This window comes from Neophocaena asiaeorientalis, unplaced genomic scaffold, assembly GCF_003031525.2.
Source record: "Neophocaena asiaeorientalis asiaeorientalis breed wild unplaced genomic scaffold, Neophocaena_asiaeorientalis_V1.1 scaffold106, whole genome shotgun sequence".
NCBI classification, from domain to species: Eukaryota; Metazoa; Chordata; class Mammalia; order Artiodactyla; family Phocoenidae; genus Neophocaena; species Neophocaena asiaeorientalis.
In genome coordinates this window covers 340,980-412,168 of record NW_020172597.1, presented here as the reverse complement: position 1 = coordinate 412,168, position 71,189 = coordinate 340,980, and the positions used below count along the sequence as shown (strand labels likewise).

Here is a 71,189-nt window from a genome sequence, read left to right as displayed (position 1 = left end):
ACAGCAACGAAGACCCAACGCAGCCAAAGATAAATACATAAATAAACTTATATTTAGAAAAAGACTTCCTACAAATTCATAAGTAGAAAAATTGGCAATTCACAGACAAAATACAAATGGTAACAAACATGAAAAGGTGTGCAATCATTAACAATCAGAAAAGCAAAGTACAAAAATGAGCTATTTTAAAAATTCATTGCTTGAAAAATATTTTTAAATTGAGTAAATCCAGATGGTAAAGATGAGGGAAATTAATACTCTCACACAGTATTGGTGGGATTATAAATTGGGACAACTTTCTTTGAAAATAGTCTGTCAGTGTCTATCAAAAATTTAACTGTGCCTCCCTTCAAACCCTTAATTCCATTCTTGGTCTCTATCTTAAGAATCTTGAACTTCTGTACACACATAACATATAACAAGGACGTTTGTTCATTATAGCATTGATTGCAATAGGAAAAAAATAGAAATGACCTTAACATTCATCAAAAGGGAGTGGTTTAAAAAGTAGATTACATTCATATTATGGAATAATAAGTAAAATGTATGTATTAAATGTATGAGATGCTTCTCTATGTACTGACATGGAAGGATCCCTAAAATACACTGTTAAATTGAAAAAAAAAAATCCAGTACAATAGAATAAGATGCACAGTGATCTCACTGAAATTGTGTATCAAGTAGATAAAATGTATAGTTCTCTTTAGGCTGCCTCCCAATTCCCTCATTAGAGGTGACTACTATTAATATTTTATATGTATAATCCCTAATTTTTTTCTGTGCATTTATAGTTGCACATATATAAGTCCATACCATATGATCTCATACACAGACAAGCACAGAGGAAAGACTATGTAAATTGATACAGGGAAAACACCATGTAAAGATGGAGGATGGGAGTGTTGCATCCACAAGCTAAGGAACACCAAAGATTGCCCACAAACCACCTGAAGCTAGGAAGAGGCAATGATGGATTTCCCCTACAGGTTTCAGAGGGAGCATAGCCCTGCCAATACCTTGATTTTTGGACGTCTATCCTCTAGAACTGCAAGATGATAAATTTCTATTGTTTTAATCACCCAGTTTTTGGTATTTTGTTATAGCTGCCCTAGGAAACTAAAATAAGGAGTAAAGGTGGAAATAGGGAGACCAAGAAGTGAACTATTGCAATGATGCAGGTGAATGTTGATGGTGGCTTGAGTCAAGGTGGTAGCTGTGGATGCTGGATATGTTTTGAAGACAGACTTTGCTGATGGACTGAGTATGAGGTATAAAAAAAAGGAGAGGCATTAAGGATAATTCTAAAGTTTCAGTGCTGTTAGTACCCCAGGTGTCTGCATCTTTGTACCTGAGGCCTTTCCCAGAAGTGCAAAAGGAAAGCCAATCTAACAATTCCTACCTTAGACTGGAAGTGCTGGGAAACTAACCCCACCTAGGGGAAGCCCTCAACCAGTGATTCTCAGGAGTTGGTGTATAAATATCCCAGCTCCTTTGCCCCTCAGACGGGATAATTTTGACACGTGTGTTTTACACTATTTCCCACAAGATTAAGCTCCAATCAATCAGTGGTAGCTGGCTTACCAGCACATCTTTATTGGCTGCCTTCTCTTCCATGTATCTCTCCTACTGGTGACCCTTGTTTCTCTAAAATAAATTATTTGTACTTGAATCTTTATCTCAGAGTCTGCTTTTGGAGAAACCCAGACTAATACACAAGATTTTCAGCTTGAGCAACTGGGAAGATATTTATTCATATTTATTAATCAATAAATTGACATTTATGAAGATGGAGAAGACTTTGACAGGGACAGATTCTTGGAGGGGGGAAGATCAGTAGAACATTTTGAACACAATAGTTTTGAGGTGCTTGTTAGGTCACCAGATGGAGAGGTTGAATAGGCTTAGAGATATACAGTCTGGAGTCAGGAGAGAGATTGGTCTAGAGATATACATTTGGGAGTCAACAACATAGAGATAATATTTAAAGAAAGCCATGAGTCTGGATGAAATCACTAAAGGAGTTAGTGTAGCTAGAGAAGAAAAGAGGTCCCAGGATTAGTAGGGTTCTTGGCGCTGTAACATTTAAAGGTCAAGGAAATGAGGAAGATCCCGCAAAGCAGATTGAGAAGGAATGGCCAGTGAAGTTGGAGGAAAAGAAGAGTGTGTGAAATCCCAGAAACCAAGGGAGGCAAGTGTAATATCAGTCCCTTCTTTTGGTTTGTTTTAATATCCTTCATTTATTTTGGAGGCTTTCCTCAAACGTCTGGTGGTCATATTTTGTCTTTTCACATTGAAGAGTCGGGTTTTAAAAGATGGATTTGAATTCTTGATCCATGTATGGGTTTTGTCTTTTGGTGGCTTTCACAGTAGAAGCTGAAACTCTAGGTCATTTCTCTGAGGCTGTTCAGTTTCTCCAGAGAATTTCCCGTTTTCAAGCCGAGGGAGGGAATACGCTAGTCACCAGATAAGGAGATCATGGGGTGGGGGAGGGAGTGAGAGTGGATAGAGAAGTGTGTGGCCTCTTCGTTCGGTACGTAGACTTCCAATGACTCTCCCTTTTTCTAGTAAGGTACCTCTCTGTCTCAATTACTGCACAGACTAAGCCTCCAGATTCCTGCCAGGGAGGAGTAGTAGTCATCTGACAGGTGCAGGATTAAAGAAGGGACCTGAAGGCTAATGGATCCTTACAGAGACTTTCATCCAATCCTCTTGTCTTGAACCCATTCTTCTCCCTGGTTCTTTCTTCCTGGGTTTCTGGGTCCTCTAGTACTTGAGCTTAGCTGGAGTTCTGTGGCAGGAAATGGCTTGCTTCTCATTAGCACCACCTCTGTAGACAGTTGGTATGTAGCTTTTTCAGCCCTGCTAATTTTTCCACTTGGATTTCCACCTTCTCATCCTCTCATGTCTCCTCTCCCACTCTCTTTATCCTTGTGGGTTTATTTTGGTCTTATTCACTTGCTTTCATTTCTGTGGGGCTCGAAGAACTAGAAGAGATAAACACATGTGTTCATTTTTCCTTCTCAACAACGGTATTTTTTCTTTTTTTTTGCGCTACGCGGGCCTCTCACTGCTGCGACCTCTCCCGCCGCGGAGCACAGGCTCCGGACGCGCAGGCTCAGCGGCCATGGCTCACAGGCGGCACGCGGGATCCCCCCGGACCGGGGCACGAACCCGTGTCCCCTGAATCGGCAGGCGGACTCCCAACCACTGTGCCACCAGGGAAGCCCTCAACAACAGTATTTTGAGGTCATCAAATGTAGAGCAATTTTCTAGTGTCTGGGGCCAGAAATTCAAGAGAGACGTGAGTTCTTCCCTGGAGAAGCCACATTCCTTGAATTCTTGGTGCCTCTGGTCTTCCACAGTATCTCTTATTTTCTTTTTCCCAGAGGCTAGAACTCGGCCAGAAGTATTTCTGCCTGGTCAATTCATCTATTTTCCAGTTACCTAACTGTGGAGGCATTTCCTACTTGCCAAGGAGCCAACTCAGGTTGACTCCTTCCTTTTGTCTATCCTTCTATGTTCATAATATCCACACAGGAGGAATATATATGCATAACTCCACTAAGTCCGGAAAGTAATGGTAAGTTATGAAAGGGAATCTCCAAGTTATGTGGGGAAAATGTTTGGAAACTTTGGGCCGAGAGAATGTATGTGGAGTGGGTGGGGGTGATTTAGACCATAAATTTTATTTTATTTCACTATCCACACATCCCGGTGTTTCTGAATATGCCAAAGTTAATGCTAATAATAGTTGGAAACCTTTCTATAATGCTTGTTATAAGTCAGTACTATTCTAAATGTTGATCTCTTAACTTGTAAAATAAACCATTATATATTAACTACATAATTGTCAACAACCCTATGAGGTAGATACTACCATTATCTCCAATTTACCACTAAAGAAACTAAAGTACACAGGAGTTAAATACAAGGCTATGGTGAAGGAATTGAACCTAGGTGTTCAAACTCCAGAGCTCAGATGCTTAACCGCTAGCTTAACCACTAGCTTATGCTTCTTCGGGCTAGGTCATATTTTGCTTCCTTTAACTCATTAGATGAGAATTTTAGGATACCAAGTGTCAGGAACCAGTCAGAGTTTCCCATACCATTTATTTATAATTACACTTAACACCTAGACCACATCTTGATGGTACCCTCTCTAATTTTGCCCTTCTGTTTTTAATTGGGATTCTTCAACCATCTGGATACTTCTGGCCCCCAGAGGTGGTATTGCTTCCCTATAGTTGGAGTCAGTGATGGAATGGATGTCTGCAACCTTACAACAGAGTCTCTCAGTACTTAAGTGCTTGGTCTGGGTTGCAGTTCCAACAAGAAGGGTCATTCTGATCATTTTTATTATTTTCCCAGGGGCAAGTTTGGGCTCATACTAAAATTCGATTACAGTTCCTTTTTTTCTTATTTGAGATATAAAAGGAAAAATCTTTTCTTCATCTATTTATGGATGCATGCATTGGAGGAGGAGGAAGGATGAGCTGGGTCACTGCAGGCTCAGCCAAGGATACCACAGTCATTTTGCAAAAGCTGGAAGCAGAGCAGCAGGGTGGAAAGAGATATCCTGGGGGACAGAAAACCAGGCATGAGACTAAATATCCAGTAACTCCCAAAGCTAACATCTAAACTGTGAAGTAGAAAGAGATGGGAGCATGTTTCAGAAAGCCGGGAACTGGCTTAAAGCATAAAGAGTTTACTAAAATATTGCTGATACTCAAGAGTCCAAGTCTTACTGAAGGGAAAGCCCTGATCCACCTTCAAAATATTTGAAAACAGTAGTGAACTGAATGTAATTAGAGCTGAAGCAAAGCTGAGATCCAGCTCAACTACAGGTTAGATTGACTAATTTCCCCATACTAGTGACCTGACAAAAAGGGGCTTGCCCTTTTTAATCTGTGATGGTTTCTACAGTCCTTTTTCACAAAAACATATAATTAAAAACTATCAGATACACAATGAACCAAAAAAAAAAAAAAGACCCATGTTCAATAGTGGAAATAGTGCTAGAAGCAGATGAAGTGATAGCTCAGATTTTAAATGATCAGACAAGGACTTTAAAATAGTTATGATAAATATGTAAATGCTCTAGTGGAAAGGTGGATAAAATGCATGAACAGATGGAGAATTTTAGTAGAGAAGTGTAAACTATAAAAACAGAATCAAATGGAAGTGCTAGAAATAAAAAATAAGATATAAGAACTGAAGAATGTTTTTTGATGGGCTTAACAGCCGACTGAACACAGCAGAGGAAAGAATCAGATGCTTGAAGACAGGTCAGTATAAATTATCCAAACTAAAATACAAACAGGAAAAAAGAAAAAGGAGCAAAAAGTATGGAACAGAGTGCCCAAAAACAGAGACAAAATGAAATGTTCTAACATATGTGTAATTGGAGTCTCAGACAAAGAGGGGAGAGAAAATCAACAACAACCAAAAAGTATTTGAGGAGATAATAGCTGAGATTTTTCTAAAATAGATGAGAGGTAAAAAGTACAGATCCAAGAAGTTTAGCAAATCCTAAGCAGAATAAATACATATAAAACCACACCTAGACATATCCTACTCAGATGACTGAAAACCAAAGATAAAGATAACATTTTAAAAGGAGCCAGAGGAGGAAAAAGACATATTACATACAGGGGAGTAATGATACAAAGAATGGGGCTTCCCTGATGGCGCAGTGGTTGAGAGTCCGCCTGCCGATGCAGGGGACACGGGTTCGTGCCCCGGTCCGGGAAGATCCCACATGCCGCGGAGCGGCTGGGCCCGTGAGCCATGGCCGCTGAGCCTGCGCGTCTGGAGCCTGTTGCTCCGCAACGGGAGAGGCCACAGCAGTGAGAGGCCCACGTACCGCAAAAAAAAATAAAAAAAATTAAAAAAATGGATGACTTATCAGAAATGAAAGCAGAAGACAATGTGTGACATCTTTAAAGTACTAGAAACAAAAACCATAAATATCCTTCAAAAAAGAAAATGAAATAAAAACATTTGCAAGTAGACAAAGCTGAGATAGTTTGTTTCAGACAGACCTGCATTATAAGAAATGCTAAAAGAAGTTCTAGAAGCTGATAAAATTCGGATCTGCAGGGAAAAATGAAGAGTACCAGAAATGGTAAATATATGGATAAATATAGAAGACCTTTTCAAAAATAATATCTAATTTTATTTATATATAATGTATATATATAAAATGTATATATATTATAATGTGTGTATAATATATTGTGGGATGTATAAATATACAACAAGGACTCAAAGGGCAAAGGTGGGTAAATGAAATTATACTATTGTAAGATTTCTTACATTATTCATAAAAGAGTACAATATCATTTGAAGGTTAGATTGTGCTAAGTAAAAAATTTATGTTAAAAGAATTATAGCTAACAGTAGAGGAAATAAATGGGATAATAAATTCACCCAAGAGAAAGCAGGAAATGAGGAACAAGTGAGACCAAGAGAAAACAAATATCAAGATGAAAAACTCAAACCCAAGCACACCAACAATTATATTAAATGTAAACGGATCAAGCGCTCCAATTAAAACATTTTCCATATTGGAGAAAAAAATAACAAGCAGGGAATTCCCTGGCGGTCCAGTGGTTAGGACTCCGCGCTCTCACTGCAGAGGGCCTGGATTCAATCCCTGGTTGGAACTAAGGTCCCATAAACCGCGTGGCAAGGCCAAACAAACAAAAAACCAAGCAAAGATTTGTAAATAAAGGAGCTTTAAGAAGGGTATTTGTATTTGTTCATCTTTTTTCTCTTAGTTCAAACATGCAGCTGTCTTGTAAGGAATGGCAGAGGGGTTGTGATAGCCATACCTTGATCAATGGTCATAATGTATGTCTCACTTCTTCCACGAGAAGAAAAAATTATAGCATTGCTGTGCCAGACATTTCATTTGGTGATTTAGTCAATTGTTACTAGTAGTATCTGGCCTTATTGATCAAACACATATCCTTATATTGAGAACTTATATCTAAGAGCCTCCTAAAAACTTGACATTTCTAACAGAGTTGATATCTGACTTTTAATAAGATATCGAGGTCATGCTTCTGTAAATACAGAAAAGAAACATCCTGGAGCCATGGAAAGAGCATTGGACTTGGAGTTAGAGGGACTAGATTCAAATCCTAGCTAGATTAAAATCCTAATCCTACATGTTAATGAACTATGTGACCCTGGATAATAAACCCTCTTTCATTCTCTGGATCTTAGTTTCTGTCTATAAAAATAGGGATAATAGGGCTTCCCTGGTGGCGCAGTGGTTGAGAGTCCACCTGCCAATGCAGGGGACACGGTTTCGTGTCCCGGTCCGGGAAGATCCCACATGCCGCGGAGCGGCTGCGCCCGTGAGCCATGGCCGCTGATCCTGCGCATCCGGAGCCTGTGCTCCACAACGGGAGAGGCCACAACAGTAAGAGGCCTGCGTACCGCAAAAAAAAAAAAAAAAAAAAATAAAAAAAAAAAAAAAAAAAAAAAAAAAGGGATAATAATAATAATACAGGCCTTATAGGTTTGTTGTGTTGATTAAACAATATATAGGAAGGGTCTAGTCTAGTGCCTGGCACATCAGTTCCTTCTAAAAAATAATAGTTGAATCTAATGTCACAGAATTTGGAAAGCTAGTGGTAGCTCAAATGGGAGAAATTAAAGCATTAATAGACAGAAAGAGAATATTAAGACTAGAAGCTCTTTCAAAGCAGATGTCTTTAGTTCTTTATCTTCTCTGTACTTTGAATAAGACTAAGTGCTCTGCTTATTTGAAAAGTTTGCTTACTTGAAATGATCCTGTCAAGCAAGAAGAGCAAGAGAGTTCTAGCAGGTTATAGCCCCCATTTTTTTTTTTTTTTTGGCCACGTCATGCGGCTTGTGAATCTTAGTTCCCCAACCGGGGATTGAGTGCGCACCCTCTGCAGTGAATGCCCAGAGTCCTAACCACTGGACCTCCAGGGAATTCCCAGCCCCAATTTTGCTTCTAATGTTTGGTGACAGGTAAGAGGTTAAGCCCTTGCTTCAGGCTTAGACTAGTCTTTCTGCAGCTGTTCCATCATTCCACTTTATGATTTAATGGTGGTGAAAGGAATTAGCATTTATTTAATGCCTGCCACGTACCAATCAGTGAGTTAGGGGTCTTAACATATACCATCCCATTTTAATGGATTTTGTTTGGGGAAAACTGAACCTGAGAAAAAAGTGACTTCCCCACAGTTACATGGCTGATAAGTGGCAGAGCCAGCCTGTGAACAAAGAAAGATCTCTCTGACGCCAGTGTCCGGGCTTTTTCCATGGCACCATGCTGCACCTCTGGCCCTTGCCTCACCTGGGGTATACAGCAACAATCTCTTCACTGGTGTTCCTGTATCCAGTGTTTCTCTTCCCAACTCATTCTCCGGATGGCAGCAAGCTGAACTTCCTAAAACACTGCATTGGCTTGACTCAACACTGGTTGGCTTCTCTTTGGTACTGTGGGTCCATATTGTTTGTTTGGCATTTAATGGTGTCAAGAATCAATTTGCTACGTGACCTTAGGCAAATCGTCTTCTGTCACAAACTGACCCAAGCCAACTTGCTATATTATATTAATAAACGTTTATTTACTAATTATTGAGTGGTGTTTTGTTGTTATTGCAGGGGTGAGAGGAAGATATCAGTAGCCTCTAACAGTGAGAGATGGGCTACATGTTCTTTCTGGAAACCTTACTACCAAGTGGTGTGTCACAATGAAAGCAAGTCTCAGACTGAAATCTACTACATGCTCAACATATTTATTAACAAGCAGGCAAAACCAGTCATACAACTTGTAAGCTCAGTGAAGTCCCAGATCTTGATCCTTTTAGACACTTTGCCAACTCCCTTGCCTGAAAAGTTAACTTTAAGTAAATAAGACAATATTCTATTTAGCAGGATTCATCTAGCCTGCTAGTCAGAATCAGGTGACAGGATCTTCCACTAATGGGGAGAAAAATACTGAATAGGTCCCAGCCCATAACATCATTCTAAAGAACCTCGTTGCTGGGCTCACTAGATTCTTATATGTTGGTCAAGCAAGGGTGGAGGTACCTATATAATACAATGCTTCTAGCTAAATCACATATCTTGACACCATTTATTTCACCCATGAAAAAACATATCTAACATCTAACCCTATTTAATAGTCTTCTAATGCTGATTGACAATAAAGATAATTGAAGTTCTTGATGTAAACTGCTACTGGAATGTGGGATATTGATTAGAATTTCTCAGATACTAACTAACCACTCCTAGAGAGTTTATTTCTTATTAGGGTACTTCAGATGTTAACTAATAGCCTCCAAGCTTTACAGTAAAACTAGTTAACACGTATATAAAACTTTCTAGTCTGAAATATTTAAACATATATTAACATATTGTATATCATATATTTTATATGATATAATATTTAATATAAGTAAATTACAGACAACATAACACCTTCACTGGGGTTCAGTTTGTTTATGTGAGGAAATAAGATGAGCTAACTTCTAAAGTTTCTTCCATGATTCTATAAGTGGATTTTAGTGCAGTTAGAAGGATCTGGATTAGAATCATGGAAAAACTTACTGACAGTTATCATCAAGCATGAAAACCTCTTTTCTAGAACACTTTCATATTTTCTTCAAAGGATTTATTTTTCTAAATAAATATCCTTAGCCCCAACCACACCTGTCATCCTCTAACCCTCTTTTTTATTTTTAAAAATTTTTTTTAAATTTTATTTATTTATTTACTTACTTACTTAGGCTGCACAGGGTCTTAGTTTTGGCACGTGGGATCTTAGTTGCAGTGAGAACTTTAGTTGCGGCATGCATGTGGGATCTAGTTCCCAGACCAGGGATGGAACCCGGGCCCCCTGCATTGGGAGCACAGAGTCTCACCCACTGGGCCACTGAGGAAGTCCCTAACTCCCTTTTAAAAATAAACATTTTTTTAAATTATTGAGGTATAATTGACATATAACATTATATTAGTATCAGGTGTACAACATAATGATTTGATATTTGTAAATATTGCAAAATGATCACCACAATGACTCTAGTTAACATTCATCATCACACAGTTACAATTATTTTTCTTGTGATGAGAACCTTTAAGATCTACTCTCTTAGAAACTTTTGGATATGCAATACAATATTACTACCTATAGTTCCCATGCTGAACATTACATTCTCATGACTTATTTATTTTATAGCTGGAATTTTGTACCTTTTGACCCCTTTCACCCATTTCACCTGCCCCCCACTCCCTGCCTCTGGCAACCACCAATCTGTTTTCTATATCTATGAATTCGGTTTATTTTTTAGATTCCACATATTGGTGAGATCATGTGGTATTTGTTTTCCTCTGTCTGACTTACTTCACTGGAATAATGCCCTCAAGGTCCATCTGTGTTGTTACAAATGGCAATACTTCATTCTTTTTTTTTTTTTTTATGGCTGAGTGATACTCCATTGTGTGTGTGTATATATATATATATATATATATATATATAACATTTTCTTTATCCATTCACCCTTCGATGGATTTTTAGATTGTTTCCATATTTTGGCTATTGTAAATAATGCTTCAATGAACATGGGGGTGCATATATCTTTTTAAGTTAGTGTTTTCATTTTCCTTGGTTAAATACCCAGAGGTGGAATTGATGGATCATATGGTAGTTCTATTTTTAATTTTTTGAGGAATCACCATACTGTTTTCCATAATGGCTGCACCAATTTCCATTCCCACCAACAGTGTACAAGTGTTCCCTTTTCTCCACATCCTCGACAGCACTTGTTACCTTTTGTGGTTTTGTGTTTTTTGGTTGCTTTGGTTCTTCATTGCTGCAGGCGGGCTTTCTCTAGTTGCAGTGAGTGGGACTACTCTTCATTGTTGTGTGCGGGCTTCTCATTGCCGTGGCTTCTCTTGTTGTGGAGCACGGGCTCTAGGCATGCAGGCTTCAGTAGTTGCAGCACTAGGGCTCAGTAGTTGTGGCGCACAGGCTTAGTTGCTCTCGGCATGTGGGATCTTCCCAGACTAGGGATTGAACCATGTTCCCTGCATTGGCAGGCAGACTCTCAACCACTGTGCCACCAGGGAAGTCCACGTCTTGTCTTTTTGATAACAGGTGTGAGGTGTTATCTCATTGTGGTTTGATTTGCATTTCCCTGATGATTAGTGATATTGAGCACCTTTCCATGTACTTGTGGGCCATCTGTATGTCTTCTTTGGAGAAATATTCAGATCCTCTGCTCATTATTTAAAAATCAAATTGTTTTTGTTTTTGCTGTTGAGTTATATGAGTTCTTTATATTTTGGATATTAACCTTTTCTCAGATATATGATCTGCAAATATTTTTTCTCATTCAGTAGATTGTCTTTTCATTTTGTTGGTGGTTTTCTTTGCTGTGCAGAAACTTTTAGTTTGATGTAGTCTCACCTGTCTATTTTTACTTTTGTTGCCTTTGCTTTTGGTGTCAAACCCCAAAAAATTATCACCAAAATTGCTGTCAAGGAGCTTACCACCTTTGTTTTCTTCTAGGAGGTTTAAGATTTCAGGTCTTATGCTCAAGTTGTTGATTCATTTTGAGTCAATTTTTATGTATGGTGTAAGAGAGGGGGCCAGTTTTGTTCTTTTGCATGTGGCTGTCCAGTTTTCCCAACACCATTATTGAAGAGATGTCCTTTCCCCATTGTGTATTCATGACTCCTTTGTTGATTAATTGACCATATATACATGGGTCTATTTCTGGGCTCTCTATTCTGTTCCATTGATATATGTGTCTGCTTTTATGACAATATCATACTGTTTTGATTGTCATAGCTTTGTAATATAGTTTGAAATCAGAACGTGTGATGCCTTAAGCTTTTTCTTCTTTTTCAAGAGTGCTTTGGCTATTTGGGGTCCACCCTGTAACTCCTTATTATTCTTTATTTTTTCCAAAACTTTTATCACTATCTGATATTATATATTTATTTACTTATTTGTTATTGTCTATCTTCTGCTACAAGACTATAATCTCCCTAAGAGTAGAAACTTTGTTTCAAACTATACTTTCTATGCTTGACCTGCATAGAAGTCAGGCATAGAGGATAGAAGTTTGTTTTGTCTTTTGCTGCATAGGAAACCATACTAAAATGTAGTGGCTTGTTTATTTAAAGCCCATGATTCTGTAATTTGGCTAGATTTAGTTGGTCAGTTCTTCTTTTCATCTGACCTTCGGTAACTCACATGGTTGCATTCATCTGGAGGTTCAATGGGACTGGATGGTCCAAGATGGTAAAATCTAGTAGTTAACTGTTGGCTGAAGTGCCTTGATTCTCCTCTATGTGGCACATCCAACAAGATACCTTGTGTTTTTTAAATGGTGGCAGCAGTGTTCTAAGATAATAGAAGTGAAAACTGCAAAGCTCTTTAAGGCTTAGCCTCAGAAGCTACTTATACAATGTTACTTTCACTAGATTCTGTTGATCAATGCAAGTAACAAGGACAGCCCAGATTCAAGAGATCAAAAATTAGATGAGAGGTTCAGCAAAATCACACTGAAATCACAAAGAGCTGTGATTATTCTAACAATCTATTACAAAGCTCAATAAAGGTTTGTGAAGTGAATGAATGTATTATCATATCATGTCTCAAGTTCCATGCTTTATATTCAAGGTCTGCTGTGATCCTGCTTCCAGAGCACAAATAACATATCTTCCCCAAGCACTCATCAAATCTGCTCTATAATTTATTTATTTGTGTGTGTGTTTTATCCTCACAGAAAGGACATTATCTTGTTCTCTTGGTATATCCCATGTATCTATCAGATATCCAGGCTCCAAAGAGACACTCTGTTGGTCTTTAATGAGTTTAATTTAACTTAACAACCCTGACATCTTATCCCCTACCTTCCATTCCATCATCATGAAGTCACTAGTTGAACAATTCCCTGAAAATCTTATCATTATTCCAGTCTCCATGCCTTTACTCATTCCATTTTCCCCACCTAAAATACTCCCCTTCTTCCTCTTTGCGTATTTCAGTGTTTCTCACTGCCATTTAGCAACTTTGGCCCTACCCACTAAATTCCAGCTGAGGCAGGGTCATTATGACAACCATGATAAAGCCCCTGGTTAAATATCACTAGCAGACTATCCTTTGGGCCTACAGTGGGAACAATATTGTTTTGCCTGTCCAGTACCACCTCCTGTCTTAGGAAGTGTTCCTTCCCCACTCCAACTACATCGTTCTTGAAGAAGTTACTCTATTCCTGTAAATCTGTGCCCTCCTAGGTACAGCTGAATTATCTGGCATGTCTGAAGAAGGTCAGGCACTAGCCTACCCAGTTTGCTGAAATTTAATAGAAATTAGGAGTGGAGCAGACCCCTCTTGTCCTTCTGTAATGGAATCCCCTTCCTCCAACATACATATATGGGTTGACCCCAAGTACTGAGGATGCTAATATCTAAATAAACACTACTCACACCAAAAGCCATTAAGTTTCTATAAAGCTTAGGGTAGGGTTGGGTTGTGAAAAACACTTGGGTTTTTACAAAAACTGAAGCAAAAAGCCTGGGCAGAAAATTCAATAAAGCAGGGCAGAGGAATTTCACTTATACATTTTTCCTGGGTAGGTAGCTAGAAAGGAAAAGGGAATTGAAGAGAAAATATATGCATGGAGTACTAAAAGCTGCTGAGTTAAGGTTTTGGATGCTGCACAGATAGAAGTTTGGAACTAGAAAGGAGATAAGGACCTGTGCCTGGGGAATACCTCTTCAGTCACCAGAAAAGCTAAGAGAGAGAGCTCCAACGTGGACAAGGGGCAGACGGGGGCGACCTGGGAAGGGGAAACCTTTTATTCTACATATTAACTTGTGCCAAGCTAAAGTGAGTCTGTACTTGAAATTAGTGACCTATATTCTCAATTTTGGTGACTGGCACCCTAATCTGTCACTCAAGCAATCTAGAAACCTAAGAGTCACTAGTTTTACATTGACTCTATCGTCCCTTGCCCCTCAAGGTTAATCATCAACAAGCCCTGTCAATTTTGCCTCTTTTTTTCCAATCCATCTCCTCCTCTCTATTGTTACTACCATTGACCTAGTTCAGGTCCCTATAATCTCCCACCTAGACAACTGGTCTTCCTGCCTGCAGTTTAATCCCCTTCCAATCCATCCTTCATACGCTGCCAGAATAATCTTTCTCAAGCACATATCTGACCATGTTGCCCTCCTTCTTAACAACACCCCCATCCACCAGCTGCCCAGTTCATACCGTCTAAAAACTAAACTCTAAGCATAGCACTCCAGAATTCTTGTGGCCTGTTTAACTTTCAGCCTTCATTCTGGCCATCCGTCCCCCTCCCCCAAACACACACTTCTGTGCTCTAGATGCACTGACCTACTTTCAGTTCCCCAACACAACATGCTTTATCAAGCCCCTACACATACCTGGAATACCTTCTCCTCCTCATGCCAGCCTGGAGAATTCCAATCCATCTTTGAAACTCAGTTCAGGTGTCATGTCCCCCTGAATTGCCCCAGGCAAAATCAGTTTCCCCTCCTTCAAGGCCCCCACAGCTGCTTGTATACACTTCTTCCGTTACACATGCCTAGTTACTTGCCTGTCTTCAACCAGCAATGGGAAACTCTCTGAGAACAAGACTATATTTTATTTATCTTCATATTCTCTGTGTCTAGCGTAAGCTTAAATAGGGGCTCAAGGCTGTTGAAGGAATAGATGGATATTTGATACTTTTTGGTACTTTAGGTTACCAAAAGTTGCAGTAAAGGAGGTTCTGCGTACAAAATAGCTGATGGTGTGTGTGCTGTCATGCCTTGGAAAGAGGCCCTGGTATTTTTCGGTTTTGTTTTTTAGGTGTATTTTAATAATTCATTCGACAATGATTTATTAATAATCCACTATGTGTCAGGTCCTGTGCCATTTTTAAAGGTCAGTGGATACTGGACATCAAGCAGGTCAAACAGCCTTGGCCTTCAAGCAGGTACTCTCCAAGAGAAGCTTTACAGCTATATGGAATTACAGTACAAAATTATTTTTGAAAGCAGATTCTGGGAGATGTAATTATTTCACCATTCTAAAGGAAAGTTTAAACAACTTGTTGAATAATTTTAAAATGAAGGAACAAAAAAAGGATAGAGTGACTACAGGCTACAGGTAATAGATGGAATGACATGACCAATCCCTGCCACATGGTGGCAGTGCTTCTCCAGGGATGAGGATTTAGTGGCCTAGGACTTCAGAAAAGCATGTTCTCACACTTGAACTCCAGAGGAGGAAGAGTACTAAAAATTTAACATGGTAGACTCTCTCAATTTGCAGAAAAGATGAAGTAAAACATATAATTTAATCAACTTTCTCCCTCCAAACTTTCGTGGGCCTTTGGAATCTGCTTTTATTTGTTGGCCAGCAAGGAAATATAAACAGAACTTTGGACTGGGCTGAGCGTGTTAAATTACAAGGCTTAGTTTTTCATAATTGCTTTCTTATATTGATTTTTTGTGATATAATGATAGATTCTACTAGTAAAACAATTTCTCAAATTCTATGACCAAAATAAGTGTGTCAGTATTGTAAAGTATTTCCTGTAGATTACCTAACTTCCAGGCGCTCTGCTAATCAAACCCATTTGAGAATCATGATCTAATCCAATGTTTTCTAATTACAAATAAAGAAAACAAGGCTCTGAGAAGCTAAATGACTTACTTAAGATCACAAAGCCATTTATGCGATAGGTTCAGGCTCATCCTTGCAAAGTGAACACTCCAGATCTTTCCCTCACTGCCATCTATCAACTTCATAAACAGAGTTTGTTGGATGATTAATCTTGAGAATCAAGAGACAGAGAGGAGTCAACGTGACTTCCAGATTTCTGAATTGGTAACTTGGATTACGGTGCTACATTCTCACCAAAACTGAGAATATCGATTGCTAATTTCAAATACAGACTTGCTTTAGCTTGGCACAAGTTAATATATAGAATAAAAAGTTTCCCCTTCCTAGCTCACTCCTTCCACCTATTGTCCAAATCAGAGCTCTCTTAGTTTCTCAGGTGACTGAAGAAGTGCTCTCCACAGAAAGGAAAATGCTAATCGTTCTGAAAATGTTAATGTCAGGAGTGTCACCTCATTTATTCACTTCCCAGAGGGAATTCAAGAAGAATAATATAGTTGTCAAGCGACTGAGTTAATTAGATTAACAAATATTGATTGATTTCTCTACCATGATCCAGGTATGTTCTAAGCCCTTGGTTCTCAAAGTGTGATCGCCATACCAGCTGCTTTAGCATCACCTGGGAACTTGTTAGAAATGCAAATTCTTGGCCCTCACATCAGACAAACTGAATCAGAAATTCTGGGAATGGGGTCCAAAAATCTGTTCTTACAAACCCTTCAGGTTATTCTGATGCATCCTCAAGTTTGAGAATGACTATTCTAGATCAGGAGCATATGGTGTTAAAGAAAAAAAAAGTGCTTGTCATCTTGAAGCAACAATATACAAACACACGAAAATAAAACTTCAGGCAGAGGTAAGTGCTATCAGGGAAACCAGTACAGGGGATGGAGGGAGAATGTAGAGGGTGTGCAGGCAAGGTCCCTCTGAGGAGTATGAGCACTGGAGTCAGACTGAGCAGGGTGTGAATATCGGCTCCACCAGTTACTAGCTTTTGAAAGGTTTAGTTTCCTCATCTGCTAAAATGGAGATAGTATTACCTTACAAAGTTACTCTAAAGATTAAATAAGATAATGCTTGCAAAATTCTTGTAACTGTTTCCTGTCTCAAGGTAAGCCCCCAAAAAATGTTAGCCCTCCAAATATGAGGGAAGAGTGTGTAGATGTATATTTAGGAATCATCAATGTAAAAATTAATAGTAAAGTGCGTGAAAAGGTGGATAGACTGAGATGTGAGAGAAGAGGATGGAAGATGGGATCTTGTTGGTGGGAGCAGACATGGGTTGAAAGGAGGTGAAGAAATGAAGATGAGGAGAGAGAACTTTTATCTGAACTCAGCTAAAGCTGGAAACTTGGAAGAGGAGGCCAGTGGATAGGGTGACTAACCATCCTGGTTTGCCTGGGACTGAGGACATTCCTGGAGGTGGGACTTTCAATGCTAAAACTGGGCAAGTCCTGGGAAAACTGGAATGAGTTGGTCACCCTGTCAGTGGATAGGATCACGGCCGGTGAAGTGGGGGAGGTAAACGTGACCTTTCTTTCTTGGTGCACTCATCTCTTCCTTACAGTAATCTTGTAAATATCTTCTAGTAGCTAGACTCAACAAGAATCTGGAGGGCAAGGGAGCTCGAATAATGCAGTGGGGAGAAGTCAGCCTTGCCTGGACAGAGCAGGATAAGGAAAGAGAGAGAATGGACCTGAAGGGCCAAAAAGATAGTAACAAGGACAATGACAAGGGATTAGAACTGTCCGGGATTAGTCTGACTCCAGACCTTTTTTTTCCTGCCTTGTCCAAAGAGTATGGAAGTGGGATGAGTGTGTGTTTTCTGCATACTCGAATTAACCTTAAATAAAATAATAAAGGTTATCCAAGGATATTCTTTGGTATCTGAGCAGCCCACAAAACTTTTCTTTTTTGATGTCCAGTGGCGTGAGTGCCATGTACAAAAAGGAGCAGGTGGGACCCAGCTGCTCCAGGAAAGGAGGTCCTGGAGAAAATCCCCACGGGGATGACTTCAGGTGCCCAGGGATCTTCTGGCTCAATTCCCGCCTGGAGGGCTTACTCCTCAAAACGCGCTTGATGGGAGCTGCCGCGCTACGGTAAAGGTCAAAGGTCACCGCTCGCACGTTAAAGTCTTGCAAGGCCAGAGGGTCTGGTCGCCAGGCAGCCAGGACACTTCCAGCCTCCCCCTGCCTCAGTTGACAAGAGGAGCCGCGGCCCGCCAACCTAACCCAGATGATATTCAACGGGCCGGCCGAAGGAGCTTCGATTGGTAGGACAGGATGGGGGCGCGGCCTCATGTAGAAAGCCTCCTCTGGATTGGTGCAAATCGTTGAGGGCGGAGCATCCACTCCGGCTGGGCGCGAAAGCTCGAACGCCGCTGCCTGGCAGGAGAGTGCGGGAGCAGCTGCGTCCCGGGTGCGGGAAGCGGAGACCTGCTTCTTCCTGAGCGGCGCGCTGCGGAGGCCGGAGTCATGACGGGAGAAGTGGTTTCCGAGGTGAGTTTATGCACTTGCCTCTATCTGAAGCTGCGGAGGCCCGGCGCGAAGGGGTGTGGTGGGGCAGGGGTCGAGCCGGCCGAGTGGGTCGTGGAGGCTGGGAGGACTACAGCTCCCGGCGTGCACTGCGGCGGCGCGGCTCCGCGGAGATAAAACTACAGGCCCCGAGCGCTCGGGACCCCGCGGTCGATCCCGGCGCTGGGGTCACCGCGCTTCGGTCCCTTCGGGGAGGTTGCTCCTGGTCTTTGCGGCGCGCGCAGCCCGCCGCCAGCCTCTGCTCAGCCCGCCCCTTTGGCGCGTTTCCTGCGGCCGGAGCTCTTCCTCCAACTGCGCCCCAAAAAGGAGGAAGGACCAGGCCGAACCGGGCCGCTAGGGTGAGGGGCAGCATTAACTGTAAATGGACGGCAGGAGTCTTAGACACTTCGAAATTGGGTCTGGAAGAGGCCTCTGAGGTCATCACACAGGGTCCCGAGAGGTGAAGGTACCAGTCTCGGAGCCTTCCGGGAGGTGACTGGCTGGTCGCTGTCGGAATTGGCGTAGAAACGACATCTGTTTCCAGATCTGTGTTCTTTTCTGGGGCTGAGACTGGAGTGAGACACCGGTCTTGGGAGCAAAATTTAACGGGGCGCTTTAAGATAATTTTTAAAATTAATTTTTACTGAAGTATAGTTGAATTATAATGTGTTAATTACTGCTGTACAGCAAAGTGACTCAGTTATACATATATGTACATTCTTTTTCTTATTCTTTTCCGTTGTGTTTATCACAGGATATTGAATAGAGTTCCCTGTGCTATACAGTAAGACCTTGTGGTTCAAGATAATACTTTAATGAAGTATTTTTAAAAATAAAAATTAATGCAAAAAATTCCATTATTTGATTTTGAACAAAATATCAAACTTGGAAACGAAGACAAGATCCGACCCTGTGTTTGCACTACTCTGTCTCACTCACCTCACACTCATCCTGGCCCTGGTTCAAAATAAACTTTATTTACAAAAGCAAGCAGCTGACCTCATGAGTCATAATTTGTCCGTTTGATTTTTTATTTTAATATTGCACTAAAATATCTTGATTACTGAGTGTTTTGAGACCTTCTAGCCCCACCCTGTTCCTGGCCCTGAGTGTCGCTGGTTCTGCTGCAGATTGCCTAGAATACAGTGATTAAGCGTATCACCATGGGGCTTCCCTGGTGGCGCAGTGGTTGGGAATCTGCCTACCAATGCAGGGGATACAGGTTCGAGCCCTGGCCCGGGAGGATCCCACATGCCGCGGAGCAACTAAGCCCGTGTGCCACAACTACTTAGCCTGCGCTCTAGACACCACGAGCCACAACTACTGAGCCCATGCACCACAACTATTGAAGCCCGTGCGCCTGGAGCCTGTGCTCTGCAACAGGAGAGACCGCTGCAGTGAGAAGCCCGCGCACCGCAACAAAGAGCAGCCCCTGTTCGCTGCAACTAGAGAAAGACTGCGGGCAGCAACGAAGACCCAATGCAGCCAAAAATAAATAAATAAATCTATATTAAAAAAAAAAAGTATCACCATGTATTGAGCTATATGGTTACCTGAACTCAGTTTCCATGTCCACAAATAGTCTTACTGCTTTCCATTGTTGGGAGGATCATCAGCATATACATCATGATTCTCAGTGATATTCCTCTGTTTGTGTTATTTTTGGTTAAAATTTTAATAATTGTACTAAACATTCAAATCAATTTAATAGTTGTTTGAGAAGCCATTAGGGTGAGGCCTTGTGACCTATTACATTACAGATGTATTTTCCCCCTTATTAATAAGTTGATTCAGAGTTCTATGAACCAAGCTTGGTCACTAACTAGTCAAGTCACCCAACATACCCCCGTCTCCTTAGATTTTTCACTTGTGACTTAAAAAAAATTTTTTGGGGGGGGCTGAATTTCAGACATAAACATCGAAAAGCTGTTATAATGAACCCATCACCTAACTTCAGCAATTATCAAATCATGCCAGTCTTGTTTCATTTATACCCCCACCCACTTCCCCCCTTACTGAATTATTGGCAGCAAATTCCACACATATTTCATCCACAGATATTTCATCATGCATCTCTTAAAAGGTAAGGGCTTTCCAAAAAAGATAACTACTATTTTATTACCATACCTAAAAAATTTAGAATTATTGCTTGATATTAAATAGCTAATCAGTGTTTAGATATCTTTGACTCATACATATACTTTCAGTTTGTTTGGATTAAGATCTGAACATGGCCCCTGCATACTGCAGTCGGTGATATGTGTGTGTGTAAATATCTTTACTCTCTTTATAAGTCCCCCTCCCTCTCTTTTTTCTTGCAATTTACTGTTAAAGAAACCACAGAGTTTGTCCTATAGAGTTTCCCACACCTGGATTGCCTCTCTGTGATGTTATTTATCATGTCATTTGGATACACTGAGAAACACTTCACACAGTAAAACGCAATAAGTGCTTGATTCTTTAAATTTATTTACCATAACTCAGAGTTGGTCCTATAATAGCCTTCAAAGGTGAACAATGAATTTTAGTTTGTTTTCTTGTCCAGTAATTCTTTTTTTTCTTTTATAAATTATTTTATTTATTTATTTTTGGCCACATTGGGTCTTCGTTGCTGAGCTCAGGCTTTCTCTAGTTGCTGCAAGCGTTGCAGTGCGTGGGCTTCTCATTGTGGGGTCTTCCCTTTTTTCCCACACACGAGCTCTAGGTGTGTGGCTTCAGTAGTTGTGGCACATGGGCTAAGTAGTTGTGGCTCTCGGGCTCTAGAGTGCAGGCTCAGTAGTTGTGGCTCACGGGCTTAGTTGCTCCGCGGCATGTGGGATCTTCCCGGACCGGGGCACAAACCCATGTCCCCTGCATCGTCAGGCAGACTCTCCACTGCGCCACCAGGGAAGCCCACGTCCAGTAATTCTTAATGTCATCCTTTTGTTAAACCGCTGTATTGGTTTTTCCTTATTTCAGCCTGATGATCCCATGATAATTTGTGTATCTTTATATACTTAGAGCTTTCTGTCACCTGCTGGTTAATACAAATTATATTCTTGTCACCTGCTGGTTAATACAAATTATATTCTCATTTTCTAGGTTCACCTAGAAATCAATGATTCAGAACTCATTTCACAAGAAGAAGCAGATAGTCCTTCAGACAGTGGACAGGGCAGCTGTGAAATAGTTGGGCTCTTGAGTGAACAAGGTTTGTAACAGTCAGTACTTTTATTTTTAGGAATAGAATGTGGCAGCTTGGGTTGTAAGGGGACTGGATTAATTTCATTATTCTCTGATTTATTAAATTATTAATGCTTAACCTTGTTTGTTCTGTTTATTATAAAAGCAAAATAATAGCGCTTGTACCCTTTTGAAAATAACCATTTCTATTATATTATTGAATGTATAAAGTGTCTAGAAGATACCATATTGCCTGGTTGAATGCATTCATCCTATAATAAAAGGACTTTTAACACCTGCCAGAAGGATCAGAACAGCTTTACACATTGTAAATAATTACATTTCTTAGTAAGAGATATTTTTCCAGGGAAAATGGTTTTCAAAATATATTTTTAGATTTGCTTTGCTACAATCAGTTCTTAGTGTTAGTTACATAATTTCACAAGGTGATATATCACTTGGCTAATTGGATATGTTTTTGAGGAGTACAGGGACTAGGAAGAAGGCCAATGATGGTAGACTCTAAAAAAAATTGTGTTTTCTCCAGATTCAGATGAAGAGATATTTGTGAGTAAGAAATTGAAAAGCAGGAAGGTGCTACAAGAGAGTGATTCTGAACAAGAGGGCACAAATGCCTCTCCAGAGAATACTACCTATGACGATATAGAGGAGGAAGATAAGGAGAACTTACATGCTGGAAAAAATGGAAAAGTCAGAAGGATTTACAGAACTCTGGTGAACAGAGATGAGAGTGACATCGAGGAGTCTTTGTGTCAGGAAAATCTTGAAACCCAAGTGACACCTTGCTTAGAGCTGAGTCTCCAACCTGAAAACTCTGCGGATTTTACAGTTGACAGAAAGATTTCCAAAAAACCCATACATGATAAAGAAGGAATTGGAGGAAAAGCAAAAGTAAAATCAAAGCGAAGACTCAAGAAAGAGGAGAGAAAGATGGAGAAAATTAAGCAGCTGAAAAAGAAGGAAACAAAAAATGAGGTACATTTAAAAGAATAATTTGCTGTTTCTAAGGCAGGTTAATGTTTTAGAAAAAGTTGCTTTTAGGAAAAACAGTTGCTTTTAGTTCTTGAGGTTGTTTCTGCACTCAGGATATACCTTCGAGTTGATTGTCTTGCAGTGAGGTATGTGATTTCAAATCCGTTGGTCTCATTCTCCATTTTGGATATGAGAGGACACCTTCCAAATAAATGAGTTTCTGATTTTCTTTGTGAGCACGTGGAGTTATTCTTTGCTGTTTCTGATCTGATGAAAATTAACTTTCATAGGATTTTTCATGCCTCCATCAGTCAAAAGTCTTGTTTGCTAACTGGAAAAACCATCCTCAAATTTTATAAGCTAGTTGCTTAATGAAGTATTTAATTGACTTTTCAGAAACAAATGTACTATTTATTAAGTTAATTTTGGACAATTGTGTAAAATCACAGCATGGACTTCAAAGGATGACTGGATTAGGAACCAGTGATAATGTTCTAGGATGCCATATACTTGTCTGTTGATGAAGCATGAGCTTTTTCTGTCCTGATGCAAATTGCTATATGGTGTTGTAAAACATTGGATTTGAAAATGATTGGATCTTGCTTTTTCTTTGTGTTACCCAGGAAGATGATGTGAAACAGCTATTTAATGACAGTGGCTGTCTACTTGTGGATAAAGACCTTTTTGAAACTGGGTTGGAGGAGGAAAATAACTCTCCATTAGAAGATGAAGAGTCATTAGAATCAATAAGGGAAGCTGTGAAAAACAAAGTAAAAAAGCACAAGGCAAGTAAAAGATGACTGCAATTAGAGCTAACCCACTGCTTCTAACCTTTGCTTTGTTTTCTGATTTACTGTTGGAACCTTAATTTTTTTTTTTAACTGAAGAAAAGCACGTGTCAATTGATTTCAGTTTTTCAGCTGTTAATTTTGGAATTATGCAGTACAAATGATAGACGTGCTACGTTGTTTGGGAACTAGTATTTTCATTGCCCTAATAAGAATGTTGAGGAAAGTAAGATACTTTATGTTTTGTAAGAAACAGGTAAAAAAGGGGTCAGAGATGTAAATTTTATAATCTGGTGGCCTCTAGGAAATGAACCTATAGGGTTTCAGGAAGGGTATCAAAGAGAAGCATCAGTCGAAGCATCGTTGTCTGGGCTTCCCTGGTGGCGCAGTGGTTGAGAATCCGCCTGCCGATGCTAGGGGACAGGGGTTCGTGCCCCGGTCTGGGAAGATCCCACATGCCGCGGAGTGGTTGGGCCTGTGAGCCATGGCTGCTGAGCCTGCGCATCCGGAGCCTGTGCTCCGCAACGGGAGAGGCCACTACAGTGAGAGGCCCGTGTAGTGCAAAAAAAAAAAAAAAGCATCGTTGTCCTGAGTGTTTGGAAGCATAATCATTCTTCCTGAGATTAGCTTCCTGGAAGTCATTGTCCCTCCTTAGGAAAAGATGTAATAGAGAGGTGTAAGAAATGAGGGCCCAAGCTCCATTGGAGACAACTAATGTGTTTTCTAGGCATTAGAGGATGCTGTGTGTCTAACATTTTATATTTGATAATTATTGATTTAGCATTAATGTAGCGTGATGTGATGTTGGAGTGCAAAAGCAGTCTTTGCGTAAGCAACATCCTCTTGGGTCATTTTAATTTTTTTCCCTGTTAATCCATTTGCAATCTTCTCTTTTAGAGAAAGGAACCATCTTTGGAGAGTGAGGTCTATTCATTTGAAGAAGAAACTGAGTTATCAAAAGGCACCACGAGGAAGGTGACATAGAGCCCTATATAGTTGTCATGTTGAGCTCTTTTCCCAGGCGATTGTGGGTTTTTCAGGAGTTTTATTGTGTCTGTCGTATTACCCTGATTCCTAGGATATTGCTTTGTGCATAGTAGGGACACAAATATGAATTGGACTGAATTAACTCTATGAGACTTGCAAATAAATGAGCTCCTGAAGTTTATATTGTTTTGATCTTATTAATGCTTACTGTTCCCTCTCCATCCTCTTTTCTTGGAGAGAGCAGACTTTTATGGGATGAATATCTATCAATCTTTCTGGATAATAGCATTAACGTAATCTCACTTTTTGTTTTCTTTAAGGAAAGAAAGGCAGCCAAGTTAAGTAAGGAAGCATTAAAAAAATTGCATAGTGAGACTCAGCGCCTTATTCGAGGTAAAGAAACCTGTATGGTAAACACTGAGGCAAATCACATTATTTCTTTGTAAGCTCAGCTTGGATGTTGGGGACTTTCCTTTTTTTTTAACAATCTTAATATGAATGAGATTATAATAATCAAGTTTAGAATTGATCTTGATGAGTGGCCATTGTTCTGAAGCCCCTGGAACATTAGTATAAACTGAGAAAATTTCTGGAACTGTAGTGGTGGTAATGAGGGAGTTTTTTAAAGGGTTGTCTGTGGCCTAGCTGCATCAGGATCCCTTTTACAAACCTTTCAAATTTATAAATTCTTAGGCCCCACAGAAATTCTGATTCAGTAGGCTTGAAATGGGGTCCAAGAATCTCTATTTTTAAAAAACTTACTGGATCAATTTGATTTCACAGCTAATTTTAAAAGCCACTGGTCTTCAGGGAATTTTTTTGTAGTTGGAGCCTGCTTTTATTAAAGGCAGGTTTGTTTTCTATTTCTGGGGATGACTTTGGTTGTTTAGTTAACTGATTGTAAAGTGACATTTCAGAATGTACAGTGTATGTATTTGCTTGTTTTGTTCCATTTTCTAGAGGCTGCACTTAATCTTCCATATCATATGCCTGAGAATAAAACTGTTCATGAATTCTTCAAACGTAAACCCCGGCCCACTTGCCAGGGAAATGCCATGGCACTACTGAAGTAAGAAGCTTCTTTCCTTGCGATTATAATTTTCATAAATATTCAGTTCTGAGGCAAACACCTGGTGTAAAGAGTTCAGATTCCTCACTTCCTTAAAATTGATTTAAACGATTCATTACGTGCTAAGGGATAAGAATGTTTCACGTTTAGGATAATTTTCAACTCCAGGTTATTTTCCCTTCTCTAGGTCATCTAAGTATCAGGCAAGCCATCACAAAGAAATCACAGACACTGAAAATACAACTGAGATAAATAGTGACCACCATAGCAAAGATTCTGAGCAGACAACAGGTGCAGGATATGAAATGGAAATTAATGCACTCCCTGTAGTTTCAAAGGAACCCCAGATCACTACTGGATCAGATGAGTCTTGCAGTAAGAATTTGACAGGAAGTGAAGAGCTAGACATTCCCGAGAAACAGGAGCAGAGTGATGCTAGACCTTCACCTGGGGACATCTCGGTGGCACGACAGGAATGCAGCTTCCTTGGGAATAAGGACAGTGAGGAGCATCAGGCTGGAGGGCTTGTGGCACCTGAACCTTGTGCCCTGGAGGAAGAAGAAGGCCTGAAAAAAACAGAAGAAGCAGATGAGAAGGTGGAAGAGCCCAGCCAGCAAACTAAATCAGCAGCAGTGGTGCCACCTGAAAAAGTGAGGAGGTTCACTGTGGATAGACTGAAGCAACTGGGAGTAGATGTTTTCATTCAGCCTCGGCTGGGTGCTGACAAAGATTCTTTTGTGATACTTGAAGAACCTGAAACCAACAGAGGTAATCCTTTGCATTGTGAGGAGCTTCTCTAGAGTGACTTGTTCTGGCAGCTTTCTAGTATTTGCCACTGTGGAGGACAGGGAATACAGGAGAAACAAATAATCACACATGGTCTTATTCTACAGATGTACCAGATACCAGATAGAAATCATTTAGATACATTTGGCAGGGTATTAGAATGTTCTAAACCTTGTTTAAATGGAAACCTGTTGACAGTCAATGTACAAAGCAGGGTACATTGCTGTTGTTTTATGGTATGACTTTGATAAAAGCATTATTCAGTTTTTCACAGTTAGAAATATCTTGGTTCAGCAAATTGTCTGCAAAACTGAATTTCTTTTCTTTCTTTTCATTCATTCAACAAGTATTAAACTATCCACTACATGCAAGTGGCTGTAAGGCATACTTGAGAAATCTGATGTTTACCCTACACTTAAGGTACTTATGCTCTACCCGGGGAGACAAGCAGTAGGCAAATAACAGCAATACAAGGAAGTGACATCTTCTATCATGAACATGTGTCCCTGATAATTGGAAAAAGTTAAATAACATGGAGAAAAGGGAAGAGTATTCTTTGCTGAAAGAAACATTTAGAGTAAAGAATCATAGGAGTAAAGAGGAGGGATAAGTTTCTTACAGTAGGTGATTAAAGAATAAGTGGATGTAATTACTTGTTCACTACCTTCCCCTTTATACTTTGAGTAGGGATCTTCTGGCTTGTTCCTTACTCTGTCCCCCGTGCTTCCACAGTGGATGACACATTGTAGGCAGCCATGTTTACTGAATGAATGAATGATCCTTCAAGAGAGAAATCAAGTATTACCCACATTGGGTAGACTTCCTGACTTGTTGGTAAAATTAGGTGTTGCCTCCTCTGCAATGTGATATGATAATTAAGAGCTGAGGCTCTATAGCAAGGTTGGGATCTGAATCTGGATTACACTATTCACTGTTTAAACTTAAGTCTGCTATTTGACCTCTCCAAGGCATCTTTTTTTTTTTTTTTTTGCGGTACGCGGGCCTTTCACTGTTGTGGCCCCCCGTACCGCGGAGCACAGGCTCCGGACGCGCAGGCTCAGCGGCCATGGCCCACGGGCCCAGCCGCTCCACAGCATGTGGGATCTTCCCGGACCAGGGCACGAACCCGTGTCACCTGCATTGGCAGGCGGACTCCCAACCACTGCGCCACCAGGGAAGCCCCAAAGCATCTTTTTTAAAAAATGAAACAACGCTATCTGGTTCACAGGGCTTTAGTGAAGATCTGTTGAAATAATGCATACAAGTGGATAGCATAAAGAAACACTCAAGTGGTGGCTGCTTTTTCTATTATCAGTGAAATTATTTACATCAAGACTCTTCTTCATTAACTAACATATGGTTGGCAGGTGCTAGGTCAGCCACAGTATCAGTCTTCGTTGATTGAATGGGTGGACTTTGTGGAAGTGGAGAGAAGGACGTTCTTAGAAGGGCCAGAAAGAGCTCTGTGTGGTGCATATTGGGAGGACGTGTAAGTCAGTTTGACCAGAGCAGTTGCGGGGGTGGAAGGGTTTTGTAACAACTAGCATAGCTCTATTAGCAAAGAAGCGTGGAAATAAGCTGTTGCCTAGAACAGGGAGAGAAAGTTTTGTTGTGTGGGACTAGAAGTTATCTAAATAGTCTCAGACTAAAAGGTGCGGTAGAACTTTTTGAGTACTTATTATCCTAATACTGTGAAATTTTTTTATATGGGACTAGAAGTTTTCTAAATAGTCTCAGACTGTGAAACAGAAAAGGGAAGAAACCTTTTTTTTTTGCATACCTACTATATTAGACACTGATAGATCTTTTTATTAGTTATCTTTCTTAATTTTCATAGCCCCAGATATTATTTTGCAAATGAAGAGCCTGAGGTTTGGAGAGGTTGGGTAATTTTTCCAACATTACACTTGGCTTTTACAGGGAACTAGCACAATGCCTGGCTCATAGTAGGCACTTATTTTTAACTCAGAATATGTTTTCCTTCAGAAATAGTATTTGACATGAATATTGGGTTTCCAGATCAGCCTGTTTCATAATATATGAAGTTAGGATCAACATTTATTCATTCATGCAATAAACTTTTATTTAGCATGGTGTTGGATGCTGTGTATGCCAGTAAGATGTAGTCCCTTCTCACGAGGAAATTAAAGCCTAGTAGGAGTAACAGGCAGAAAAGTTGGATGTTAAATGCTGTGCATACTTTGAGCCTAGAGAAAGAGTTCCTCACAGGGAGTCAGGGAAGCTTCTGAAAGGAGCTCATACCTGAGCTGAGTCCTGAAAGCTGAGTAGGAGATATCAAGGCAGAGAGGTGAGGGAGGGCTTTCTTGGTGGAGGGGACAGAGCTACAAAAGACACAAAGACAAGAGAAAGCTCTGGTTAGCTGAAGTGAAGATTGCAAGGAGGTTGGTGACTAGAGGCCAGATCATGCAGGGCTTTTAGGTGGAGACATGAGCTGGAGCAGAGACTTTTCACTTAGGAGATGAAAGGTGTTGGGAAAAGACGATGGAGGGAGAGGAGCTTGAACAGAGGTTCTATAGTGAGGAGGGTGGTGGTTGAGTCACGTAGTAAAGGGCAAGGAAAAGGGGTGCTCCAGTGGGTTGGTGGATGAAGAGTTTTGAGGGACCTGGCTTTCTCCAGAAGAATGAAGGCAACTCCTGCCTCACTCTTATTTAAGGTCCTGAGTAATTTCCTCCCCTTCCACTTCTTTTATTCTCTTGGCACCAGTGATGAGCTGCCTATTTCTGTTCCCTTTCCACTGCCACTACCTGTTGCTTCCAACTTACTGAAATAATATAAAATGGGATGCAGACTTACAGCTTCTCTCCCTGCTCTTTGGTTTGCAATGTAAACATGCCATCCTTTGGGATTGGATTTTTTCTATTAATAAATAATGTTAGGGACTCAGAATAAAAAGGTTTCTATCCAGTTCTTCTCTTTTTCTACTAAGATGCTCTAGGGAGGGAAAACCCACATCTACATGCTAAGCACAAAACTACTAAAGTATGATTTGAGCGCATTTTAGAAAAAGAGCCAAACTTGGAGTATCTTGGACATTTTATCATGGAAGAGAACGCACGGCATGTGAAAATAGCCAGCATCCCTCAACCCCAAAGGAGCTTTCCTTCCTCTCCTTTCCTTTCTGTCAGCTCTTTTACACCAGATCCCACTATGGTATGACTGACTTGTTAAACAGAGTGAGAGAGGTAACAGCTAGCTGAGGGAGAAAGGAAAGAAAGTTCTGAACAATAGCAGTGGGGAAGGAGGGAAAGGCCCTGTTGCTGTTAGACCACTGAACTCATACTACGTGTGTGTGTGTGTGTGTGTATGTGTGGGTGGGTGTGTATTCATATTCCCGTTTATATACAAGTAGCGCATGTGGTACAGGGACCACTTCTAACTGGGATTTCCTTTCTGATTGTACTGATATCTTTAAAATTTTGACGAAGAAACTTTTCCAGTCCTGCCGCTGACTTACATCACTCATTGCATTGATTGTTATTTTCTTTTTCCACTTTTTAAATTGACCTTACTCGTATTTAGTGAGATTGCTAATAAGCAGTGAAATGTTCAAAGAAGGAAATTTTTTAAAAGGAGACTGAAACCCATGAGAAATTAAGCCCTTGAATAATTGAGGAGTATGGTATTTTTTCTACCAGCTTAATACTTTTTTAAAAAGAAGTGCACATACTTATTTTTTTAACATCTTTATTGGAGTGTACTTGCTCTACAATGGTGTGTTAGTTTCTGCTTTATAACAAAATGATTAGTTTCTGCTTTATAACAAAGTGAATCAGCTATACATATACATATATCCCCATATCTCCTCCCTCTTGTGTCTCCCTCCCACCCTCCCTATCCCACCCCTCTAGGTGGTCACAAAGCACCGAGCTGATCTCCCTGAGGAATTGCACATATTTAGAAACTTCATTGTAAATTTCTACCCTAAAATGAGTTTTGAAGTATATTGAGGAAGTTGCAGCAGTCCATTAGTTTGGGTTAAGTTATATGAATTGGATCAAGTTTGTTGAACTTAAAAAACACAGCTTGTAATTCTTAACTGGAATCTTAAAGGCAAACTGACATACTGGTTGGCGTTTGGTTTAGAACTGGAAGCCTTGAAGCAGCGTTTCTGGAAGCATGCTAATCCAGCAGCCAAACCCAGGGCTGCTCAGCAGGTGAATGTGAACATCATAGTGAAAGATGTGGGCCCTGATGGAAAGGAAGAGCTCAAGGCAGATACGGTACCTGTGACTTTGGCAGCTGAGAAGCTGGATGGAGCAAGCCACACAAAACCAGGTATTTGCGTTCATGGGGGTTTCTTTATTTTTTTGGCTGGGGGCAGGGGTGGGTGCCTGGCTGTTTGTACTCTGGCAGGTCTTTATGGCTACTGAAGACCCTATAGTGAGACGTTATAGAATCTTTCTCCTTGGAGACTTTAGAGATGGGACAGCAGTACTTCTAGCATGATTCATGTGTGTAGCATTACCTAGTTGTGTGGGGTGGGTAAGAGGAATTATTTCTTAAACTAGCCTTTGTCTTATTGTTTAAAAAAATATATCCATTGTAGAAAATACATGGAATAAACAAAAAACTTCTACAGTTCTCTATCAGAGACATCTTCTGTAACCATGTTTTATATCCTTTTAAACTTTTTGCATGTATTTTTTAAACAGATAGTACATGTCTGCTTAAAAAATAAAACAGTAATGCAATCATACTGTGCATTCTGCTTTGTAATCTGTATTAGGGACAGGTCTGTTGTTTCCACTCCCACTTTGAAAATACGAGTAATATATCACATAGAAAAAAATTAAAACACTGAGGAAAAGGTATAAAATGAAAAATTAGTCTTCCCAAAGGCAACTTAACAATTTCTTGTGTGTTCTGGGAAAATTCATATGCATATGCCATTGTGTGTGTGTGTGTGCGTGTGTGTGTGTGAGTGAGAGTGAGAGAGAGAAAGAGAGAGAGACGTTGAACACTTATACTCTCTGCCAGGCACTGTGTAATATATCACATAGAAAAAAATTAAAACACTGAGGAAAAGGTATAAAATGAAAAATTAGTCTTCCCAAAGGCAACTTAACAATTTCTTGTGTGTTCTGGGAAAATTCATATGCATATGCCATTGTGTGTGTGTGTGTGTGTGTGTGTGTGTGAGAGTGAGAGTGAGAGAGAGAAAGAGAGAGAGAGACATTGAACACTTATACTCTCTGCCAGGCACTACTCTAGGTGCTTTACAGCAAATAACATTAGTGTCCTTATTTTATATGTGAAGAAACTGATATACAAAGCATTTAAACAACTTGCTCAAATTTATATAACTAGTAAGTAGTAGAACTAGCAGCCTAATCCAGACCGCCTAACTCAAGAGTTCATATATCAAGATACACATATTGCTTTGGGGGCTTTTTTTTTTTTTTTTTAACAGCCGTGTGATATTCCATTGTTTAAGTATAACATGATTTGTTTAACCATACTCCTATTAATGGACATTGTGTTTGTTTCAGTTTTGGTATTTCATACAATATTGCGTCCTAGTATCAGATATATGTTAGTAAATTTTGATGCAAAATTCCTTGCAGTGGAATCAGTGAGTCAAAAAAAAAAAAAATATATATATATGTATCATCCCATTGTCCTTCAGAATAGTTGCACCGATTTACACTCTGAATCACGGTGTATAAGAGTTCCTGTTAAAAAAAAAAAAAGAGTTCCTGTTTCTTCCAGTTAATAACAGATATTATCAAGCCTTCAAATTTTTGCCAAATATATAAAAAATGGTATCTCATTATTTTGATTTGTATTTCTAATGAGAAGTGATGTTAAGCATTATTTTTTAAAATAATTTTTAATTTTATTTTTGGCTGCATTGGGTCTTTGTTGCTGTGCTCGGTTGCTCAGTAGCTGTGGTTCATGGGCTTAGTTGCTCCACGGCATGTGGGATCTTCCTGGACCAGGCCTCAAACCTGTGTCCTCTGCATTGGCAGGTGGATTCTTAACCACTGTGCCACCAGGGAAGCCCTTAAGCATTATTTTTAATTTTATTTACAATATATGTTCATTTTTCTGTGAACTACCAGTTCATATCGTTTGCCCATTTTACTCTTGAGTTGTTTCTCTTTTTCTTTAATGTGGATAAATTTATCAATATTTTCCTTCATGGCTTCTGAACCATAGACTTTTGAAGGCCCACTCCCCCCCCACCCATCTTTTTTTTTACCCTTTTAAATAATAATTTTATAATCTCTGTAATATATTATCCCAGGGTGTAGAGCATAATTATGGAAGTTATCTCCTACACTCAATTCATGATATTCTCCATTTGTTAAGATAACAAAAGCCTAGACTCCTAAGGTCTCTGATTTTCCTTTGGGGATGTGTCTAGAACACCTCTGGAGTTGCCTAAAGTGGACACTTGTGTTGTTGTAGTGTGTAGTTGGTCATTACGTCTGAAGCATCTCTTCATATTTCTGTTAGGGGAAAAGCTTCAGGTGCTGAAAGCTAAGCTGCAAGAAGCAATGAAACTCCGAAGGTCTGAGGAGCGCCAAAAGCGCCAAGCATTACTTAAGTTAGATAATGAAGATGGATTTGAAGAAGAGGAGGAGGAGGAGGAAGAAATGACGGATCAGTCCGAGGAAGACGGAGAAGAGGAGGGAGAGGAAGCTTTGGAGGAAGAAGAGGCGAAAGAGGAGGAAGAGGAGGAAGAAGGCAATCAGGAGGTTTCTGGCAATTATGTGATTTTGTTACTAGATCATGATGAATAAGGAAGAGAGAAAATCAGATTTGAGTAAGAATATAATGAGCATGTTCAATTGTATAAGAGATTTCAGGGGCAGAGATAAATGTAGCTCACATGTACTTAAATATTAGTGCTTTCAGTCCTTTCAGCACCAGGGAACACCTGCAGTTCACAGAGCCATAGCCTTGGCTTCTACCTGTTGGTTTACATATTGCACTATCATGCTAATATCGAAATGGTTTTGTATTAATAGAAATTTTATCTTTGTTGTTCATTTAGGTTTCTCTATTCAGAATAAAAAGCACTTTTAACCTTGGCCAGGTTGAGTTCTGGAATAAATTCTCAGACAGCCCGAGACCTTCCTGAGTTAATTTTATTCTTTGTTGAGGAAGGTATTTGTAGAAGGGCCTCTTGCCCTTTTTCTATAGTATTGTTTTCCACCTAGAGAAGACAGATGATTATAGGACTTTTGGTATTAGAAGAAAGAAAATCGTCCTTGTTTGAACACTGGAGTCATTTAAAAGAACTGGTTAATGTTTAACCCTGGGTAAAGGAAGAGGAAAGCCGTGGCTGAACTGGGCAGGATGTCATAGTTTGTGGTTGGTTGGACGTCAGTAGTTGTCCTGCAATCTCAGGCTAATCATGTAACCTCTCATTGACTCAATAAAATGATAATCCGGTTCTTTCATGATCTTGTGGCAGTTTTGGGAGGGTAAAGGTGAAGTAACATGAGTATAAAAGAGCTTTAGAAGTGTCAGCGTAAATTGTGTTAATGGTTAGACCGAGCTTCCTTCAGGTTTACCTTTTCAGATTTAAGATGTGACTTGTAACTAAGCAGCCATATTTCAGGCTGACAGTGTGTTTGCTTTTAAATTTTTTGACTTGTATTATTCTGTTTTGGGGTTGTGTGATTGGTAAAGATTGCAGAATTCCTTCTCGGTAGTGAAGAAATAGAAACCAAAGATGAGAAAGAAATGGATAAAGAAAACAATGATGGCAGTGGTGAAGTTGGCAAGTCAGTTGGCCTTCTCTCTGTCCCCAAGCCTCTCTTGTCAGATTCTACCTTCCTTCTATTTAAGGACAACTCTTCCAAGATAGGGTAAGTAATTCTCTGTAAGGAAAGATAAGATTCCCTGGTATTTGCCCCTTTAGTAAGAAGCAGAAACAGATACTCAAACAATTTACCTTCTTATTTTGTAGTTACTCTGCTAGTGAAGAAAAATCAGAAATAGATGAAAACTCAGGCAAAAGACCTAGCAAACTAGGTAAGTAGTGACTCTTTCGCAGAACGTGACCTTTCTCTGATCCTCCAGCTTTGACACTTAAGGACTACAATTCCTTAAGGTTCCATTTTTTGGAACCCTAGTGCACTTTTCCCAGTCTTACCTGTGGCAATGACAGGAATTTATGAATTAGAATATTTTTCTTGGTCCAGTTTTTGAAAACTTACCTGCAGTTTCCACAAGCATGTAATAGGTCCTTAGTGAGTATGTGTTGATTGAACGAAACATGAAACATTTCTATCATATGTAGATCAAAGGAAGATGTGTAAGTGATTGGATAATGGAAAGAGTAATCATAGGCATTAGGCAGAAAGACAGGAACTTTCAGGTGTCACTTAGCTCACAGTGATAAACCCTGATTATATAATGTTATCTTAGTACCATAATTGACCTTTTTTTAAAAAAAATTTATTTATTTTCTTTATTTATTTTTGGCTGCGTTGGGTCTTCGTTGCTGTGCGCAGGCTTCCTCTAGTTGCGGGGAACGGGGGCTACTCTTCATTATGGTGCGCGGGCCTCTCATTACGGTGGCTTCTCTTGCGGAGCACAGGCTCTAGACATGCGGGCTTCCGTAGTTGTGGCATGCAGGCTCAGTAGTGTGGCTCGTGGGCTCTAGAGCGCAGGCTCAGTAGTTGTGGCAGACAGGCTTAGTTGCTCTGCGGCATGGGGGATCTTCCCGGACCAGGGCTCGAACCCGTGTCCCCTGCATTGGCAGGCGGATTATTAACCACTGCGCCCCTGTAATTGACCTTTAATGTAACGTTTTGGAACATGTAACTTGAGAGGTTTGCCAATGTGTCTTACCTGACAGTTTCATTCTCAACTCTTTTTCCTAAACAAATCTAACTTATTTCTGGAATCATGCACTTAAAAGTTATTTTTCTTTAGATGAAGATGATTCGTGCTCATTACTGACAAAGGAGAGCAGCCACAATAGCAGCTTTGAGCTGATAGGCTCCACAATTCCATCCTATCAGCCTTGCAACAGACAAACAGGCCGTGGGACCAGTCTTTTTCCTACGGCAGGAGGATTCAGATCTCCTTCCCCTGGACTATTTCGAGCCAGTTTGGTCAGCTCAGCTTCTAAGGTAAGATGGCAGTGGTTTTCTAATCTCCTTCCGCTTTTGCTTCCCACATTGCTAAATAAAGTGTGTCCAAGCCAACAACTCCCACCACATTGTGTATGTTTAGTTTAAAAAATCCACCCCTTTGTGTATTTTTATATATATATATAAATTTATTTTATTTATTTATTTTTGGCTGCGTTGGGTCTTTGTTGCTGCACACGGGCTTTCTCTAGTTTCGGGGAACGGGGGCTACTCTTCGTTGCGTCGCGCGGGCTTCTCGTTGCTGTGGCTTCTCTTGTTGCGGAGCATGGGCTCTAGGTGCGCGAGCTTCAGTAGTTGTGGCTCACGGGCTTAGTTGCTCTGCGGCCTGTGGGATCTGCCCAGACCAGGGCTCGAACCCGTGTCCCCTGCATTGGCAGGCGGATTCTTAACCACTGCACCACCAGGGAAGTCCCCCCACTTTGTGTATTAAAAACAAGCCTCATCCAAGGTTCTTACTTTCTTGAAAATATTTTTCTTTATGCTCCTCTTGGCTACGCATTGTCCTCCTCAACTGCAATTGCCTGAGAGTAGATTAAATTTTACAAATAGCAACTTCTGTTGTTGTCATGACAGTGAATGACATTTGTAAAATGTTTTGTTTTTGTTTGGTTTTGTTTTGGTGCCAGAGTTCAGGAAAGCTGTCTGAGCCTTCACTTCCCATAGAGGATTCCCAGGATCTGTATAACGCCTCCCCAGAGCCTAAGACACTTTTCCTAGGAGCAGGAGACTTCCAGTTCTGTTTAGAAGATGACACTCAGAGCCAACTGTTGGATGCAGATGGGTAGGTAGTTTTGTGTTTCTGTGGGTGGATGGTGCTGGGTACTGCTTAATTTTGTTTAAAAATAAAGTGAGCTTCTGTCGCTCCATCTGTGCTTTCTCTTCTGAGAAAGAGAGGTGTACAGACCATTAGTATTACATTCCACACGTTTGAACAAAGTCTGTCTAGAAAATTAAAAGTAAATAGCCTTGGGCTTCCCTGGTGGTGCAGTGGTTAAGAATCCGCCTGCCAATACAGGGGACACGGGTTCGAGCCCTGGTCTGGGAAGATCCCACATGCCATGGAGCAACTAAGCCCATGCGCCACAACTACTGAGCCTGCGCTCTAGATCCCGTGAGCCACAACTACGGAGCCTGCGAGCCACAACTACTGAAGCCCGGGCGCCTAGAGCCCGTGCTCTGCAACAAGAGAAGCCGCCACAATGAGAAGCCCGCGCACCACAATGAAGAGTAGCCCCTGCTCGCCGCGACGAGAGAAAGCCTGCGCACAGCAATGAAGACCCAACACAGCCAAAAATAAATAAATAAATAAATACATTTATTTAAAAAAAAAGGAAAAGTAAATAGCCTTGCTGGCATTCTGATCCTTCAATTTCTGCATTGTATGACATGCATAGCTCTTATAAGGTCATCAGATTTCTCTGCATCCATCCTACTATGTTAGGATTGTTGGGTAGGATCGAGAATTGACACTTTTGTGGCACATTACATGGCCATAACACCAAGCCCTACTCTAGCACCATTTGAAGCCAAAAATTATTCTTTACCCTTCACCTTTTTTTTAGAATTGGCTTTTTTTTTTAATTAATTAATTTATTTATCTTTTTAATTTTGGCTGCATTGGGTCTTTGTTGCTGTGCATGGGCTTTCTCTAGTTGTGGCAAGTGGGGGCTACTCTTCGTTGTGGTGGCTTCTCTTGTTGTGGAGCATGAGCTCTAGGTGTGCGGGCTTCAGTAGTTGTGCCACGTGGCCTCAGTAGTTGTGGCTTGTGGACTCAGTAGTTGTGGCTTGTGGGCTCTAGAGCGCAGGCTCAGTAGTTGTGGTGCACGGGCTTAGTTGCTCTGCAGCACGTGGGATCTTTCTGGACCAGGGCATGAACCTGTGTCCCCTGCATTGGCAGGCAGGTTCTTAACCACTGCACCACCAGGGAAGTCCCATGCCCTTTACCTTTCAAATAGGCTTTATTCTTTCATAAACTCTTCCCCCTCCCTCTTCAGATTGTCACAGGCTAAAGTGTGACACTCTTGTCTTCTGGTTCAGGATTCAGCTTCTAACTTTGGTATTGGAGATGAGTTCGGGCTTTTCACCCACCACTTTGTTTTTTTCCTGGAGAATTTCTTACACTCTTCATTGGGCTTGTAGGTTCTTAAATGTTAGAAACCACAGGAATCAGTACCAAGCTTTGAAGCCTCGATTGCCGTTGGCCAGTATGGATGAGAACGCCATGGACGCCAACATGGATGAGCTGTTGGATTTGTGTACGGGAAAGTTCACATCTCAGGCTGAAAAACCTCTGTCCAGGAAGAGCGACAAGAAGGAGCACATGGAGGAACTTCTGGATCTGTGTTCAGGAAAATTTACTTCTCAGGGTAATTATCCAACAGAGCATCAGGCTCACCACAGCCAAATATCTTAAGTCAATGTCCTTGAAAAGAAGCCCCTTACTGTCAGGTGAGAAGTTCACAGAAAACAGAGCTGTGGTGGATTCTTGAGCATAGGTTGCATGCACTGCTTAGCTCCTGACATTCAGAGCTCTTACTTTCTTAGAGTGGTGAAGTATCAACTTCAAACTGCTTTAGCTTTGGCCTTATGACTTGTCATTTATGGCTAATATGTGTGCAAACCTTAGAGCAGTGTCTGCTGCATAGAATATTCCATATAAATGCTAACTTATTACTTCCACCTGCACACCCCTTTCTCCCCCTCACACCTCTGCTAGAACGTAAGCTGTTTGGGAGCTGCGATCTTTGTTTTGTTTGCTGCTGTCTTCCTGGCGCCTGGCACATAGTAAGCACTAAATAAGGATTTGTTGAATGAATGAATGAATGAGTGGGGAGCTCTTTTTGTCAAGCCTACCTTAGAACTGTGTTGCGCCGGCATGTCTTCAGATGGCTGGGGAGAGAGGATAAAGCTGTCATTTCTTGGTGACAAATCTTTTTCTTCATTGTGATATAGATGTCTCTACTCTGGCTCCATCAGAGTTAAATAAGCAGGAGAAGGAGAACAGTCTGGGTGATCCAATGGAAGAAGCACTTGCTCTTTGCTCAGGCTCTTTCCCAACAGACAGGTGAGTCTCAGTGATTGGAGGGAACTTGGCAAGTCCGGTGTTCTGACAAAATACTGGGGTAGGTTCTCTGGGCTCAGGAATAAATGGTCATCTTAGGGGTTTCATATCCTGTCTGAGAGTCTTGCAGTCTGTTTGAGTCTCATATTTGCATAGTAAGGAAATTATAATGCTTTCATTTAGTTGGTGGGGAGCAGGGTTAAAAAAGGCAAGAAAAAGCACATGAAAGTTCTCAATGTCACTAATAATTAAGAAAATGCAGAGGCTTCCCTGGTGGCGCAGTGGTTGAGAATCCACCTGCCAATGCAGGGGACTTGGGTTCAAGCCCTGGTCTGGGAAGATCCCTCATGCTGTGGAGCAACTAAGCCCGTGCGCCACAACTACTGAGCCTGTGCTCTAGAGCCTGTGAGCCACAACTACTGAGCCTGCGTACTCTAACTACTGAAGCCCACGCGCCTAGAGCCCGTGCTCTGCAATGAGAAGCCACCGCAATGAGAAGCCCGCACACTGCAGCGAAGAGTAGCCCCTGCTCGTCGCAACTATAGAAAGCCCGTGCGCAGCAGCGAAGACCCAACACAGCCAAAAATAAAAATAAATAAAATAAATAAATTTATTTTAAAAAGAAAAGAAAAGAAAATGCAAATCAAAACCATAATAAGATACTACCTCACACCCAGCAGTTATTCCACTTTTGGCTATATACACAAAAGAAGTGAGAACAGCATCTGTAATAGGTATTTGTACACCCATGTTCATAGCATTATTTGTAATAATCAAAAGGTGGAAGCATCCCAAGTGGATACATACACAGTGGAATAATATTCAGCATTTAAAAAGGAAGGAAATTCTGATACATGCTACAGCATGGATGAACTGTGAGGAGATTATGCTAAGTGAAGTCAGCTAGTCACAAAAAGACAAATACTGTATGATTCCACTTACATGAGGTACTTAGAGTAGTCAAATTCGTAGACACAAAGTAGAAGGGTGGTTGCTAGGGATTGTGGGGAGGGAAGAATGGGGAGTTGCTGTTGAAAGGGTATAGAGTTTTAGTTTTGTAAGATGAAGAGTTCTGGAGGTTGGTTGCATAACAATGTGAATGTACTTAGCACTAATGAACTGTACACTTAAAATGGTTAAGATAGTAAACTATGTTGTGTGTATTTATCACAATTAAAAATATTTTTTAAAGGCAAGATATCTCGTTTCCTGTTTCTTGAAGAGATTGTTGGTGCTATAAAATATTTTCAATTCCTAAGTTGGCTGACTGCTTGTAGTTTGCTTTCAACTCGTTTATTGATTTGTTGATTTGCATTTTAGGGAAGAAGAGGGTGAAGAGGAGGAATTTGGAGACTTTCAGCTTGTCCCAAATGATAATGAGTTTGATAGTGATGAGGTGAGTTTGAAGGGGACAGAGTAATCATAACCGAACTCCACGTATTGCTGCTGTGTTTGCTTGTTTTGTAGTTTGAGTTCTTGAGAATTCTGTTTGGCATGTTATCAGAAGCAATTTCCTAGAATCAAATGTTTGGGCAGAAGTTTATAAATTCCTGTCTTAGTTGAGGACACATTTTATTCTGTGTAGCTTTGCATGTGATACTATATGATTTTGCAGGATGAACACAGTGACTCTGACAATGAAGACCCGGCACTAGAAGACCAGGAAGATAATGATGAGGAAGACCTCCTGCAGCAATCCGAGAAGTTGAAAAGGCAAATGTAGGTGTTACGTCCCTTCCTTCAGTTGCAAGAAAGTTCTCCTGACAGTTGAGTTGTAGCTTGCTACATTTGCTGGTTCTATTTTTGCTTTTTGTGGTTAACACAGATTAAATAAAAGCCATTTACGTGATATCTCTTGAGTATTCAAAGATGGTCACGTCCTTCTCAAGTGATTCCTATACTAAACATCCCTAGTTCTTCAGCTGTTTCTCACGTGACATTGCTTCCAGACTCTTCACGTGTATGGAAACTCTTTATCTTCAGGTGTGGTCTGACTACCGCTCTATATAGTGGTACAACCACATCCCTTGTTCTGGTTGCATACTACTTTATAAAGTAGCCAAAGAGCATAAGAGCTGAGTCACTGTAGATCCTGAGGATCTAGTAGATGACTAAAATTCCCCATGTCTTTTTTCCTGTGAATTACTGTCATTCCAGGTTTTCCTCATCCTAGTCTCAGGCAAATGACCCCCCTTTATTTTTTTAATATTTTGTTGTCGTTTTGATCATGAAAGTAAGCCATATATTTTGGAATATTTCAAAGAATACAGAAAGACATAAATAAAAAGTCATCCAGGAACTTCCCTGGTGGTGCAGTGGTTAAGAATTCACCTGCCAATGCAGGGGACACAGGTTCGATCCCTGGTCCGGGACAGTCCCACATGCCACGGAGCAACTAAGCCCGTGCGCCACAACTACTGAGCCTGTACTCTAGAACCCGAGAGCCACAACTGCTGAGCCCAAGTGCTGCAACTACTGAAGCCCGCATGCCTAGAGCCCGTGCTCTGCAACAAGAGAAGCCACTGCAAAGAGAAGCCCACGCACCACAACAAAGAGTAGCCCCTGCTCACTGCAACTAGAGAAAGCCCGCGTGCAGCAACAAAGACCCAACGCAGCCAAAAAAAAAAAAAGTCATCCGTGTCCACCGTCCAGGATATTTTTGAAAGTGGTGGTGGTGGTTATTATTACCTCATAACTTTTTTTCAGGCATATATTTTTATGTGGTTCAGATCTGTACAATTTTTTTTGTATGTACAATTTTGCATCTTGCTTTTTTTTCCTACTTACCATATCTGTAAGCCTTTTTCCTTGATATTGAAGGTTTTATAAAAACCATTTTAATAGGTATTCCGTATTTTATTATTTGTGGATGACTTTTGGAATTCAAATATAGGACATCATGTTGATCCTTATTAGATTTATTTTGTTGTTTTTAGCCCATCATTCCATTCTGTTGAGATCAGTTTGGGCTTGTAATTTGTCACCTGTCAAATTAACTATTCATACAGCTTTGGGCCATCTATAGATTTTTTTTCTAACGCAATGGTTCTTAAACCTTATTTAACTATAGAGTCCTTTGTTCAAATGAAATCTTATAAAGAATGGCAGCTAAAAATTGAACTGCTCAAAGAGGGTAGATGGGAAGATTGAGAAGCTTAGTGGCTATTGGCCCCTGAAGGAATTCTTCAGGAACCCTAGGAGTTAGAGGAACTCAGCTTTAAAATAATAATGGAAGTCTTTCATAAAAAATCAGTCTTCGGGGCTTCCCTGGTGGTGCAGTGTTTGAGAGTCTGCCTGCCGATGCAAGGGACACGGGTTCGAGCCCAGGTCTGGGAGGAGATCCTACATGCCGCAGAGCACCTGGGCCCGTGAGCCACAACTGCTGAGCCTGCGTGCCTGGAGCCGTGCTCCACAGCGAGAGGCCGCAACAGTGAGAGGCCCGCGCACCGCGATGAAGAGCAGCCCCCGCTCGCTGCAACTGGAGAAAGCCCTCGCACAGAAACAAAGACCCAACACTGCCAAAAATAAATAAATAAATTTATTAAAAAAAAAAAATCAGCCTTCAGAAAGCCATCAAGCTTCTGCCACTCATGACCATAGGTGACAGCACTTTGAACTCAGATGACAGCAGATTTGTTCTCGATGTGAGCTGAAGTCAGAAAAACTAACTTGTAGTGGTTTTGATTACTACTAACTCTGAGCTTCAGTCATACCTCTAACTTGAGGGTCAAGATTTGGCGGGCTGTAAGAAGACTAGTCTATTACCTTTCCATACTATACTATCTCTAGTCTGTCTCCTGAAGCTGGTAAGCTTAAATACAAGACAAAATAGTTTGAACCTTCTAGCAGGTATGTCCCAAATATATAGAGGAGATTGAGAGTTCTGGCTTTAGAGTCACCAACCTAGGTTGAATCCAGGCTCTGCTGCCTCCCAGCTAGCTATGTGACCATTGCTAAGTTGTTTACTCTCTGAGTCTCAGTTCCTTCAACTGAAAATTGAAAGGAATAATAATACTCCTCCCTGAGATAACGCATTAATGCTCCAAAGCACAGTTATTGGCACACAGTATATATTAAATAATAGACTTTTAAGTATTATCAAAATGTATTATTATTATCAGTTTAATCTTATTGTTATTAGAGATGGCTCTGTGTTCTGCTTTTCTCGTTGCTGTGTGTATATTCATTGTTGTATTTTCTAATTTTCAATTTTCCAGGAGATTGAAGAAATACCTGGAGGATGAGGCAGAGGTGTCAGGGAGTGACGTGGGAAGTGAAGATGAGTATGATGGGGAAGAGCTTGATGAATATGAAGAGGATGTAATTGATGAATTACTTCCTTCTGATGAGGAACTGCAGAGTCAAATCAAGAAAATACACATGTCAGTATCCCAGCAAGCCCTTCTGAATAATGAATGGGGTGTGTCTTAAGGCAGGCCCTATAACCAGCCAGGGTGGCCCTGGTTTTGAACACCGTATTTCTCTTGTTGTAGGAAAACAATGTTGGATGATGATAAACGACAGTTACGTTTGTACCAAGAAAGGTACCTTGCTGATGGGGACCTGCACAGTGATGGTCCTGGACGAATGAGGAAATTCCGATGGAAGAACATAGGTATTTTGATTGTCGCCTTTAGAAGCAAATTGTACAAAGGTACATGTTTGTCCAGTTTAAGACAGCAAGAGGAAATCAAAACTATAGCAGGCAGCTGTGGAGGACCTTGCCTTGACCTTTATTTTCTGTTAATGGATAGGAAAAGCTTGTGTCGGTGTATTGTAAATGAAAAGGGTTCATTGTGTCTGTTGAGACACCCTCTCTTGTGGGGAGTGCAGAATGCTAACAGCCTTAACTCTGCTTTAGATGATGCTTCCCAGATGGACTTGTTCCACAGAGACTCTGATGACGATCAGACCGAAGAACAGCTTGATGAGACGGAAGCCAGATGGAGGAAGGAGCGAATTGAACGAGAGCAGTGGCTTCGGGACCAGGTAGGAAGCCTGCAAGAAATTCTCCTATTCTGACCCTACTTATGAGGTCACTCCGTCACCCAGCTTGTCATGATAGTCGGCAAAATCTTGGGCAATATATTGCTGTCCCCCCCCACCTTTTTTTTTTGTGGTACGCAGGCCTCTCACCATTGTGGCCTCTCCCGCTGCGGAGCACAGGCTCCGGACGCGCAGTCCCAGCGGCCATGGCTCACAGGACCAGCCACTCCGCAGCATGTGGGATCCTCCTGGACCGGGGCACAAACCCGTGTCCCCTGCATTGGCAGGCGGACTCTCAACCACTGCGCCACCAGGGAAACCCTGCTGTCCCTTTTAATCCTTGAATTTTCTTTTGTGCTTTGAGAAGGTTACCATGGGCAGTTCTAGTCATGTTTTTGTCCAAAATCCTTTTTTTTTTTTTTTGTCTAAAGCAACAAAGAGTTGCAAAAAGGAAAACAAATGCTGTCCCAAGTACTCTAGCTTCCAGGCTATACTAATTATTTGGGGGAGCTGTGGGCTTCTGTTAATGCTGTCTGATTTTTATTTTCAGGCACAGCAGGGGAAAATTGCAGCTGAAGAAGAAGAGATTGGGGAAGATAGTCAGTTTATGATGCTGGCCAAGAAAGTTACAGCCAAAGCTCTGCAGAAGAATGGTGAGCTCTTAGTCCTCCTCAGGGTCTGGCCCCCGGGATTGTTAGTGCTGGAACCTTAGAGGTGACTCCAGCCTTCGGGGGCTGGTGCAGCTTACTCATGGGCCGGCGTCTAATGTTATCTTAAAGAGGTCCCTCAGATGGGGAGAGACAGTATTCTTTCCATCTTAGACTATTGGGCAGTCGACATTGTGATTGTGAGTATATGTAGCTGGTTTTGCTTTATGTTCTAAGGCAGCTCAGAGGATTGAATTCTGGCTTCTTTATTCGGTTGCCCAGGATTATATACTTAAGTGTTAGAGCTGGAATTTGAACCCAGATATGCCTAACCCCAGAGCTGAAGCTCTTAAACACTCCTTAACACTCTTACCACTCTTGTATTTTCTTATTATTACTGTTAATTAGACAATAAGTTCAGCTGAGTTGTCTGTCTTCTCTTAAGCCACTTAAGTGTACTTTCAAGTCATGATTATAAAATAATCAGAGTTCCTATGGCTTTAGTTTATTGGTTTAGTTAAAGGCTTGTTAGCTTGTTTAGATTTAAAAGTAATTCTACGCAGCTTTGTCCAGAACAAGCCTCTCTGTCTTTTCTTTTCAGTCTGTCGCACTGTGGTTATTCAAGAATCAGAGTCTTTATTCAGAAATCCTTTTGAAGCCACCAAACCAGGAAGTGACAACCAGGTTGGTTGGGCACCTTGTTAGCCTGATGTCATGATCTTCAGTGTTATAAAGGCCCAGGTCAAGTTAAGGAAATGCTCTTTCATTAGGGGAGGGAGGTGGCTGCAAGAAATGGAAGTAGATGTCAAAGGAGCCTACCATTTCTTTTCTACTTGAGCAGGGTAGGCCTGTGTCCCCTCAATACCTGGTGGAGGCAGGGAGGCGCTGACTTCTCATTCTTCCCTTGGCACTTGGAATTTGATACCAGGAATTTGATGACTCTTCTTTCCTCAGCTGAAGACGGGCTCACTGCTAAACCAGCCCAAAGCTGTGCTTCAGAAACTGGCTGCCCTGTCTGACCTCAACCCTAGTGCTCCCCGAAATTCAAGAAACTTTGTCTTCCACACACTTTCTCCTGTCAAGGCTGAGGCAGCAAAGGAATCATCTAAGCCTCGGGTAGGGAATTTGAGAACTGATTTGGTGAATCTCCACAGCAGAGTGAATGAATGAATGAATTGAATTGAATTGAAAATATATATATATTTCTGGCTTAAAGGCTTAAATGCTGCAGTGTTAATCTTGCACTCCCAATAAGGTACAAGGGGATTGCTACCTGCAGTAAGTAATCAGCTTTGAAACTTGCCTGGAAATTTTCTATTTCTTTTTTTTCTAATGATCCGTGATTTAACTATGAGCTGCTTAAGGGCTAAGTGAAGCTAAGTACTTGTATGAAGGTCTTGAGTTGGCTCTTTCTCTGCTCTCTAGGTAAGGAGAAGAGGTCCGTCTTTAATGACATCCCCTTCACCTAAGCGCCTCAAAACAGATGATAGCGCTTCAGGATCGAAGCAAAGCATCTTCAGATACTTGGAAAGCTAACACCACAAGGGCACTGGCACCTGTGTTGAGACTTCGTTGAGAAGTTTCTGGCATTGAAGGTTGGAATCGATGCTCATGTGGATTATCCCCCCTTCCTTCATAATCAGTGCATTAAGGTTGAGGACAGAGATTCCAGTTCTTTCCACTGCATGGCTCTGGACATCTCTTTCCTAGCATTACTTCCTGGGTTGGCCACTAACTTAATTCTTCAGTGTTTACAACATCAACTTATGGGATACCTGGGTGTCCTCCATTAAATATTTGACATTTTATCCTAGCAGCTTCCTGGGTTGATAACTTTTGGTGAAAGGGGTGATTGGAGGAAGAAAAAGTATGGCATGACAGAAAATTACAGACAGCAGTGAACATCAAAACTGGGATGACTCCTTCACACCCCTATGATCTGCACCATGGTGACCAGGACTCAGTGAAAGAGAGACTTCTTAGAGGATCTAGCAATCGACACACGGGCTGTTTTATTAGTTTTGCCCCTTCCATTTTCTTTTATGTCTCTTCCCAGTGCAGTCTCAAATTTCCAATTAACCTGTACTTCCTTTATAATAAGGACTCAAACTGGTACCCTAGTCAGAAAGAGCAACTTTTCTGGAGTATGAGGATGAAGATAAAAGGTTACATCCAGTGTCCGTAGACGTTAGATATTCCGTGGGGCAGAGAGCTCTCTCTTAGGACTAAATTTTCGATTTGAAGCACTGTTGCTCAAGGACCTTCCTTCTCATTCTGACTGGAAGAGTTATATATAATCATTATGTATTGCATTAAACTGGGTTGAGTACATTGCCCTGAGCAGAGGACAATTTAATACTTCATTACTTATTTTGAGAAAAGATCATCTTGGAGTTTCATCAAAATGTTGTTAGGATTGCCACCACTCCCGATTTTCCCTGAACTACCATGAGGCTGTCAGAGTTTTAGACAGATTTTTTTTTTTCCTCTCAGAACCAAGTGTCACTGCTGCTTTGGAAAAACATTTCATGTAAATACTGTGGTTTCACTTTCAGGAGCTGGACTTGGGAAGCTGGATGAACTGTGCCAGTTTTTCACTGGCAGATAAGGAATACCAATTTAACTGGTGGAATTAGGATATAGGTTTTCTACAGTTGTTTGTAATATGCAAGATGCTGACTTTGATGGAATTTACATTTGTATATTTGTAATCTTGTAATAGTGAAAATGTATATAAAGATGTTTTAATATGTATGTAGTTTTTCAATAAATCCCAATGCCTTGAAGGCAGGATTTGCTGTCCAGATTGAATGCTCATTCTTAGGTCAGAGCCTGTCTAATGTTGAGCATTTTGTTTTCAGGGTATCTGTCTCTCAGGGGAGGCCTCTGGGACTGGAGTGAGAGGCTGCTGCCATTGTCCCCTCACTGTCTTCTCAACTCTGGTGAATTGATCGCATTAACTAACCAAGTGGTTTGGGTTCAGTGCAGGTGAGGAGAGTTTACATAAATGGTGCCTGTTGTTATAGCCCTTTGATTGGCAGACGTGGGTCCAAGGTGGGCATTATTGCCCCTCCCTTTGAGCTCTCTAAACAGTGGCCAAGGCTAGGCAGCCCTTGCTAAGCAATAGAGAACTAGGGAGGAGGGCTGGATATTTTTCCCATATCCTTTTTTGGCAGGGAGAGATGGAGAAGAGTATTAGGATTGACCACTAAGGATAAGAAAATCAGTGCCTGAGAAATCTAGGGAGCAAAGGGTTTCTATTCTAGGCTCCAGAAAGAAAACACTCTTTGGAGAAAGAAAAGTTGAGTCTTATGCTCTGGGTCGCTTTTCCCCATGTCAGTGTAACTGTCAGAAGGCAAGCTAAGCCTTGGTAATAAGATTGAAGTGGAGAGATGGAGAAGAGTATTAGGATTGACCACTAAGGATAAGAAAATCAGTGCCTGAGAAATCTAGGGAGCAAAGGGTTTCTATTCTAGGCTCCAGAAAGAAAACACTCTTTGGAGAAAGAAAAGTTGAGTCTTATGCTCTGGGTCGCTTTTCCCCATGTCAGTGTAACTGTCAGAAGGCAAGCTAAGCCTTGGTAATAAGATTGAAGTGGAGAGATGGAGAAGAGTATTAGGATTGACCACTAAGGATAAGAAAATCAGTGCCTGAGAAATCTAGGGAGCAAAGGGTTTCTATTCTAGGCTCCAGAAAGAAAACACTCTTTGGAGAAAGAAAAGTTGAGTCTTATGCTCTGGGTCGCTTTTCCCCATGTCAGTGTAACTGTCAGAAGGCAAGCTAAGCCTTGGTAATAAGATTGAAGTGGAGAGTTGGGACCTGACCATATGACCTGTGCCCAGAGCACTGAGCCTCCAGCTTCAGCTCCATTCTAGTGAAACTGAAGCCCAGGGCCTGTGCTGTGGCTCCTGCTAGGACTCAGCTTCACTAGCTTGGAAATTATCTGCCTGGAGGGAGGAGAGCACGTGAGTCTGGGGGATGAGGGTGCTCAGTGTCAGTCCTTTCACCTCCTCTGTGTTCCACACGCTGGGGTAGGGACACATGGTATTTACTTCATTTAAACAATTCAGTCCACAGCTGCACAAACCATACTAGGGTCTCTTCCATAAAGCACCAGGTTATACTCACCAAAGTGCTGTAGAGACAAGGTACTCAGCTTCCTGTGCAAATTCTCAACTGCCTCTCTACAAACTTTACCCCACTTTGAGAATCTCTCATGGCTCAGTGTGAGTGTTTTCAGGGTTTGAGCTCCCAGAGATATATGTAATATCTCTTGGGGCTTCCTGTCCCCCAAGCGGGGCTTGTACACCTCAGAATAGGGGAGAGTATTTCTGGGAGGAATATTGTCATGATACTCTGATTGTTTCATCCCTGAGATGGCATTATATCTTCTACCTTTGTGTCCTACTCACTGCCTGGCACATGGTCTGGAATGTGGAATTGCCCAGTAAAGGGTGAAAGAAAAATACCAAACCTTTCAGAGCCTCCATTTATATCTATAAAATGAGGATAGTCATTCATGCCTGTCTCAGAGTTGCTGTGAGGCTTGTTGGAAGATGCATGTGGATGCATTATGTCGAACGCTACTCTGCAAGCATATGGATTTGCCAGTATTACAACTGCATCATGTTTTGTGGACCACTCCTCCAAGGCCTGTTGTCTCATAAGCATCTCAAACTTGACATCTTTAAAAATGTGATGTTCCTTCTCTAAAAACGTGCTCTTCCTCCTGTGTTTCCCATTTCACTAAAAGGTACCTCCACATACCCAGTCACTCAGGCTGGAAACCCAAAAGACATTCTCAATCCCTCCTTCCTTACTCCCATAATCAAACAATCTCTAAATCTTGTTATTTCTACTTCCAGATTGCATCTTGAATCACCTCTATAGCCGATGCCCTAGTCCAGGATTCCATAATTTCTTGCCAGGGTGTTGGCAGTAGCCTCCTGATCTCCCCACTCCCATTTTTGCTTCCTTTCCATCCAATCTGTGCACAGCAGCCAAAGGGGGATATTTGCATAATTAAATAGGAGGATGCCACTCCCTCACTCAAAACGTTTTCTGTCTTCCAGTGCACTCAGGATTAAGTTCAAACTACAAGACCCTCCATGACATAGTTGTGCCTCCCAACCTCCTATCATCCTCTGTTCTCCATTCACATTACACAAAGCTTCAGAGCCTTCCCCCCCTTTTTTTCAAATGGACTTCTTTCTTTAATTTTCTTTATTTTCCTTATTTTTTATTTATTTATCTTTTGGCTGCGTTGGGCGTTAGTTGCGGCATGTGAGCTTCTCTCTAGTTGTGGCACTCAGGCTTCTCTCTAGTTGTGGCATATGGGATCTTTCATTGCAGCGCTTGGGCTCTTCACTGCAGCATGTGGGCTTCTCTCTAGTTGTGGTGCGAGGACTCTAGAGTGCACGGGCTTGGTTGCCCCACAGCATGTGGGATCTTAGTTCTCCAACCAGGGCTTGAACCCACATCCCCTACATTGGAAGGTGGATTCTTAACCACTGGACCACCAAGGAAGTCCTCCCTTCATTTTAGAAGGAACCACAGTCTGGTGTTCTTGATGGCTGGTGGGGTAGAGGTGGGGGTGAAGCGGCAGCTCTCAGCTCCAGGCTGGAGAATCACTGGACCCAATCTAAGGGGTGGAAGGTGCAGGGTCAGGATTGGGAGTGAGTCCTGTAGGTTTTTCAGTCCCCATCTCTTTTTCTCAGAGGCTGAAGGAAGGAGAAAAGCTGACTGCCCACCCCTCTCTTTGTTTGTCTTGTCTAACTTATGTTATTTATCAAAAAGACAGGTTATTTGGAAAACCAGATGGACCCAGGCAAAAATCATCTGGGTTTTCCAAACGTGAAAAATTAGGTTCTGGGGGCCCAGGAGGAAAGGCATATGAGAGAGTGTGTGTGTGTGTGTGTGTGTGTTTATGGTTGGGAGGGGGTGAGGAGTATTGAAAGTATTTTATGTCTCTGTAGTCAGACCCGGAAATCCCTCCATAACATCCAAGCTTTCCCCCTCCCTCTTTTTCCTTCACGTTCTTTATGATTACAATCTAAATGAGAAAACTAAAATCTGTATATTGGTGGCTGGGAGTGCTGAAAGGTTTAATTGGCCAAGAATGAGAACATGTCAGTGCTGTAGCAGAACGGCAGCCGACAGCTTTCTCTAGCTCTCCTGCCCTCGCCTCCTCCCACAGATCCACTGGCTTACTGAGAGTGTCAGGGTACAGAGAGGTTTCTAGAGCAGAGACCCGGCCCACCTCTTGTCCCTTCAATGTTATCATCCCAAAATGATCACAGCAGTTATGGAAGTTAGACATTAGGGGAAGAACTTACCCTTTCATAACTTTGTGATGATATTATGGCCAAAGAACACTGGGGGTTAAGGGCTGTCTGTCCATTAAATATCCAGGGAAGGAGCTAGCTCTGTGCCTACAACCAGGAATTTTTAAAGCTTGTGGTTCTGTTACCTCTGGGCAGCAACATTATTAGGAAAGAACTAAAGCAGGAGGCTATGGAGGCATGACTCTTGGCTGCAATAGAGGAAATGTTCTGGCTGAAATCATAGGGAGAGCCCTCTCTCTACATACACACATGCATACTCACAGAACAGAGCCAAGACCCTTTCTGGCCTGAAGAATCTCTGGCAGCAGCACAAGCACTTGTCCCATGTTGAGTGTCATTTGTCACTGAGCCCTGTCCGGCCCACTCACCCATTGTCACAGTGCCATCGGACTGTGATAGCCACTTAATAACTTGATCTCATCTGTATAATGTGAGTTAACTAGCTCCACAGTTGTGAGGATTAAATTTGAGAAATTTGTAAAGTGTCTGCCTCCAGGTCCAGCACATAGTAAATCTCAGTGAGTGCTTGTTGAATGAATGAATCCGTGAATTGGAGCGTTAAGGCTCCCTTGACCATTTCCAAAAGTCAGTGTGTAACAGCTTGAATAACAGGCTTGTGGGCTGTCCTGTGGAGCCTGGAGCCTGAGGCATGATCTAACCCTGCCATTCATTTAACATATGTTTAATGAGTATCTGTGGTATGTGGGGTAGACCCCATGATGCACCACCCTATCCCCTTTAGTGAAGGCTTTGCTGGCCCCTCTGCAGACAACCTTCAGTGAGGGGACGGCCTCAGCTGCAGAGAACCCCTTACCCAACGCTCACGCCCCATTCCAGCACAGCCCACATCCAGTGATGACAGGAGTGTAAAGGCCTGGCCACCTCAGCTCATTTTGGGACAATTCTAAAGGGCCCATTCTCACTTCAGAGCTCCCTGGGGGGTTGGCTGAGGCTGTCATGGACCTGTATGGTAGTTCAGCTCCTTTCCCCTCACGTCCACAGACGTTGATCCCAAGGGCGGCATCCTAAACTGTCTGAGTCTGCTTCCTGGGGTATCCAGTCTATGAGTGTGCTAGTCCTGGTGGCCAAGGCTTTAGGACAGGAAAGGACAGAGACTCCTTTGCAGTTTCCAGCACTTGTTTCCAGCGTTGGAGATGTCCATGCTGCCTTTTTATGTCCACCAGAGGGCAGCAGCAGCATAGCAACCCGTCCTCCTGAGGCTCAGTGGGGTGGGCTTGGAGGTCTTTCCCCCAGCCCCCTCCAATTTCCCACCCCTAGTACTGAGTATTAGGCAGGATCACCCTCCTAAGGGAAGAAAACTTTGGGAAACTGTCTAGGCCTTAGTTTTGTCAGTCTCAACACAGCCCCCTCCCACCCCAGTGCCAAGGCCAATCTGTCTTCCTAATGCGGACCCCACCCCCCTCCTCAGTGGGCAACCTCCTTGCCCAGGATCTCCCACCTCTCCACACTCACCATCCACAATAGATTTGTTTTCTGTGTGACAAGGTAATTATGAGCTTGGGGATAGGAGGCCCAGGGGCCAGTCTGAGGATGGTCACTTCAATCTGGTTCTCCCTGTTCTGCTAACATTATTGATTATTTAGTTTTATTTATTATGATGATTTTTCTGTGTGAACTGGCTCTGATGACATGAGGTATGGAGGTAAGAGGGCAAAAGCGAATTTATTCTTGTCACAATTTAGCTTCCTGAAACCACCCACCCGACATTTTTTTTTTTTTTTTTGGTCTACTGGTTTTAGCATCTTTGCTTACCTGCCTTCATTCTGTTCCCTACTCCCCAAATTTCTCCCAAAGATTCTTCCAGGAATTGGAGCCAGATGTGGCTAGAGAATGCCATTAACTTATCAGCAAGCCTTTATTGCATTCCCATTACTAGTCAGTTATTTCTAGGCTAAGCTCCCCAACTTCCTGCTTCCTTCTCAGCCCTTCCCCTGGGGCAGTCCTGAGACAGGCCAAGCTATGTGCCTTTTTTTTTTTTTTTTTCCTGCAGGAGTTTCTCTGGCTGTGAAATGGGTATGAGGAAAACCTGAGGAGGAAGCTTTCAGAGAGGGAGATTGAGATTGAGTGGAGCCTATTCAAAGAGCATGCCTGCCTGACCTTCAGGCTACTAAAGGCCTCCCATGGTGTACTCTACTTCCTTATGGAGAACGGGAGGGGCAGGGTGGGACAGGGCACGGTGATTGCCCGATTGCCGTGGGAATCAGCTGAGGCCGAGGGCGATTTGTGGAGCCACGTTCCCCCAGTCTGTTTTCTCTGTGTGTGCCAGAAGAATGAATAAATCATTGTTCAGGGGTGGGATGCAGCTGCCGGGCTCCTCCCCTCCGGCACATGCCCCGACTCCAGCTCCTCCATTGAGGGCTGCTGGAGCAGAGCAGTTTATACACCCAGCTCCCCAAATCCTATTGAGGCCTCCCCCTCCGCACGAGCCACCGGCTTCAAGCCCATTCAGCCTGGCCCTTTGTGCTGGAGGTTAAGTGGTTACATGTGGGGGGCACCCAGAAAGGACCTGTCAGTCCCTGAAAGGCTGTGCTGATAGCGTGCCCTCCTACTGATGAATGGGTGGGTGGAGGAGAGGTGGGCGGCCCGAGGGTGGGGTGGAGGAGAGGGCAGGGGGATTATGGAGCCCATGGAGGCAGCTGCTAGGAAGGGGGTGGAACTGGCACTCCCTTCTCTCATTCTCCCTTCAGATCGGCTTCTCTACCTCACTCTGTTGTGGGCTCTGGGACCTTGGATTTGGCTTCTCTGGGCTCCTGGTGGAAGAGAGGCTATTTACCATTTGGGTGCATTGGGGAGAAAGAGTCTATGCTAACTTTCAGGCTTCCAGCATCTCCAAAACACACCTCAGTTTCTCCTTTTTCCCTTCAGGGTCAGGAGGGAGGATGCAGGGGGGCTTGGGAAGAGAAATTCATCTCCCAGGTTAATGTGGAGCAGTACATTTGGAACTGCCCCACTGAGCTTTAAAAGCTTCCTGGGGGGCTTCCCTGGTGGTGCAGTGGTAAAAAAAAAAAAAAAAAAAAAAAAGCTTCCTGGGAGGTCCCTCAGGAGCTGTTCAGGGTGGATGGTTCAGGGCAGGAGAGATCTCAAACTGGGTATATTACAAAGATTTTGTTGGAAAAGGATGATTCTAAGGCTTACGACAAAAAAAGCTGTAAAACTTCAGATTTGATGTACCAGCCCCTCATTTTACAGCTGAGAAAACAGCCATGTCGGGGGTGGAGAAGGGACACATCTTACCTAAGGTGATCACACATCAATTTCTGGATAGATGAGAGTGACACTTTACCTTTAAGGGGTGGTAGAGAAATGGATGAACAAAACAACTAGGTCACCAGCTTCCTAGGCCTTCCTTTGCTGAGCTGAGCTAATTCTGGAGAATGGTTTTCTTCTGCCTTAAGGGCTCTCAGGTACTTCAAAGTTCCTCCAGGGCTCTGCCTGGCCTTAGGAGCCCAAGTAACAGTGTTCACAATTTTAATGTTATTTAACAGTGTTCAAGGCATATTATCTTTATTTAACCTAAAAGGGTTAAAATGCTTTGATTTGTCCAAGTTCCCAAAGCTATGTGGGAAGTTGACAGATGATATGAGCTCAGGAAAAGAGAAGAAAGCAGGTCACAATGGAGCTTGTCCCCCAGGATTAGATGCCTGTGCTTTGTTTTGATGTGGAATCTTTGGGGGCTTCCTCAGTTATTTCCCTGCCGTTCACAGGATGAAGCCCAAGCTCCTTGGAACGCAGGTCAAGGCCTTTCACAACTGGGCCAACTTTATCCTCCAGCCTCACCTCCCATCTCCATTTCCTCCCAAGCTCCAGCCACACTGGCCTCCTCTGTGTTATCTGAACACGCACACAGCATACAGTTTCCGCTGCCTTCTGCTTTCTCTCAGTGAGCTTCTATTCATCCTTCAAAACCTGGCTCAAATATCACCTCTGTGAAGCCTTTTCCTTCCCGTCTTTTGGGCTCATTACTTTTGCCTTCTAGCTCTGTTGTAGAACCTATCATGTTGTACAGCCCACTCTTTTCTATTTCCCTTTCTAAACAGAGAGCTCTCCGAGGCCACCACCACTTCTGATTCTGTTCTTAATCCTCAGCACATTACCTGGCACAAAGTAGCCCCGTGTAACTGTGTCCTGAATGTGAATAAATGAATGGGAAGGGGCAAGGTCCTTGAGATTAAAACACCTTGATCCTAGCCATCTCTTTTTTCCTGGGAGTACTGACATTGAGAAATTATCCACCTATAGAGGAACTCATGCCGGTCCTATTCCCTGAAGCAGAAATTCCTCTCAGCCTCCCTTGTCTGCTTGCCTCACATCCCAGGCCCCTAGGGCCTGGATCTGGCCACTCACTGCTAGCCAGTCTTGGCTCTGACATCTGTCTGCTCACCAAGATAGCGACTCACTTTCCACTGCTAGATCTTCATGATGGGCTGGCCTTCTGCAGAGCCCTGTTTGGGCTGGTACTGTCCATCTCTGGTGATTTCTGTGTCCCTGCCAGTTAAGTCCCTGCAATCTATGTAGCTGGGTGGACACAGCTACAGACACCCCTTCACCTGGGGTGACTGATTCCCTGGCATCCTGACTGAAGAAGCCTCTGGTGACTGAATAACAGACATCTGTATATCTGCTTTTCTGTGGTCATGGATGCCCCTGCCTTCCTGGGGGTTTTTGTTCTCCAGGCTCCCAGCTCTCTTGAAAGTCATGGAGCTGCCAGGACCACTGTCTGAGCACTTACTGCATTAATTATACGTGCTAGAGTATCCCACCCAAGATTATCCTTGCCTAAGAAAAGAGAAGCTACATTCTGATGCCCTTGGAATTCAATTTACCTGTCAGGTATTATGTTATTTAGAGATAATCAGCTTTATAGAACAATGGAGTGACCAACGGATGACTCAACTATGTCAGGTTATTGCACGCTGAGTAAAATATAGGCTTTAGATCAACAATCAATATATAATTCTTGTTTTTTTTGTAACCAGAATACATAGGAAGAGGTAGAGGTAGGTGTGGCATGTTATGTGATTGTACCTAATGACTTTCTCGGAGAATTTGCTTCCTGTCTCTGATATTCGACATTCTGCGGTTCAGGAGGTTTTAGCATCTAGGGAGAAATGTTTCTAACCAGGGAATGCAGAGACGATTCCACTGCGTTTTGGGCTCCTTGTAATACTAGAGGAATAGAAGAAAGGAGGTCATACTTGTAGGCTGATAATGGCTATTAAGGGGAAACAGAGTTGCTACTACTTAATGAGTGCTGAGAGGTGCCTCAGTGGGACCCAGGGGACCACCTTGTGCTCTTGTATTAATCAAGATTCTTTTGATTGCCAGTGAAAGAAATTCCACTCAAGTTAGGCTTGGCAAAATTAGGGTCTTGCTGCAAGGTATACCAAGGCCTCAGGAAACAGGGACAGGACCATCACCAGGACTTCTGTCTTTCTGTGTCTGTATGTCAGCACTATTTTCTCCTACTACAGACTGACTTCTATTTGGCAGGAAATGTGATTGTTACAGCCCTAGGCTCACATCTTCCCTGCTTTGTCTTCCTTTAATTTTATTTCAAAAAGTCCCAGAGAAGGACTCTGACACCTAGAGTGGGAGTCCTATTCCTAGATTCATCAGGCTTCCACATGACCCACCTAATTAGAGCTGGGAGAGACAGGAGAGGTATGAGGAGGAGCTATTCAGGGCCCACCAAACAAACAATGAGATTTTGTCGCAACTTTATGACATAGGAAGACCTGTATCACTGCAGACCACCAAAGCTCAGAGACTTTACAAATGAGGATTTGGGTCACCTCATAAGGAAAAAAACTCCATCTGAAGGTAAGGGGAACTTGCAGCGGATAAGGGAGAAGCGAGACTAGTTAGGCCTCAGAACCTGATGTAGAAATGGGGCTGAGGTCTCCATGTGTATATTTTTAGCTGGGGGAGTGTCCAAAGCTTGAGTTACTTCTGCCTTTTCCTTTTTATTTCCTTTTCCCTCTTAACATAGGAGTTGTCGTAATCATGAAATGTTTTTTTTTTCTCTTCCATTTCCCTTATTTTGTATATAGGATTTGTTGGTGTGATTTAATTTGCCATTTAATCTCTAGGTTGCAGAATGGTAAACTGGAATTAAGTTGGAAATGGAAGAGGATGCCTCATTATGGAGATCAGACTCAAATTCTTCTTTTAAAACAAAAAAAGCAAAAGAAAGGGAGGCGGGAAAGACAAGGGTATTTTTTAACGTATTATGATTCAAAGATGAATCCATAGGAGTTTTGTTTTGTTTGTTTTTAATTGGTGGCATGGAGGGGGTAGCAGGAGGAAGGTATAGCCAATTGCTTGGTTTACTCAGTAAAGCTGGGGGGTAGGAAGGGACCTCCTGGAAGCTCATGTGCCCTAAAGGCTAAACTTGTCCCAGACTTCTTTCTGGGGCTGCCTCTCCCTAACAGCAGCCAGTGCTTTTTGGTCTTATCATTAGAGTAAGCAATTACTCTGTTCAGTAAGTGACTTTAATTAAATAAGCACAAAATGAACATATAACTTCAAATTGTGATAGATGCTATCAAGAAAAGGATCAAAATGCCCTGGGATAATATAAAAGAGGGAATTAATCCGGCCTAGGAGGTCAGAGAAGGTTTATCTGAAAAGAGATCTTAAATATGAGAGGGGGAAGAGAATTTTAGGCAGAGGGAACAGTGTGGCAGAAAGAAGCATGAGACCCAGTTCCAGAGACTGAAGGGCAAAGGCTGAAGCTGGAGAGATAGAGCAGGATGCTCAGAGCCCTGCGGCTGCAGCCTTAGGATTTACCCTGCAATGCGAAAGCCATTGAAGGGTTTTAGGCAGGAGGGTGGTGACATGATCAGATTTTCATTCTGAAAATGTCACTGTATCTGCAGTGAGGAAAACCGATCGGAGCGACCCAGTAAATGCGGTAGGGAATTAAACAGGACCTGCAAGGCTTCGGTCCGGGCTGCCGAAGCCGGGGGAGGCGATTCCGACGCTCCGGCAGGCGCGCGGCTCCGCGGAAAACCGAACCGGCACACGTGGGCCAGGCTGCCCCGCCCTGCCGCGCTGACGCCGCCTGACTCGGCAGTCCCGGCTTGCATTGGGCTCACGGCCCGGGATCCCACACCCCACGCGCCGGTCCGCGTGGACGCCCAAGCCGAGGGATTCCCCTCCCCTCCCCTCCGCCCAGCCCCGAGGGACGAGTTCCCGCCGCGGGCGCTCGGAACCAGAGCCAGCCGGGCGGAGCGGCGCCTCCAGGCCGTGAGTCGGGGCCCGGAGCGGGAGGGTTTGGACCCTAGCAGGGGGCGGGGGTCACAGCCTCTGCCCAGCTGCCTCTTTTGGAGAGATTAGGGATGGACGGTCAGTATCCTCTGTCTCCTGGAGGTAGTGTCCCTCTCCCGCAAGGCTAGGCAGGAAGGGAGGCCGCCTCCCCCCATCCTTGCAGAGCGCTCTCCCACACACAAATTGTGGATTAGCTTAGAGAGAAGCCTGATCCTGGGGTGTCTCGGTTCCCATTTTACCGTCTCCGAGAACCCCTAGGTCCTTAGCAAGACCCCCACCTCATTCCAGCTGCCTTCACGGCCCCGCCCAAATTTAGAAAATAGAAAACATTTGGGCGGGGACATCTCCAGGCACCATGCTTAGCGGGATGGAGTCTGTAGATTACGAAGGGACTGTCCCTACACCATTGCCCCCAGGACTTCTTCCCACCTGGATGTGGGGCGGGTCCCTGCCACCTCCACTTACGCTCTCCCTCACTCTTACTGATCCCCAGTTTTTCTAATCCTAGTAGTTTATGGTCAGTAGGAACTTATTGTCAATTTAAACCCTAATTTTGGGAGAAGTCAGTTATTGGGGAGGAAAGAATAATGTGGTGTGTTCTCTCTCTAGGGCCTCAGGATGGAGCAAGCCAGAGGCAGGGACCCGGGATAGTACTAGACATGGAGGGAAGGGGCAAGGTCAGAAGAGAGGCTTGTCAGTGGGAGAAGGGCTTCTTCACTGGGCAGAGGAGGGAACCCAACCCAGCTCTTCCAGCCCTGGGCAGTCAGCAGTAGCCTCTGCTACTCTTGGCCCGTCTCCCTGAGCATAGATAGCCCACTGCAGTCCCCTCCCCCATTCACTTACTCACTCAGCAAGGATGTGCTGGTGCCTGCTTGGTGCCCCGTTCTGTGCTGGCCCTGAATATGATGGAGGGTATATAGAGGAATTCCATGTCTAGCTAGGGAGCCAGTAAGCTGCTATTACAAGATAGAAAACAAAAACAAAAAAAAGCTGAATAGACATTTATTGATCATAAACTGTGTACCGGGGACAAGAAACAAACATGAATAAGACAGCATATACCCAGGGCAGTGGGGATCCTGAGGAAGGCATAGTTAACTGTGTGTGTTTGTGTATATGGGGGCAGTGGGGAGGATATCAGGATAGCTTCAGGGAAGTGGGCGTACTAGAGCTGCGTTTTGAAGTATGAAAAGGAATTTGCTGGGTGCAGAAGGGAAGAGCTTAGAGGGAAGGGGAGAGGAAGGATATTATAGGCCCAGGGAGTTGTATGAGGAGAATAATGGTGTGTCTGGAGATCTCTGAGCAGTGTGGAGGCAGAGTGGCAAGAGGCAAGTCTGGAGCAGTGAGCGGGGGCCAGATGAAGCACGGCTTTGCAGGCCGGAAGAGGGTTAGCGGGAGGTTAGGGAGGGAGCCATGACAAACTTACATTTTTAACTAGAGGCAGAGAGATCAGAGGACAGCCTGCCTCAGGGCTGTGGGAAAACCCTGTGAGGAGACTGAATCAGCAGTCAGAGAGGGAAGAGGAAAACCACCAAGGGAGGTGTTACCAGAGCCAAGGGAAAGGAGCAGCCTTGTCCCTGCTGCTAGGCTGCCTCTACTGCAGGCACCCCACCCTGTCCTGCTCTGACTCATTCTCTGCTTCCCTTTGACAGACCAGATGTTTGCCATCCAGCCAGGGGTAGCTGAAGGGGGGCAGTTCCTGGGGGACGCGCCTCCTGGAGTATGTCAGCCCGAGCTTCAACCAGACAGCAACTCCAACTTCATGGCAAGTGCCAAAGATACCAATGAGAATTGGCATGGGATGCCAGGCCAAGTGGAACCCATACTGACGAGGAGCTTCTCTGAGTTGCCCTCTGACAACCAGGCCTTCCAGGATCCTGGACTCCCTGAGGGGGAGGTCCGCAGCCCACCAGAGGGGGCAGAGATCCCTGGAGCTGGGCCTGAGAAGATGGGTGGTGCCAGCACAGTCTGCTCCCCTCTGGAGGACAATGGCTATGCCAGCAGCTCCCTGAGCATTGACAGCCCTAGTCGCAGCCCTGAGCCTGCCTGTGGGACCCCTCCCGGCCCTGGTCCTCCAGCTCTCCTTCTGCCCTCGGTGGCCCAGGCTGTACAGCAGCTGCAGGCTCAAGAGCGCTATAAAGAGCAGGAGAAGGAGAAGCACCATGTGCACTTGGTGATGTACCGTCGCCTGGCCCTGCTCCAGTGGATCCGGGGCCTGCAGCACCAGTTGGTTGACCAGCAGGCCCGTCTGCAGGAGAGCTTTGACACCATCCTAGACAACCGGAAGGAGCTTATCCGCTGTCTCCAACAGAGGGCAGCACCATCCACAGCCCAGGACCAGGGCTAAGGGCGTGTCTGCACAGGGGTGCAAGGGTTTATGTGTATATTTGCAGGCATGTGTGTGGTTGTGCGCTGGTACGAGTGCAGGGAAGCATAAGTGAGTATGTCAGTGCTAGCATGTAGGCAGATGTGCACAGGCCATGTGAGAAGCAGCAGCCCTATGTGTGAGTATGTACATACGTGTATGTATAGTACGTATGTAGGAGGAAGTAAGTTTGTATATGCACGTGTGGATGGGTACCCCACGGTGTGTGTTTATGTGCATGAGTGAAGATATATATGCAAAAGATGTGTGTTTCTGTATGAGTGAGTTTGAGCGTGCAGATTTGTGGTGGGTGTTTGTGAGTGAGCCCTTGTGTGTGCAGGCCTATGTGTAGGGGTGCATGCGTGCAGGTGCGTGCATGGGATGTATACATTAGGAGCATGTATATTTGCAGGCTGACTCAGGAGCAAGTGTGTGCAAACATATGTTCAGTTGCACACGTGGGGCATCCATCCATACCTTATGTTACCCGTGGTCTCCACTAGCCTTTTTTCTCCACAGGGTGCCACTGCTCCCTGGAGAGAAGGCTAGCCTGCTCTCATTATCTGAAGGCTGTGGCTGATCCTTTCTCTTGGATTTCTCGGCTACCTCTCCTTATCCCTCCCCTTCACTCCTCCCAGATCTTGCTCTGCTAAGGCTGTTGTCCCTGATGGTGGATTTGCTGTAGGAAGTTAGGTCGCTACTCTGGCCTACTATGGCTTTTTGGCTGCAATCTTGCGAAGGCAATTGGTAGAGAACTGGTATCAGGGAAGGGAGCTAGAATGGTGATTGACACCATGGCAGGCATGGAGGCGGGATCAGAGGAGAAGATAGGGGACTGTCCCACTTGAACTCTGCCATTGGGCACGTGGGAGATGGGGATGGGGGAGATGACGATGGCAGAACCCTGAGAAGACTAGGAGAATGGGAATTCTACAATACCAGTTCCAAACAAATCACACCTCTCCACTGCAAGGGAGCTGTTGCAAACCATATTGACTTAAGCTTCTGATGAAAAGGAATCTGTGTTAATATAATGTCATATGTCAACTACGCCTCAATAAAAAAGAAAAAAGAAAAGGAATGTGTGCTTTCTAAGCTTGCAAGGAGTGGAGAGGTGTTCCAAGGCTGTTGGAGAAAACTCTTACTTCCCTCTCTGTGCTTCTACTTGCTGTGCCTCTCTGGCTGTAGCAACATTAGGTGTCAAATTAATTTGGTCAATTTCTCTGAAATCAGACTGTCTGGGCCAGGAGGAGCCACAGGTTGGCTCTCCAGAGTGCGCAGTGGGCAGTGTCAGTCCAGCCACTGGAAGCTCTTAGGATGCTGGGCCATACCCTCTTCTGTGAATGCATGGGCTTGACAGGCCCCAGCAGAGGCTCCGTGAGGTGGAGAGCCGGTGAGTTCTGGAGAGAACCAAGGACTAAAGTAGTTGAGCTCCCTGCTTTGCTTTTGGGAGCCAAGAGGATGCAAAATCCTGATAGGTGAGCAGTGACACAGAGGTCACTGATGCCTCTGGCCCTGTCTCCCTATCTGTAAAATGAGTGGGTGCATAGGTGGGAGGTATAGGGAGTGACGCTGAAGCAATGGCCCTGGGAACTCTGCGTCTCACTTTTGCATGTTGAGTGTGAACCTGGCCTCTGGACCAACGAAGATAAACTGGGGCAAAGAAATTCATTTCTTGGGTTTGTGTTTCTATTCTACCTGTTGTTAGGTGGCCTCTTTTCCTCACTGAGCTCCCCTTTTGAGCAGGGTTCTGGGCTGGGAGCTGGGGCGCGGGTGTTGGGAAAGACACTGGGGGGAGGAATTCAGTCTGCTATGGCTGACAGTCTCATGGAGGGATATGGGGAGGTGGATGTGGAGGGAATCTTTCTTCAGGGGCCTCTCAGTCTGACGGGAGACTTTGGCCTCTGCCCAAGAGCCCCATATGGGATTGTCCTTGTCCTAAGGCACCTTTGGGCCTGAAAGGGAGGGGCGTCAATTGTGAGGGACACATATGCGCCTCCGACACTCATATATCACACTCATATACTCAATCTGCCCTGGAGCCACCAGTTCCCTGAAGGGGGGTCTGATTGTGAAAGACTGAGTCAGGGTCCTTAGATGGTTCTGACACAGATGTAGTTATAGTACATGTACATGACTTCAGGTATTTGTTGGCGCCAATCTAGATTAGATCTTCTATTTTACATTAGTTTGTATGATGATTCATAAGTTAGTTCCTAAAAGCTTCAATACTTTTATAAAGAAAGTATATTACAGTTGACCCTTGAACAACGCAGGAGTTAGGGGCACCAACCCACCATGCAGTCGAAAATTTGTGTGTAACGTATAATCAGCCCTCCATATACGCAGTCCTTCCATATCCATGGTTCTACCTCCTTGGATTCAACCAACTGCGGATGGTGTAGTACGTAGCATTTACTATTGCATAACAAATTACCCTAAAACTTAGTGACTTAAAACAATCACAATTTCTGTAGGTCAGGACTCTCTCACCAAGCTGCAATCAAGATGTCAGTCCAAGGTCCCTGGTCTCCTTCGTTGGGAGCATTCAGTTCCCGGAGGGCTGTAGGCTGGAGATCACTTTTAGTTCCTTCCATGTGGGCAGCTTGCTTCATCAAATCATGCAAGCCAAGAAAGTTATAGAGTATTAACAAGACAGAAGTCACAGTTTTCTGCCACCTAATCACAGAAGTGACATTCCTCAGTGTTGCCATATTTTATTGGTTAAAAATAAGTTGCGGGCTTCCCTGGTGGTGCAGTGGTTGAGGGTACGCCTGCCGATGCAGGGGACGTGGGTTCGTGCCCCGGTCCAGTCTGGGAAGATCCTACATGCCGCGGAGGGGCTGGGCCCGTGAGCCATGGCCGCTGAGCCTGTGCGTCCGGAGCCTGTGCTCCGCAATGGGAGAGGCCGCAGCGGTGAGAGGCCCGCGTACCGCCAAAAAAAAAAAAAAGGTTGCTTAAAGGGAGAATATTACACAAGGCTCTGAGTACATGGGGGGGAGGGGTCCTCAGGGGCCATCTTAGAGGCTTCGTGCTACAGGAGGCGTATTTTGATTGATCAGATAAAGGCATATTTTATTGATTGTTTTTAATTATACAAATAAAAATTAATTCTACTTATAAAAATGGAAACATTTCAGAGAAATCTAATATTTCCTTTTATCCCTCCCCAACAAGGTATATATATTTTATTTTATTTTATTTTATTTTTTATTTTTGGCTGCATTGGGTCTTCGTTGCTGCGCGCAGGCTTTTTCTAGTTGTGGACAGCAGGGGCTACTCTTCGTGGCAGTGTGCGGGCTTCTCATTGCGGTGGCTTCTCTTTGTTGCGGAGCCCGGGCTCTAGGTGTACAGGCTTCAGTAGTTGTGGCGCACGGGCTTAGTTGCTCCGCAGCATGCGGGATCCTCCTGGATCAGGGCTCAAACCCATGTCTCCTGCATTGGCAAGCGGATTCTTTTTTTAAAAAAAAATTTATTTATTTTATATTTATTTTTGGCTGCGTTGGGTTCTTGTTGCTGCGCACGGGCTTTCTCTAGTTGTGGCGAGAGGAGGCTACTCTTTGTTGCAGTGTGTGGGCTTCTCATTGCGGTGGCTTCTCTTTGTTGCGGAGCCCGGGCTCTAGGTGTACAGGCGTCAGTAGTTGTGGCGCACGGGCTTAGGTGCTCCGCAGCATGCGGGATCCTCCTGGATCAGAGCTCAAACCCATGTCTCCTGCATTGGCAGGCGGGTTGTTAACCACTGCACCACCAGGGAAGTCCTGATACTGGACCAGTTTTAATAAGTTCCATTTATTAAGAGACGTTGTTCTAGCAAAGGGCTGTAACTAGATTTGAATAACTTTAACTGTGAGGATTTCTCACAAGACAACATCAAGCCCTCAGAGCACAAGAGGGTGAATTTTCAGAAAAGGCCCCTTTCCTGAATACATGAAGGCTTTTCTGAGTAAAACCGGTGACTAAGAGCACAGACTCAGAAGCCAGACCCCTGGATTTGGATGTTGGCGCCATTTCTTTCTGTGTCCGTGACCTTGGGCAAATCAATTAACTTCTCTGTTCTCCAGTTTCCTCATCTTAAAATGAAGACAATAGTAGTAACTGCCTCGTAGGCTGGTTGCAAGGGTTAAATGGATATATACTATGCAAAATACTGTGCCTGGCACATAGTAAACTATGTTAATGAGAATTATTATTATAGATAGTGCTTTTGTGATGCATACTTAACTTTTTCACAGAAAAACAATCAAATTTTTCCTTAAGGAGTCTGAATCTAAAATTTAAAAGACATCATTTTAAAAAGGCTTTTAAAAAATAAAGCTGCCTAATATTCCTCTCCATAAGAGAGCTTTCTGAGCTGAGAAGAAGACGAAAGCCAGACCAAGGAACAAGTGTGGTGAATTGCATGTTGACAGGAGCCCTGCCAGTCCTGGGTTTAGGGACAGACCCAGACCCTGGTGTGGTGGTGGGTTAGGGAAGGAGCTTGACAAGAGCAGGAAGTCAGGGCTGGAGCCAGGCCAGCAGTTTGGGGCCGGGATGTTGAGGCAGGACCCCAGTGGATGAGCTGACCCAGCCAAGAATTGCTGTTTCCAATCAGGCACGCTGGCCATCAGGCCTGATAGTGGGAAGCTCTGAGGCTACTGCTGTACCTGGGTGGGGAAGACCTGGTCCAGAGACTGTCTAGACTGCCTCTGTTTCTTTGCCTGTGGCAACTGTACAGACTGAACGAGGAAATGGGTCTGAATGCTTTGTAGGCATTAAAACAATCAAGGCCCCCCTGCACAAGGCCCTACAGTGCCAGCCCTGCCCTTGAGCAAGTCTTGCCTGTGCAGGTAGATAAGACTTGCATCCAAAAGACTAATGCATTAGCCGCTCAGCCAACGAGAGGGGGAGCTGCAGCTGCCCTCTGTGAAGGTCTCTGCCTGAGACTTCTATACTTGGGAGGTTGTTTTAAAGTCACTGAGTGGGGATTTCTTAGTCCCTGGGCCAGTGAGAAGAGTGGGGAAGTTCCATACACTAGGGAGGAGTTTAGCCAGTGAGACACCTTCCCCTTCCTGCCAGAGTGAAACCCCATGACCAGGAGCAGGGTAGTCTAACTCAGGTTTCTGGTCCTACCTGAGGAGACTTGCTTAATAGGAGGAATGAGGAATGAGGTTGGGGCTGAGACCCAGAGACCCACAGGTCAAGGCACACAGCAGAGGCCTGAGCAGGCCCGAGGGATAGGAGGAAGCATGGAAGGGGTTGGCAGGGAGGTAGTGCAAGGCTGGGTCCTCTGGGGAGAAGAAAGGTCTGGGTCCATGGAAACCTTCTCTCCAGGGACCCCAAATAGGTCTGCACCATCAAGTGTTGTCAGAGGGGATGGGATTAAAACCTGGGGTGCAGGGAGGCAGGGAGTGAAGTGGGAATGAGGAGTGTAGGAGTTACGGGGATAAGGAGACTGCAGAAGGTAGGTGGGCTCCCAAGCCCTAGTAGGTGTGGCATATCATAGCGGAGCTCTGTGTACAGATGCTGCCCGACTTATGATGATTCGATTTATGATTTTTTTTAAGATTTATTATTTATTTATTTTATTTTATCACTTTTGGCTGCGTGGGATCTTCATTGAAGCATATGCGGGATCTTTCCTTGTGGCACGCCGGGCTCTTCCTTGTGGCGCGCAGGCTTCTCTCTAGTTGTGGTGTGCAGGCTCCAGAGCGCGTGGGCTCTGTAGTTTGCGGCACGCGGGATCTCTAGTTGAGGCGCACAAGCTCAGTAGTTGTGGAGCACGGGCTTAGTTGCCCCGTGGCATGTGGGATCTTAGTTCCCTGAGCAAGGATTGAACCCGCGTCCCCTGCATTGTAAGGTGGATTCTTTACCACTGGACCACCAGGGAAGTCCCCGATTTATGATTTTTTAAAAAAGTAATTAGAAATATCCTAGTATATTGTACTTCGGAGATAAAGAGTCCTTTGGGCATTTAGATCCCTACTTCATCATCAACACCATCACCACACACACACACACACACACACACACACGAACAAAAATGAAAACACAAATAAATTAAGGTATTCCAAACCCTTTTTCACATTCTTTCTTTTGTATGAATCCCCCTTTATTCCAGTCATTAGTGTTTGTGTTTTCTCATAAAACCTAGTCTTTATGCTATGAAGAGCATTGGTGATGAGCACTTCATTAAGAAGCATCTCAGCATTGTCTCTAGAATTTCCTTCTGAGACAGAAAACATTTCTGGGACTGGAGACTGAAGTGTTCATCCTGTTTTCCCTCTTTCCAATTAAAGCTGATTCCATGACAGAAGTATCAATCTGGAAATAGCATTGTTTTTCCTCCCCAAAGCAGAAAATTTAGCACCTGTACTTAGAGTTCTGTTGGAGAAGTGGCTGAACTCAAAGTGTATTAGGAACCCAACTGCAGTTTAGTGTTGGTGGATTCAACAAATTGCAGCAGTCCTTCAAATACAGGCTATGGTTTCCTTCTGGGATGACCTCACCAGGACCCTTGGCAACAGTACCGCTCAGTAGACTCTGGCAGCAAGATACTACATTGGTTGTGTTTCTAACTGAGCTGGAGTTGAAGGCGTTCTCCAAAACATGATGGCAGTTGATGTCTACAGAAGTGCTGGTAAGTGCTATGGATGTGAGTCTGCCCGCCTATCACTATGCCTAGGGAACCGAAATTGGCAAAGCCACAGAGAGCATGAGTGGCAATTGTCTCAGCACAAATCTACATATATTGCTGCACGCCATCCACAAATGGGGTCCACACTCTTGCCTTAAATGGATCAATTTTGAGAGTTTCTGATAAGCCACAATTTTATTGAAGAATGTCTTATAACCTATGAGTTTGGCAACCACAAAGCTGTCTTGCCAGTCCACTCCCATCATGAAGGAAAAGGGCATGAAGATGTAGGAGCATATTACTTCGAAACTCAGTTGTGGGTAGTCAAACATGTTTGCAAACCAGGAAAGGGCTGAATTCACAAAAGCCAACAGGGCCAGAAAGGCAATCAAATTCACAGCGATGTTCGCCACCAGGGAAATGCATGAGGATGCTCCCTGAGGGTTATTTTAGGTGTTTCTGTCTCAGGTCAAGAAAGTTTAGAAATAGCCAATGCTGCAGGTGTGGACATAACTGAAGCAGTTAACAGGTGAGAGGATGAAACCCCAAAAGAAATAAATGCACCTAAGACACTTCCAGCAATGGTAGAGAACCCAGTGGTCATGACTGTGTGGAGTTCAGACTTGGTGACATATGGTAAATGTGGTTGGACCAGCAGTGGAGACTCTCTGTCCAACAAATCTATTGCCAGAAGGAACTACAGATTCAACAGGAGATGTTCCCATAGTCGCTAGCATTACCCATCCATCCTCTCAAACAAACATGGTTGATGGTCCCAATTTGTAGTGGTCCTTCCAACCAGGGACTGTGGTGCCCACCTCAGAATGGGGACTTCCTGTTGCATCCTCTCTCCTTCCTTCCTGCTTCGATGTGGACACAGGAATGCTTTTTAATGATCCACTGCGTCAATCCGAGGTAGTGCAACATGGACATCACAGTGCTGAAGAAACCCACGATGGGCAGGACCTTAAATGCAAAAAAGTGGTCTTTATATTTCTCACCAAAGACAAATGTGGCGCCAGCATCAGTGTACTCCAGGAATGTCAGAACTTGTTTCCGTAGCCAGTCAAAAGCCATAAATCCAGTTTCCGTCTTTAGTATCAAAAGCCCAAGAAGAAACTGTAACCCAATACCCCAGAAGACAGGCCTCCAGTAAACTTTGGTTGGGTGCTTGGAAAATAGAAATGTCAGGATAAGGTACGTTAGGAGTCCACCGAAGGACAACAGCTGCTGTTGGCCCAATCTGGTGGTGTCAAAGACCAGCCAGAAAATAACTCCCAGGATCAGGCAGGCCCAAATCACCCACTTCAGCCAGAACCAATGGCTGTCCAGAAGCCTTTGGCCAGGAGACGGGAGCTGAGCGATTTGAGACTCATATCTGGCCATGAAGATCACAAAGAAGATGGCAACCACCGTGATCACGAAAAGAGGAAGGGCTCTGCGAAAGTTCAGCACACAGGCCGCAATCACCAGAGCCAGGTAACTTGCTGTTAAAATGCCCCAGATGACGGGCTTCCCTGGTGGCGCAGTGGTTGAGAGCCCGCCTGCCGACGCAGGGGACATGGGTTCTATGCCCCGGTCTGGGAAAATCTCACATGCCGCGGAGCGGCTGGGCCCGTGAGCCATGGCCTCTGAGCCTGCGCGTCCAGAGCCTGTGCTCCACAACGGGAAAGGCCACAACAGTGAGAGGCCCGTGTACTGCAAAAAACAAACAAACAAACAAAAATGCCCCAGATGATATACTTAAGGGTTGTTTTGTGTTCCCTACAAAACTCATAAACTGTACCATACTTCCCTTCCAGGCACCTTTTGACGTGTCTCTCGATCGTCCTCCTCACCTTCAGCCTTTCTTGGAGAATCCTGCTCAGTGGTGACTTGCTCTTCCCCGTTTGCCCTTTTCTTGTTCTCTTTTGCACAACTCTACTCCTTAGTGAGTTGTCATTTCCTGATGTGTTCTGGTTTTCAAAGCAGTCTTCATCACTCTGAAAGCCAGTGTCGCTGCAGCCCTCGGCTGTGAGGGCTACCATCCTCTGCAGCTCCACAGAATTTTTGCTGCTCGCTGAATTCTCTTCAAATGTCTGGGATGGAGATCCCCTGTACCTCACTAATCCTTCTCATTATCCTTATTCCTTCTGGCCCATTTTTACTCTGGGAGGAAGACTCCTGTGCATGGGAACCGCAGATGGTCTCTGGTGCCTCTTCCCTGGTGTGTCGGATGGAGGGCCAGACGCCAGGTTCACTCCCCAGCTCACCTAGGAGAATCTGATTTATGACTTTTTTACTTTTTTTTTTTTTTTTCCGGTACGCGGGCCTCTCACTGCTGCGGCCTCTCCCACTGCGGAGCACAGGCTCCGGACGCGCAGGCTCAGCGGCCATGGCTCACGGGCCCAGCCGCTCCGCGGCATGTGGGATCCTCCCGGACCGGGGCACGAACCCGTGTCCCTTGCATCGGCAGGCGGACTTTCAACCACTGCGCCGCCACCGGGGAAGCCCTGACTTTATTTTTTGATGGTGCAAAACTGATAAGCATTCAGTAGAAACCTACTTTGAATTCTGAATTTTAATCTTTCCCCAGGCTGGTGATATGCAGTATGATAGTCAGTCTCTCAATACCCTCGGGATGCTGGGCAGTGGCAGCTCCCAGTCAGCTATACAATCATCAGGGTAAACAACTGATACACTTACAACCATTCTGTACCCACACAACCATTCTGTTTTTCACTTTCAGTACAGTATTCAATAAATCACATGAGATAGTCAACACTTTATTATGAAACAGGCTTTATGTTAGATGATTTTGCCCAACTGTAGGCTAATGTGAGTGTTTTGAGCATGTTTAATGTAGGTTAGGCTAAGCTAGGATGTTCAGTAGGTCAGGTGTATTAAATGCAGTTTTTACTCACAATACTGTCAATTTACAATGGGTTTATTGGGATGGAACCCCATTATAAGTGGAGAAAGGTCTGTAGTGGCTATCTCTAAGGAGATTGAATGGCCCCTGATGGCAGCCTGTGACATGTCTGCCAGCCTCTGTTTCCTACAGGCCACACCCCAAACCCAGTGTTAGTGTTTCCTCCTAATCACAGCATGAACAGGTAACAAGAACAGGAAAGCAATGAGATCTCTGAACACCTGATCAAGGAAAACTTCCTGGAGGAAGAAGAGCCTAGAGAATGAGTAGAAGTTGAGGCAACAAAGGATAGTGATTCCTGGTGCAGACTGGACCCAGGTGTCTCGGATCTTCCACTTACTAGCTGTGCCTCACTTTTTTCAACTGTGAAATGGGGCAGTTAGTGTTTCTCTCATAGCATTTTGTGAGACTTCAATAAGTTTACACATGTAAAGGGCTTAGAGTTGAGCCTGGCACACAGGAAGGAGTCCATAAATGTCAGCTGTTACTATCTGACTAGGAGAGGATGGGGAGGTCATCAGAGCTAGGAGATGCAGCTGGGCAGTTGTGCTGTATATTAGAAATAATTGCTAAAGGGCCTTGACTCCCAGACCTATGAGTTTAATGGGGATGCTGGTGGTGAGGAGCATGAGATGGGGGTGTTCCAAATCAGACCTCAAATCCACGCTCATATACATGCCCACACCCACCAGGCACCCACAGACACAGGGGCACTAGACCCCATGCCTATGCACGGCGCCCGTGCACAGACACACACACCCACACACACTCCTGGACACAGACCCACACGCGTGCTTCCTCCTCCTTCCCCAACCCCTCTCAGAAATAAAAGTACTCCCAGCCCGGGGTGGGGGGTGGTTTGCACACCGCCGCAGACCCCCGAGCCTCTCCCAGCCCCAGCGCCGGACAGCTTAGAAATGAGTCTGCTCCGCCATCTCCAGGCCTGAAGGCTTCTAGCCACACCTTATCCTTCCCAGCTCCTCTTCCCAAACCCCCAGGCTCAGGGGCGGTCGATCTTCTACTTGCTCCATTCTTTTTTATCTCCAGTAGATTTGAGAAGAGATTCGGCTGGTTGTGGGACTGGCCGGCGGGAGGAGGGAGGTGGCTCAGGGAAAAGGGGAACCATCATACTGAGGTCAGGGCCGGGGGAGGGGCCAGGTCCCCCAAGGACCTGTATGTACACCCTCCCACCCCCCACCCCCCACCGGGGATGAAAGAGGGCTCGGGCCGTAGGATGGGAGCAGTCCGAGGGGCTCGGTACTTGGGGGGCCGTGAGCTTGCCCCATAATGGGGCGCAAGGTGGAGCCCTAGTGCTCCGTGCTGGGGAGGAAGGAGAGGGCAGGAGGCCGGCGTTCAGCTGGTGTCCAGCGGTCCCCGGGCGGGGCTCGTCCCCCGAAAGGCACGGACAAAGGGGCGGCCTCCCCGGACCCCTGCGCCGCCTGGAGCCGAGGGCTCAGCACAAAGCTGGGGGCGGGTGGAGCCGAGCCCGCCCCACGCGCCGGCGCTCACGGGACTGTTGATCCGCACGATTGCGAGCGACGTTTCCTGCGCTTAATCCCAACAAGCATGAAAACGGCTCCAGCGGGCCCGCCAGCAGGCCCTTTGTCCCGGCCCCTCGCGGGACAGCTGCAGCCAGGATCCTCCCCACTTTTGTGTCTCCACCCCCGCGCCCCTCTCCGCCCTCCCCAACTCAGCTGCCCGGATGGCCGCAAGCCTCCCAGGTCTCTCGCCTCGGGCACTTGGGCCGCACAAAGAGGGGCAGTGCCCCTAATCTGGGGGAGGGGGAAGATTAACCCCAGGGTCTGCAGGGAGAGGTGGGACTGTGGAGGGAAGACAGAGAGAGAGGGCT

General features: G+C 43.8%; 2 protein-coding genes and 1 pseudogene across 2 annotated transcripts; 2 read left to right on the top strand and 1 right to left on the bottom strand.

Moving 5' to 3' along the window:
• Positions 1-18,094: 18,094 nt before the first annotated feature.
• Positions 18,095-45,416, top strand: CLSPN (claspin). Its single transcript, XM_024738791.1, has 25 exons — positions 18,095-18,189; positions 21,286-21,394; positions 21,914-22,362; positions 22,983-23,144; positions 24,045-24,122; positions 24,455-24,527; positions 25,095-25,203; positions 25,391-25,971; positions 30,094-30,285; positions 32,470-32,711; positions 33,652-33,830; positions 33,932-33,996; positions 34,903-35,102; positions 35,750-35,904; positions 37,263-37,489; positions 38,076-38,187; positions 39,505-39,580; positions 39,800-39,903; positions 42,402-42,566; positions 42,678-42,799; positions 43,046-43,173; positions 43,721-43,823; positions 44,419-44,501; positions 44,772-44,933; positions 45,243-45,416. Exons 1-25 carry the CDS (start codon positions 18,166-18,168, stop codon positions 45,351-45,353), a joined length of 4,011 nt encoding a protein of 1,336 aa, XP_024594559.1. The 5' UTR covers positions 18,095-18,165; the 3' UTR covers positions 45,354-45,416.
• An 11,873-nt stretch (positions 45,417-57,289) lies between these two features.
• On the top strand, positions 57,290-60,829 carry CUNH1orf216 (chromosome unknown C1orf216 homolog). Its single transcript, XM_024738810.1, has 2 exons — positions 57,290-57,430; positions 59,104-60,829. Exon 2 carries the CDS (start codon positions 59,109-59,111, stop codon positions 59,796-59,798), a length of 690 nt encoding a protein of 229 aa, XP_024594578.1. The 5' UTR covers positions 57,290-57,430; positions 59,104-59,108; the 3' UTR covers positions 59,799-60,829.
• Positions 60,830-66,197: 5,368 nt separating this feature from the next.
• The window catches only part of LOC112395496 (solute carrier family 28 member 3-like), a 6,934-nt pseudogene continuing 1,942 nt past the window's right edge, over positions 66,198-71,189 (bottom strand).

Excerpts from the sequence above, each read along its gene's own strand:
- CUNH1orf216 (XM_024738810.1), top strand. The coding sequence starts at position 59,109 with ATGTTTGCCATCCAGCCAGGGGTAGCTGAAGGGGGGCAGTTCCTGGGG.
- CLSPN (XM_024738791.1), top strand. The coding sequence starts at position 18,166 with ATGACGGGAGAAGTGGTTTCCGAG. Across the intron at positions 25,204-25,390 it reads AATGCCATGGCACTACTGAA|GTCATCTAAGTATCAGGCAA; the intron begins GTAAGAAGCTTC and ends TCCCTTCTCTAG. Across the intron at positions 42,567-42,677 it reads CAAATCAAGAAAATACACAT|GAAAACAATGTTGGATGATG; the intron begins GTCAGTATCCCA and ends CTCTTGTTGTAG.